The 72,089-nt window shown below is 35.2% G+C and overlaps 4 protein-coding genes across 5 annotated transcripts; 2 read left to right on the top strand and 2 right to left on the bottom strand.

The window, feature by feature from the left end:
- Positions 1 to 13,305: 13,305 nt before the first annotated feature.
- Positions 13,306 to 14,459, top strand: LOC111895706 (thioredoxin M3, chloroplastic). Its single transcript, XM_023891780.3, has 2 exons — positions 13,306 to 13,701; positions 14,026 to 14,459. Exons 1-2 carry the CDS (start codon positions 13,506 to 13,508, stop codon positions 14,349 to 14,351), a joined length of 522 nt encoding a protein of 173 aa, XP_023747548.1. The 5' UTR covers positions 13,306 to 13,505; the 3' UTR covers positions 14,352 to 14,459.
- Positions 14,460 to 24,320: 9,861 nt separating this feature from the next.
- LOC111895703 (uncharacterized) lies at positions 24,321 to 26,898 on the bottom strand. The gene is made up of 11 exons (XM_023891777.1): positions 26,665 to 26,898; positions 26,447 to 26,561; positions 26,083 to 26,176; positions 25,850 to 25,977; positions 25,698 to 25,782; positions 25,476 to 25,611; positions 25,339 to 25,346; positions 24,935 to 25,055; positions 24,670 to 24,852; positions 24,520 to 24,588; positions 24,321 to 24,434 (listed from the first exon to the last, which is right to left on the bottom strand). Exons 1-11 carry the CDS (start codon positions 26,896 to 26,898, stop codon positions 24,321 to 24,323), a joined length of 1,287 nt encoding a protein of 428 aa, XP_023747545.1.
- A 7,969-nt stretch (positions 26,899 to 34,867) lies between these two features.
- Positions 34,868 to 37,469, top strand: LOC111895595 (uncharacterized). The gene is made up of 2 exons (XM_023891677.3): positions 34,868 to 35,023; positions 35,499 to 37,469. The coding sequence occupies exon 2, from the start codon at positions 35,508 to 35,510 to the stop codon at positions 36,888 to 36,890; it is 1,383 nt and encodes a 460-aa protein (XP_023747445.1). The 5' UTR covers positions 34,868 to 35,023; positions 35,499 to 35,507; the 3' UTR covers positions 36,891 to 37,469.
- A 344-nt stretch (positions 37,470 to 37,813) lies between these two features.
- LOC111895593 (probable receptor-like protein kinase At1g49730) lies at positions 37,814 to 41,566 on the bottom strand. 2 transcript variants are annotated; one of them, XM_023891675.2, is made up of 8 exons: positions 41,350 to 41,566; positions 40,008 to 40,556; positions 39,390 to 39,924; positions 39,251 to 39,303; positions 38,923 to 38,990; positions 38,734 to 38,823; positions 38,579 to 38,663; positions 37,814 to 38,453 (listed from the first exon to the last, which is right to left on the bottom strand). In XM_023891675.2, exons 1-8 carry the CDS (start codon positions 41,432 to 41,434, stop codon positions 37,906 to 37,908), a joined length of 2,013 nt encoding a protein of 670 aa, XP_023747443.1. In that variant the 5' UTR covers positions 41,435 to 41,566; the 3' UTR covers positions 37,814 to 37,905. The 2 variants fall into 2 exon arrangements, with proteins under 2 accessions (XP_023747443.1, XP_023747444.1); XM_023891676.3 differs by lacking the exon at positions 41,350 to 41,566 and adding an exon at positions 40,656 to 41,130.
- Positions 41,567 to 72,089: the final 30,523 nt, after the last annotated feature.

Raw genomic sequence — 72,089 nt, 5'->3', positions numbered from 1 at the left:
CAACTCCAAAGAACATCGTAACAAGTTTGACGTTAAAGCTGATGAAGGAATTTCTCTGGGATATTCTCTTACTTCAAAGGCATACCAGGTCTTAAATAAGCATTCTAGGAAGATCGAAGAAACATATTATGTGACTTTCGATGATAACTACGTCAAGAAGCTAAAGGCTACTGAAGAAACAATTGGAGAGATTTTCTCTCAAACAGGTCAGGTCACTGTCACGATCGCTAATTTGTTCGATCAGTTTGTGGACTTATTCGATGAACCTGAGAAAGCTACTCTCCCGGAAGCCAAGGCAACAGACAACAAAATCGACCATCTGAAGCAAATCGTCGAAGATGCAGCCAAACAAATGGGTGAAGGAGAACAAGTTCCAAACAAACCTCCTCAGCAAGGTACTTCAGTCGAGGGGGAGAATCCATTTCCTTCAAATCAACCAAACTCACACTTTCAGGGGGAGAACTCTATTCCTGTAACACCCGAAAGTCCTGTAGCTCCCGAAAGCTTTGCTACACCCGAAAGTCCTGTAGCACCCGAAAGCTCTGCTACACCCGAAAGTCCTGTAGCACCAGAAAGTCCAGCTACACCTGAGAGTTCTGCTGCACCTGAGAGCTCTTCAGTTGAGGGGGAGAATTCTGATATGCTCTACGATGACGATAGTCAATCTGAATTGGAAGAAATGGTCAACGCCGAATTGGATCCATCTTATGATCCAAATTATCCTCCTCTTATTAAATGGACCAGAGATCATCTTGTATCTCAAATAGTGGGTAATGTCTCTGAAAAGGTCCTGACCCGATCCCAACTGAAGGCAAAGCAATCATCTCTATTCTCCAAAGTAGAGTTCTGCATGTATAATTCTTTCGTATCCAAAGTTGAGCCAAAGACAGTTAACACAGCTCTTGATCATTCCGATTGGGTACAAGCCACGCAAGATGAACTCAATGAGTTTGAAAGAAACAAGGTATGGCGCCTTATTCCAACTCCTAAAGATGCCTCAGTCGTTGGTCTCAAATGGGTTTTCAGAAACAAAATGGACAAGGAAGGTAATGTAATTCGAAATAAAGCTCGTCTCGTGGTGAAAGGATACTGCCAGGAAGAAGGGATTGATTACGAAGAAACTTTTGCTCCGGTAGCTAGGCTGGAATCTGTTCGAATATTTCTGGCCTATGCTGCACACAAGAACTTCGAGGTCTACCAAATGGACGTAAAATGCGCCTTTCTGAATGGAGAACTTGAAGAAACGGTTTACGTGGAGCAACCTCCTGGTTTTGTGAATGAAAAGCACCCCAATCACTGTTATATTATGGACAAGGCAGTTTACGGACTGAAACAAGCGCCTAGGGCATGGTATGAAATGCTAACTAAGTTCTTAAAGATGTCAAAATTCAAACAAGGTTCGGTTGACCCAACCTTCTTTCGTAAGAAGGAAGGTAACCACCTTATGATAGTTCAAATCTACGTCGATGATATCATCTTTGGCTCAACGAATCCTAGCTTAACAGCTGAATTCAGAAAGTTGATGGAGACTAAATTTGAAATGAGCTCAATGGGTCCGATTAACTTTTTCCTTGGTTTAAATATTAGACAGGGACCCGAAGGCATCTTTATCACCCAGGAAGCATACACCAAGACTCTTCTTGCTAAATTTGGCATGATGGGAGACTCAAAGGTCAAAGTTCCAATGACGTTCGACACCAAGCTCACACCATCCTTGGAAAAACCGGCAGTCGATATTACGTTATACCGCCAGATGATTGGTTCCTTGATGTACCTCACTGCTAGCAGGCCTGATATAATGTTCTCTGTGTGTTATTGTGCTAGGTTTCAGGCGAATCCTCGTGAACCACATATGCTTGCAGTGAAAAACATACTCCGGTATCTGAAACGAACCACCTCCCTCAGTCTATGGTATCCATCAAACTCAGGTTTCTTCGTTCAAGCCTACTCAGATGCAGACCTTGGAGGATGTGGTTTAGACAGGAAAAGCACCACTGGAGGCTGCCAATTCCTAGATGGGAAGTTGGTTAGCTGGCAATCAAAGAAACAGACATGTGTTTCTCTGTCTACAGCCGAAGCAGAGTACATTGCAGCTGCCTCCTGTACCTCTCAAGTAATTTGGATCCAAAGCCAGCTCCGTGATTATGGACTCAAGATGAAAAAGATCCCACTATATTGCGACTCATAAAGTGCAATTAGGATCTGTCATAACCCAGTGCAACACTCCAAGACCAAGCATATAGCACTGAGGTATCACTTTATAAAGGATCATGTGGAAGATGGAAACGTCGAAATTCACATTGTTCGCACCACTGATCAACTGGCCGATATCTTCACCAAAGCTCTTCCTGAAGCGAGTTTCAATAAAATTTTACAAGGGCTAGGAATGATGGAATCGGAGTTAGTACCAAAAACTACTTCTCAAAATTAAAAGTCGGAAGCGAAATGAACCGAACGTTCGAGTTCGGTTCACATGTGTGCCGAAATGAACCGAACGCTTGGGTTCGGTCCTATTCTCTTATCTTCACTTATCACTCAAAGGTAGTTTCTTTGGTTGTAAACCATTTGTATTCTTTTCTCAAATTCATCTCTTTTATTTTCAAAGTTCTTTTCTTTTTCAATTTTTTTTTTTTTTTTTTTTTTTTTTTTGCAACCGAAATAGACCAAACGCTCGGGTTCGGTTCCAAATTTTTTTTGTGTCTTTTTTATTTTATTTTTAATTTCTCTTTCTTTAAATCAAAAATTCCAAAATCTTTTTCTTATTTTTTTTAACATCAAAAACTCCAAAAACATTTTTTTATTTGTACGATAATTTTTTTTGTTTTGTGTCTCATATTTTTGTGTGGCTATTTGTGGGGAAATTGTCTTATTATTTAAGTGTCCCTAGAAGCATGCTGCTGTATGTGTCCAAAGCCTCACCTGATTCTGAATAATAGCCTTACTGACTTGGTATATACAAACCTTGTCTTCTCTATTAGGCTTTTATATTTATTTTAATCATGAGCTACCTTACTCTCTTCTCACATGAGATAAGAGTTTTCTGCGTGGTCCTTCTTTCGATAGCAGAGGTACTTTGGTTTCTTTACACCATCTCAATTATTTTTCTCCATCGCATTCGCTTCATAAACGTAACCCTTGAGACTCTCAGAAATTACCACTGAGGTTTATGGTTACACAATTTCTGTGTTCATGATCTTAGTTTCGTGCCACTACGTGCTAAGTGAAACCCACAATTTAATACCTACTATGCATTCACGGTGAACAATCAACTTTGTTCTAGCTTTCACTAATGAATTGACGAACTTATCCATGGGGATGTAACATGAAATCTCAAATTTCTTTTTGTGTGATTCCTATGAAATTGTTAAATCCCATAACATTTCTTCCCTTGGAATCCAATTTTATTTTTCTTTGAGATTTCACATAAAATATTTTCACGATGCCACTTAGATTCTTTTCAAACCTACTTGTTCAACAGACTACATTGGTCTCACAAGTACTTCGTTCGATTTCTATCTTATGTCAAGATCAAGAATTCTGAACTGAAGCGAAAGCCACTCAAATTAGCCTGATTAAAAGAAGCCTTTCAACACTTTTCAATAAGTGTCTGATCGTTATTCAACGGGAAACCAAACAAACACTTTAAGGTCTCTCTTGACTTTGAAAGAAGCGATTCGTGCCCGGGATCTATTGTTTCGTGTCTTTATTGACATCACAATTTCCCACGTATGTGTTGCTTTATTTCTTTTTCTTTTACACACTAAGCACGAAAATCTTTTTGATTTTCCATAATTCTGGTTTCATTACTTACAAGGCAATTTTTTTTGAAAGAGGTGTGGCTCACATTATTACACGTGGTCATTTTGCTTTAAGATGGCGTTCCCTCTAAAGGGATAAGATGCTGACTCAGGCGGGAGTCCAATCGATTTGATTTTCAAACGACGCTTGAAGGACAGACGTGCGAAGTGGAACCGTTTCGTTTAAAACGGCGCCTGATGGGAAGGCGTGTGAATCGGGACAGTTTTTTCTCTCTCCTGTGTAATCATCGGGGATACCAACTGTCACGCATCAATCACCTCCGAAAAACCCTTCGTATTTCCCTCGAAGATTTGGGAAAAAAATTTTCTCTCTCCTCTCACCACAGTATAAAAGGTAACTTCAACCATTATTTACCTCTTTACTGCACCCAAAATTCAGAAGCAAGAAAAGCTTAGAGTATTCTCCTGTTCATCATCTCTCCCAACTTCTTCACTTCAAATGGCGGATTCATCTTCAGTTCATGCCACTTCCCACATCCTGCCGATTCGTCCCCAACAGAGTCACATGTTTATGATGCCTTCATGTTCCCGATCATCGAATTCCTCAAATACTCGCCGCTTGCTCCCGCTCTCACCAAAGCTGAAGCTGTTCCAATGGAATGTTTATGCAAAATCTTTGCCACTGCTCATTATGATAAGTCTGTCGATAGAATTTTCTTCGACATTCTTGATCACAAGGCATCAATCTCCAAGCAGTGATTCTGCTCACTTTTAGGGTTTGAACCCGATTCATCTAGGGTTAACCCTGAATCCATTCCAGTGGGTCACTTGTTTTCTATGTTCTATAACATGGGGTACACAGAGGTTTTGACGACGGTCACCAAGTTCAAGAAATCGTGCTTGCCTCCTCAATGGAACGGGTTATTTACTGTGTTATTCAAGGGGCTATCGGAACGCAGTGCCGGTTCAGACGGAGTGAGTCGTCTGTTCATCACGATTCTTTATGGGGTATACAACAGAATCAAACTCGACTATGGGTCAGTGTTATGGCAGCAACTGATCCAGAGCCTTGCATCCACGTCTCGACACTCCGAGATCTCCTACGCTCGATTCTGGACGTTGGTCACAAAATGGGTGATGGACAAGTATCACGTCCCCATTATTGCTGATTCTCCACTCTCCTCGATAGGCACTTTCCATACCACGAAGATAATAGTCTCCGATGCATCAAAATTTCAGTTTATTGGCTCCATCCCTGAGTCGATGTTTGGAGACGTTCCTGCCGACAGCCGTATCATCCGAACCTACAAGGAGTTTCGTCGCTCTAGTCCTAGAGAGCTCACTCCTGAGATGATCAAATCCATCCACGAAGCTGATAAGCCCGCTCCAAGGGGAAAGAAAAATGAAAAGGGCAAAGACAAGCAGGTTGGCAAGGGAGCGAAAGGCCCTTCCCCGAAGAAGCGTAAACCTACCAAAGCGGTTCAATCTCCTCCACTGAAGAAGAGAAAAACCCAACCTAGGCGAAAGCTGATACTTGCTTCCTCCTCAAGCGAATCTGAGGAAGAAAATTCAGACTTCGACGAGTCCCCCCGTGGTAACACTCCTCCACGATCGCCTACGCCAGAAGTACACTTTTCTAGTTCACCTATCTCTTCTCCACCAATCACCATTCCTATTTCCATTCCCCCCATAACCTCCACCACTCAAATACCACCTACCTCTATCCCAGTACCCCCTCCTATTTTCACTGAAGCTGCCACAACAACCGCTGAAGTAAGAACCAACGTATTTGATACGGGGGCTCCTACTAAAGCACCCGAACCCACTCCCACTACCGAACCTACATCAAAACCCGAACCTACTTCCACTACCGAGCCTCCACCCTCACCTCCACCCTCATCTCCTGCTCAGTCCGCTGAGGATGAAGAACCATTTCTTGGTGGGGAGGACATGGCATTTGATTCGGTCTACTACAGTCCGTATCAGGTGCAAAGTGACGATGATGATGATGCTCCCGTCACCAAAAAGCATCACAAGGAGATTCACGAGAAGATTGATTCTCTCATCGATTCCTTTTCTTCTTCATCACAGTCTACCATCTCTGAGGTTGCTATTCAGAGGATAGTTAATGCTTTTACTAAGGCTCACTAAGCCTCCATCAGCTCAGCTACTGCCGCCATTGACGTCTCCACCAAAGCCTGTGCTGCTATGACCGAAAAAGTCGAAAAACTATTTACTGATGCCTCCACTCTTTTGTAGTCTTTACAGGAAACTGCCGAAGCCACCAAAACGAAGCTTGACCCCATTGTCAACAAGATGGCTACCTTAGTTGCCTCAGAACTGACGTCCTTCGCCACTCTTCTTCAAACTCTCACCGACGACAACTCAGCGTTTAAGGCGACCATTGAGGAGCGCCTAACTAAGCTTCATGAAGATCTAGCTGCCAAGAACTCTCTCATGGACGCTCTCGCTAGAAAGACCACTGCTCTTAAGGTCAAGAATCTTCAACTCTCCAATTCTCAAAAGGAGATTGAATCTCTTCGATCTGAACGAGAGATTGTGTCTTCATGTGTTTCGGATGTCCATGCCGCTCTTTCAAACATCCTTGAAGCACACGATCCCATACTGAATTACTCAGTCAAGCGTGATCTCGCCGAAAAGCTTGCTCCTGCTCTTTCTCTCTTGAGCAAAATTGAAGGGCTCCTTGAGTTCGTGTCCATTCCGAAACAAGGGGGAGTATCTCAACCGCCTCCCACTTCTACAGCAACAAAAACAACCGAACCTCCTTCAACAGGTCAAACCTCAGGTTCGGGTGTCAAAGACAAAGGGAAACAAATTGCTGAAGACAGTGACGACGACAAAGAGACGATTGCTGATCTCTTGAAAAAGCAAGGTCGAGACAAGGATGCTGATGTTAGCGCTCGGGTTGCTAGAGAGGCTGAGGAAGCTGAAAGAAAGATGAAAGAGGCTCACGACCTTCTTGAGAGTAGGAAAACCATTTTTCCTCCGTGGACTCTTGAGAAGCTGCTGAAAGAAGCAATTGAAACCCCAAGCATTTTGTGGCTCGAACCGGTGATTTCACTGGATCGCATCAACTCTGTCGACTCCCAGTTCGACATGCCACTGACCCGAAAGGCCTTCATCTTCCATGCCTTTGACAATGTTGCAGATATCCCTCATCCTCATCCTAAGGTTGACAGGGATTTGGTCGAGTTCTATCTGAGGGCTGCCCAACCACAGTATCAAACATGGAGCGCTCAGAAAATAATCAACGTTCGGGTCCTCAAGCCGTATCGGGAAGGGAACTTCACGAACTTTCGGTTCAAGGTGCTGAGAGGTTCTGCCAAGACCGAACATGCCTTATCGCTAGCTGATCTTCCCATCTTGAATCCACACTATTGGATAATTTTGCACAACATCTTTCTCACAAATGAAGCGGAGTATGGTCCGATCATTGACCACTTCAAGAGGATGCTTGTCTGCTACATAATGGAAGTTGCCAAGATGGATCAGGAGATCGCTAGTGTCTTCAAGAAAAAGCCCACTATCTCACCTGTTGGCTCTGCCAGTGATCTAAACATGATGCAGATGGGGAAGATAGACCCGAAGAGGAATTCTGTTATGTTTACCAGAAACGAAGGCCAAAAATGCATGTTCGCTTTGGAAGACAATCATCTCTACACCACTGCATGCCTGGAACATGTTTTGGGTATCATTCATCGTTGCAAGCAAAACTCAGCAGACGACAAGAAGTACTTCGATGATATGATTCAGTGGTACATTCGCTTCAGACAGATAATCCTCGCTCTTATCCCTCGTCTGTTTGATACCACTAAGAAGGTTCCGGCAGCTGGACCCAGCAAGAAGAAGTGATAGTCTCGCTCCAATTGATGCAAATGGGGAGATTGTTAGGTCCAGTCAGTGTTGCGTCTTGGGCTCGTTAGCTAGTCCAGTTTAGTCTCCGGTTTGGGCATGTCCATCCGTGAGTTATTTTATAGGGTTTATTATTTATAGATGATTGCATGCATTCTAGAACGTAAGAATTTTTAGAGATTTTAATAGCGTTCACGTTCTTATCTTTTTGTAACCCTAATATCCTCTACAACGGAAGTTCTTCATCGAGCTCTGCTGAGGATTGAGTTAATTGAATCATTCGACTCATTCAGATCCATTCTTGTGTTTTTATCTTACTGTTTTTACTTTCTTGATTCACCTGTTATAAGATCTAATTGATCAAAGAGTTTTATAAACTCATCACATTCGGATTCTTGGCCTTGTGGGTTTGATTCTTTGCCTTCTGCGCGTTCCAGTCAACATTGTCTGCGGGTGAACTGGAAGGATTTCTTTTGAAGTATCTCCCACTTGGCGCGTTCTGCCGGCCTTGAGCATAGTATGGAACGTATGCGCGATTAGGACAATTTTTGGCAATGTGTCCAGGTGTTCCACAGTGAAAACAAATCTTTTTCTTTACTGTGAAGTTATTTCTTTCTGCCCCTAGTGGCGTTTCCTTGCCTTGTCTCTTGCTTTTCCCACATGCACAGTTGCAACAGGCACTCTGTTTAGCTTGAAATGGTGGCCTGTATTTACCAACGACAGGTTGATTAGAAGCAACAAATTCAAAGTTCAAGGGGTCGTTTGTTTGTTTAGAAGAACTCTCCTTGTTCTCATCCTCTGTTACTTTGCCTGCACAAGGAGTAGCAACATTAGTATCTTCAATATTAATAACTCCTCCTGACACAAATCCAGCTCGTTTTCCATATTGAAGATGTGCCTCCCTGTCAGTTTTGTCTTGTGTCATAGGGATGGATGTGTAGTTATGATTATAAGGAGGAGGAACACTATCATACCCTAGACCCTTGTTTTCATTATCTTTGTTTCAAATAAGGACTCGACTGTCTGACTTGACGCAGTATAATTTTTGAAACTAACATCTGTTTTTTCACACTTGATTTTCAAAGTGTCAAGTTTTTCAGTCACAGCAGCAAGTTCTCTCTTAATATAGTCATAATTTTCACACTTGTTGCTATACTCCTCCTGAAGTTTCCTAAAGTCCTTGGTTTTTGCTTCTAGTTCAGCCTCCAGGATTTATGTCCTTTCCTGAGTTGATATCCTTCATATCTCAGGTCCTCAACTTCTCTTTTTAATAAATCAATTTGTTCCCGAAGAAATTTAATCGTAGTTTCACAAACTGGAGTACATGTAACTTCAGTGACCGGAATGCTTTCAGAACTCATTGTTTCTCTACACTTCAAAGCATCAAGTTCTTGAATTACATCAGCAAGACTAAGATGATTGAGATCTTTTGTCTTCTTGATGATAGCCACGTTCATATCCCATGATTTCGGAAGTGAATTCAGTAGCTTTTTGTTTATCTTGGACTTAGTCAAGAAGATCCCAACTATATTCATCTCAGTAGTGAGTGTGGTAAATCGCTGCAACTGAGTTTCGAGGGTTTCTCCAGGGATATAATCGAAAATGTTGAAATTTTGTCTTAACATATCCTGACGACTCTCTTTCATGTTTTCAACTCCCTCGTAGACCTTAAAATCAATTAAAAGCACAACTAGAAGCTAAATTAAAACTTAAAAGTCAAACCCTTTGTTTATAAACCTCAAAAGTCAACCTTAAAAGTCAAATTTAAAAAGTTAAACTCAAAAGTCAAACTTAAAAGTCAAATTTAAAAAATTAAACTCAAAAGTCAAACCGAAAAACTAAATTTGAAAGTTTAAAAGTTAAACGAAAAAGTCAAAATTTAAAATCAAAGATCAAACTTGGAAGTCAAAGTCAAAATTTTAAATAAAAAGTCAAAAAATAAAATTTATTAATTTTAATTTAATTTATTTTTTTTATTTATTTTGTTATTATTATTATTATAATTATTATTTTATTTTGGATGAAAAAAGAATTTAGAATTAAAAGGAATTGAATTTTGGGCTGAAAGTGTAAAAAATGCGAAACTTGAAGCGAAAAATACGGGTTATGAATTAAATGGGGAAGGAATGTATCAACTTGTGGCCTAGAGGAGTTGGTAAGACGCTGAAGGAATGCAAGCTGGAGGTCGTGGGTTCGATCCCCAGCACCTCCAAAGTCGCGTCCTATTTTGTTAAATGCGAAGCGAAGCTGGTTGCGAGGCCGAGGAGCAATGTGAGGACGAGGCTGCTGAGCGAGGCTACTTCTTGCGATGCCGTAAACTCTGAGGCCGTAAACCGAGGCCGTGAACTCCTCGAACCGCAAACACCGGCCGTAAACTCTGGCCGTGAACTCCGAAACCCTAGCCGCCGGCCGCAAACTCCGACCAAAAACACCGATTTTTCGACTTTGAAGCTCCAAAACTCGATCAAAAACCTTTTTTTATGAAAAATACGAAGAACAAACCCCCCTTATTTTTCAGAGATCTATCCAAAAACGCAATAATATTTCGAAAATAAGATCAAATAATGCTCCAAATTTGACAAAATTGACTGATAAAACTTGGCTCTGATACCAATTGTAAGTCCCTAATTTGCATGCGTATCAATCAGATCCGTTTGATGGTGCGGAATCCTAATCAAACAGATGATGTCAGATCAAATAAAAGAGAAGGAGAAGAAGAATAATATGAATCTCTGTATGAATTGATTAGAATTAAAGTTCCAGATACAAAAGATTCACACACAAAATGCTCTCTAGTTTCTCTCTTCTCTCGGCCGTAAACTCTCTTTTCTCGTTCATCCTTGTGTTTCATCAATCTCTACTCCTCACCCTAACACCTATATTTATACTTGGAGAATATAGGCTTGGTGAACATGGGCCGTAAATGGGTTTACGGCCGTAAACACCAAGTTGTTTACGGTCGAAGACACAAAAATACATTTTTCTAGAAAAGTAAAGTATAAACCATATTTTTGTCCCAACAGATAGATTGATAGACTACTTTTATACTTTGTTTGTTGATTGGAATAGGATTAGTGTAAGTCGTGTCCCTTGGATGTTAAATCCAATTTTGTCTATTCATATGTAATTAATTGTTAGCTATTAGCTATTTTTTCTAATAAAATCATTTATTTGTTAAAAAAATAGTTGTAATCCCCATTGACCAAATATAATTCAGAACCTCGATTATGAAGGGCAGAGCGGAGATGGTGTCGAATGCACAATAGATACAAAAACTCCAAGTTATAGTTTTAAAGGAAAATTATCATACTGATTGAATATAGATTATATTAGAAAGTATATTAAAACATTATGAGAGAACAATACTTGATATCGCTAGGCAATTTATATGATTAAACTTTGTGATGCAAACTAAAAGATACATTTCGGTAAATTTAACACTGATGTATTTCATGCTTTAAAAAGTTACGATTTTTTTCCAAACATTTTTGTTTGGAAAAAATAAAGTCATGCTTTCGCATATATTTCCCTATTTCAAACTATCATTTTGTGATAATATTTACAAATAGGGCTTTGAGAATATTTAGTTGTTAATTTGTTATGTATCTAATATTAGGTATAGAATCATCAAAAACTACATAGTTTTCACAAAATACAATCAAATCTCTTTATCATCTTTCTTGCATACTCTCTTGGAGCTTATGCTAGGCTTTGTATATATATTTTTTATAGAATTTTCTAAATTTAATTTTGCACCTCAAACTGTGTATAATAATATTTTACCAACTATCTGTATGTCTCCATATTTAAATTTAATACATAAAACTATAGTGAAAGATTGAAAGTGTTCATTAAAAAACTCAATAAACCTCTTTCTATAATCTATAAAAAAACCATGTAAGTATACATAAGGTAGGTGGCAAAGAAAGTTATGAAGCCTACTAGAGGTCTAATAAAGAAACACATTTGAAATACATAGATGTTGGGATGAATCACGAAATCAAAAATAATATGATTTCGAAAGCAATAGAAATAAACTAGCAATGAAAGAAAATTATATTTTTTTAATTAAAATGAAGTCAATTTTGATGATTCTATACCTAATATTATATACATGACATTCATATATTCTTTTCCCTTACAAATATAGGTATTTTGCAATCAATATTACATATGTATATTTGGTATTTTTAATGATTATCTCGCAACATTCTAATAATGACTTTTCCGAAATGGTAAGAAAACAAAATAGGATTTTCCAAACATTTTTCTTTTTATTTACTAATTAAATATTCTTTATAGCAAATTAATATATAAATATTAAAAAAAGTCTAGAGTTAGGAATAATAATCTTCGATGTTTTTTTTTCAACTTTGCCCTTATTCTTTAGTCATTTTGATACTTTTGGTCCTTGCAATCAAAATTTTTATATTTTTTAGTAATCTTTTAATATTCAAAGTTTGGCCACAAAACTTTACATAATTGACAACTTTGGTCCATTTTTTAAAAACTTGCTAATTCCAACCCCTTTAATTCTTTAGCCATTTTGACACTTTTGGTCATTGTAGTAAAAAATTTTATATTTTTTCATATATATATATATATATATATATATATATATATATATATATATATATATATATATATATATATATATATATATATATGTTAAAAAAGTCTAGAGTTATGAATAGTAATCTTGTATGTTTTTTTGTCAACTTTGCTCCTTATTCTTTAGCCATTTTGACACTTTTGGTCCTTGCAGTCAAAACTTTTATATTTTTTCATAAAAACACAAAAAACGGTCCGGAACTTTCAGTCATCAGTCATTTTCTTCTTTTGGTATATTTTTTTCTATATTGATCTTCATTTTTAATTTTTTTGTTTTTTCCTGACTTCTATCCATCCGTCTCCATCTATAAAAATTAGGGGTCGAATTATCCAACCTGCATCTTTTAACAAAAACGACACTCAAATTAGAAGCACACGGCTCATGCGGAGCATGGGCAACATATCTAGTTACAAAAAAATGAAAAATATATATTTGGATAAAAGAAATTGAGTAATCTAACGACGTGTATTTGAAGAACATATCTAAAAAAATGTTTTTTGAAAAAACAACAACCAAGACTAAAGTGAAAGATTTTGGATTGAGCAAAAATATTATTATGTCAAAAAAGTAAATTTTGAACTAACATTCCGGATTTCGGATTAAAAATTTGAAGTTTGAAAAAAAAAACCTTAAAATTTTCAAGAACAAATCTGAAATCCGATGAACGGTTCTGAAATTTCGAAATTTTTTTTTTATTAAAATCTATCATAATGTTAAACAAAAATAGTTAATAAAAAATATATATGATAATATAACTTAAAATCAAACAATTGATTGAAATTTCAATCAAGAATATAAAAAATTTTTAAATTGAGATTTCCGATAAAAATAAAGACTTCTTTTGAAAAAGAAATATAGAAAAAAAAACTCCCAAAATTAAGAAACATTTTAGAATAAGATTTGGAATAATACATTCTGTAAGAAAATTATCATTTTTAAAAAACTGACAAAAAAAACTATTTATAATTGTTGGTTTACTTAATTTCCTTTTATATAATTTTCATTTCAAGAAATATTTTAAAAATCACTACTTAAAAACCAACTGAATATTTGTATCCATCACAACTCATTTTCATTCGATACAAAATTGAAAATTCTCCATTTTAACGTGTTCACTTTGTCTTCTCTCTTCTTCATCGGCATCACTCTCCCTGGTTTTCATCTTCTTCATCTTCGACTCTCCACGTCCCCATTTAGATCTGATCCATGATCGCTCCTTCTCAAACGAAGATCTGATCGATTCTTCCATCAATAATCCAATCATGGCAAATGTATCTTCTTCCTCTTCTCTTTACTCCCTTTTACCTCAACCTTCTCCTCCCAATCATCGCCACTTTGCACCACGATCTTCCTCGTTTGCTTCCCCTCATCAAATTAATGGTTTCTCATCTCTCTCGCTTCGCCAATCCAAAAAAAGTTCTCCTCTACGAGTCCTCTCCATGGGACGCCAATCTAAAGGTATTTATTTAATCTCTTTTCGTTAACAGCTAAATCACGAAATAGCTTGTTGATTCCGGCGAAGTTTTTTTATGATCATAGCTTGATTTTTCTTTTTTTGGTGGGATTTATTTTCGATCATAAGATTTTCCGAATATAGTGGTTGGTTAATGGAATTCGTTACTAGATTGAGATTAAATTAGGGGATTTCTTGTTTTAAAGTTACTAGTTCAAATTATCAAACATTATGATCCCTTTTTGAGCGTTCTTCATCTGTTTTGTGCTGATTAAATTTGGGGATTATAGCTCAAATCTGTTAATTTCTTCATAAATTTCCGATTACAGCAACAGTGGTGTCGGGGCAATCATGGAACACATCGGTTCTTGACAGCAAAACTCCGGTGCTGGTCGAGTTCTACGCCAGTTGGTGTGGACCATGTCAGATGGTGCACCGAGTGATTGAAGAAATCGCCGGCGAGTACGCCGGAAAAGTGAAGTGTTTCGTGCTGAACGCCGATCAAGACCCACGAATTGCAGAGGAATATGACATCAAAGCTGTGCCGATTGTGTTGGTGTTCAAGAATGGCGAGAAGTGTGAATCGGTGATTGGGACGATGCCTAAAGAGTTCTATGTTGCTGCCATTGAAAGGACCTTGGCTTCTTCATCTTGAATACTTTTAGAAGGGTTTTTATGTACTTTCACACTTTCTGTTAAATACATTTGCTTTTCTTTTTTTCATTTACAAATTTCAGTATTTTAAAACAAAAGTTTTATTGTCTTTTTTTGGCGTAATCTGTTTGGTTTCAGGATGATATATATTTATAAACAGACCATATATATATATATATATATATATATATATATATATATATATATATATATATATATATATATATATATATATATATATATATATATATATATATATATATGTATAGATGTGTATATGATTTATATCTTACATGTTTTGCATATATAAAAAGATATATTAATTCCATATGTGAATTTTTATAGTTATACAAGAGATATATTGACATATTGATTTCATGTGATTGTGATGACAACCTACTAATGTTTGATACGCATTCTATTTTACATTAAGGTGCTGTTTGTTTTTCGGAAAAAACCTCTTCAGATCTCTTATTGCTGCGCGGTGTAGCACACGCGCAACGCTTTTCATCTCGCAGCTGTTTGTTTTTTAGAAGTCTTCGGAGTCAAAAACCTTTGCGCGTGCTCTGTTTGGCGCAACACTTGTACTACCTCTTCCAACATCTTCTTCTTTTTTTTCCTTACTGAAATTTTGGTTATATATTGTTGAAATTTTATTTCACTTTTTTTTTTGTTTATTTTTGTTGAATTTTTTTTCATTTTGAATAGTGATAATTTTTTGATGAAATATCATTATTTTTTACTAAAATATCTTTATTTTTGTTGAAATATTATTATTTTTTATTGAAATATCACTAATTCTTGCCTAAATGTTATATATTATTAAATTTTCCGTATTAAAAAAACTATTTCAGTTTATAAAATTAGTTTATTTTAATTTTTTAATATCTGCAGCAGCATGCAGATGTTAAAAAAAATAAACACGTTTCTTATTACAGTCTGCAGCCGTTTGGTCCACGTCTTCTACTACAGATGGTTGCAGAGGTGGTCCGCGGACTTCATATTGTCTTGTTTATCTGCTAATTTGGTCAAGTTATTCTATCTTTTTACTTGACTGTATAAGTTTATTTTAAAATATAAGTGTGTGAAATACACCACTAATCCACTTTGTTTTGCAATGTTTAAATAATTAAATCTCAAGTTCACTAAACACTTTAGTGGTTGTTTTCAAACAAGTGTTTATTATTAACAAAAATAACAATTGGGATCTTATACTTGTATATGATTTAATGAACTACACAATAGATAAAAGTTTCACGACCTTAAAATGAGATATAGCATTGAGTCCTCCAAAAACATCATCAACACTTGATAGTTAATACATCTTTCATCTTTTATATCTCTTATATCGGATTGATAAAAATAACCTAAAAAATAGCATAAACACTAAAACATCTTCTACCAATTATATTTTATTTAACAGTAAAAAATTATTCCAAGTATATTTTTTATGTAGCTTTTATTGATAGCTTTGGTTTGTGATTATTCTATCAAATTCATGAAGTTATGATCCGGTAGTACAGTGCTTGGTGGGGTTACATTTCTCTTCTTAATCTTAATGGACCGATTAAATGATTATTATATTTGGAACATTGGCAATTACCTTGTAAATAAGTTTTGTGCTGGTCAGTTTATAAAGCAAATATGTAAATATTTATGCACTTTTAATTTACGTTTATCCCTCACAATTCGAATTGTGTTCATTAATCCTTTTGATTTGTCTTTTGTTTATGTTAGTTCCTTAATTTGTTGATCGGGTGAACAACTTTAGTATTTTCTATTGGAATTTGATTTTTCAATCAATATTTGCTATTGGAATTTGACAATTTATAATAAATTTACAATTCTTATGACGAATGTATTGTTTGATTCTTTTCTTCTTTGTATTTTTTTAGGAGTAAATTACTGATATCGTCCTTGTGGTTTGGTCAAAATTACACATTTGGTCCCTAACATTTTTTTTGCACTCGGATCGTCCCTGTGGTTTGATTTTGTTGCGTTTTTCGTCCCTATGGTTTGATTTTGTTGCATTTTTCGTCCCTTACATACATAAAGTTAGGGACCAAACATGCAATTTTTACCAAATCATAGGGACGAAAAACGCAACAAAATCAAACCACAGGGACGATCCGAGTGCAAAAAAAAGGTTAGGGACCAAACGTGCAATTTTGACCAAACCACAGGGACGATTTCAATAATTTACTCTTTTTTTTGTTAAAATTTAAAAAAAAAAGTCTACCATTATTACAGAATGACTCTTATTCCATATTCTTAGCTTGTTATTCTACACCTTTTTTATTATTTTGATCATTTTGTCCTTTCACAATGAGTTTTATTCATTGGTTTGTTTCATTATAAAGTCATGAAATTTATTTGATTTACTTATTTAAAACCTACAAATATTTTTTTAGAATGGCGAAGACTTTAGAATGAGGAAGAGCAAAATTTTTTAAGAATAAAGAAGGGCAATATTCTTTGGGTTCTCATACAAAATTCTTTGGTTATGACCGTGTGGTATACATTATGTTAGAATCACTAAAGTTTGAAAGGTTATTTTATCGTAGGATTTGATAATGTGTATTTATTTATTTATTTTATGCAAAGATACATTGCATCTATTAGATGATGAAGATAAATGTATTGTCACAAAAGGCTTTTCTTACAAATTGTAATTCTCGTCTTACGTTAGTCTCATAGAATGTCATTCTCATAAGGTTGGTTGGAATCAAGTCGACTCTGGAGTCTGGACCATTGAAGAAAATCAAGTTAAATTGTTCAAGAATTGTATACTTAAGCATGATATGCTTTTTAAGAATTTATTTCATTTTTCTGACATTCTGTAAGATTATTTATGAATCTACATTAAGATGTCCAAGAATATACAAGGATCTTGTTATTTTTCAACTAATGGTTCAAAAATATTGTATTTCGTCAAAAAGTTCATTTAATCAAAATATGTATTCTGTTAGAAATATTTATCCTGACATTCTTATAGCATATCATTATAACAGAATGACATTCTGACAAAATACAATTGAGTATAATTAAAACTATGTTTCAATTAATTAAAAAAAAATCAGAAATTTTAAATCAAGAGAATTAATTATCCTAAAAGATCTGCAATTTTCTTTTTTAAATTTTATCTCAATACACTAAAATAATATTATATGAAATTAGATGGCATTTTTCAATTTTTTTTAATTCAATAATATTTATTAATCACTTTCTTAATTTAATTAAAATGATTGGTCTTCAATCAATCCTACATTCATCCAATATGGTAAACTTTATCCTGCAAGAGATTCGAAATATTTGTATTGCACACTCGCCATCTTTGGTTTACCTTTTGAAAACCAACATCCATTTTGTTCTTTCTCCATCGATCCAAAATGTATTTATCAGGTATCTTGAAAATGTTGTAATCTATTAGAACTCTAAAAGCATGACTACATAGGATTCCAAAAAAATTGGAAATGAAAACATTCACAATCAATTGTTTGCTCATGTGCATCGAAAGATAATAATAATATTTAATTAGACAAATATAATTATAAAACTTAAAATAATTGTAAATAAATATCATCAATAAATAGCTTTTAAATTAACCTTAAATTCTGGTATTTTGTCTGACTTAATTTCTTTGTAAATGATTGTGTATTCTTGAAAGCCATTAACTATGATAGAAGTCTTTTGAAAACACTGATAAGATGCCTTTTTAATTTGTTTCTGCACTTTAATGAATGCTTCTCGTGTGTACACCAATGATGCATGTTTTTCAATCTTCAAAGGATCAAGTGCAAATAAAAGTTGGGGAGAAGTATCTCTTGATGCAATATCCAATCTTTATTGCTCATGACGTTGCTTTGAAAGTGCAGTGTCAAAATTGAACATAAAGTTTACAAGTAAGTTTGTTGGACCGGAGAAAACATTGAAAAATGAATTTGAACTTTCAGACCGATATGTAGTCTTCATAAGACCACACATAGGTATATCTCTAAAATATGAAGGAATCCATTTGTCTCTCATGTGGAACATATCATCTAACCATTTAATTTCCCTCAAATAAACTTCATTCAACATCATATCTCACTTAAACTCAAATTTTGATGGTTCAATATTCATACTCCAAACTAGTTGATTTATGTGTTTCTTGAAATATGAATTTGAAACAACATCAGGTTCAATCTGTCATTTAAAATGTTCAGATATTAGTATTTTTACATAAGATATATAAAATTTAACGAATAAACCAATATATTACCTTTGAAGGAATTTTTGACATTATGTGTCACATACATAATCTGTGAGTACATCCATGAAGCTGGACTATATCTGTCAAAATCATGGTTGGTTTTTTCTTATGTCCTGCCAGAAAATCTTATAATAACCAGGAGTGTGACTCAGTTGTTTCATTTGATATTAGTCCTGCTCCGAAATTGATTGTCTTTTTATGGTTGTTAATAGGAGTGAAAGGAACAAATATCATATTGTACCTGAAATTATTAAAAATTATATAAATTACTGCATACTATATTTTATTATATATAATCATATATGTTTGTTCTATACGTTGCATCCATTGAAATAACATCTGAAAACTTAGAGTAGTTTTCTTTTCCTGTTTCATCAACCCAAAACATATCACTTAGTTCCTCATCATTTAACTTATATTCAAAATGGAAATTTAGATAATTATCTCTACGAATTATCAATTGGTCTACAACACATTGGGCATCATTTAGTCTAACAATATTGGTATAATCTCTCCAAAAATTCTTGAAATCATTCTTTGTTGCTGGCAAATGATCATATCCTCCTTTAAATGATGCTCGTATCTTGTGTGCTTTAGTTGCACCCAATGTTGATAGTTGAAGCTTTAAAAATAAGTTCCTGATCAAAAAAATACTAAGTCGGTGATTAGGAGAACAAATACTTTCTTCATTAAATTCAGTAAGTGGATGGTTGTATGCTTCTTCAAATGCATATACAGTGAAAATATTTTTTCTGTAATCTCTGTCAAAACCAATCATCGTCATACATCATGTAACTTTAGAATATGATTTTCTTTCCTGTTTTTTCAGTCTTTTGGATGTAAGAGTATTAATGGATTTTTTTCCTTCGATGTCCATATCTGTTGCATCTTACATGTTTTTTTTTTCTTAGACTGAAGTCACCATATGTAGTTGTTGATCCTAATCTAATTCTAAAACCAACAACTTTTCCATATTTTCGATACATTTCAATTCCTTCATCTAAAGTTGACACAATTTGTCTTTATTTAGGAATCAAATGTGTTATAACATTTGGAAGATACACATCTTCTTGATCTATGTTTGATATTCCTGTCAAAATTTCAAAAAGCTAAATATTGAAGTTTGTTTATATATATATATATATATATATATATATATATATATATATATATATATATATATATATATATATATATATATATATATATATATATATTAGTTTATAATCCGTGGGAACCAAGGGTGCGAAATTAATTACATTTTCATACTAAAATATCGTAATTATTAATCAAATAATATAATTAAATTATTAATGAATAGTTATTTTATTTAGTTATGTAAAATTAAAATCGTTGATTCAAATAGTATGTGAAATTAATTTTCAATACATATTAATAGTTTTTGTTTGTGAAAAAAAACATTACGATATAATATAATGATATATTAAATTTATTGTAAAAATAAAACAACCCCAATATGTGAAGTAAATTAAAATAGGTAAATAAATAGAGATATTAAGTTGTTAAAATAAACATATATTATAAAAAATAAGAAATTATAAAAGAAAAATTAACAAAGTCTTATTAATAATAAGAAGAAAGCATGTTGGAAGCTTGAACAATGATATTGAAATTTTTTATTAGAGTTGGTGTTTAAATGCTGAGGATGACCGAAGACAATAGCTACATATAATTTGAAAAATGGTTAATAACGAAAAAAAATCATTAATATTAATTAATTATATAGATATGAATTGTTTAAATCATTTAACAAATAACATAGTAATTATAAAAAAAAATTAACATACTAAATAATTACCGTTTTGGGTACTTTTAAAAAGTCGTGATGTAGATGAAGTATGATCGTCTCATATGGTAGACATTTTTTTAGATCTTCTATTATCTAAATATAACTTTCTTAATTTTCGTCGTTCTTTAGCTGAAATGAAATCCATGGTATATTCATCCATCTGTATATTAAAAATAAATATAATTAGTATTTAATATAAAAATGGTACGTTAAATCAAAAGTTGTGTATAATGTTACAATGATAAAAAAATGTTATAAAACAAATATAAAATATGATGAATAGTTTAAAAGTAGTTGAAAAAAAGGTAATGATCCTCTTTTACCCTCATATTTTTGAACGAATGAAAAAATGGATTTGAAAATGCAAGGTCATTGCAATGGCCACCATTAGTTGGTGTCAACAGTGAGATTTAATGAACATCAACCGGGAACCATATATATATATATATATCTTATTTTCAAAGAACAAATAAAGAACTTAACAAATTAATTAGTTTTTAACTAATGAATTAAAAATAATAATGGATTTATTAAAGAATTTAATAAATAAACTAATAATCTTAATATTAATAAAAAAGAAACCAAAAATAAAAGTTTAATAAAACATAATCACGTTTCAATCAAATAAATCTTTTTTGGTTTCATATCTATACATATTAATAATATTAATTTGCATATGACACTTTGTAGTAAATTTTTATGCTTATAGTAAATATTCCGATTCAAATAAGATATAATATACAAATTGGTTTTTTTTATCATGGTAGACTTTCTATATATCATATAAATTAAAAATAGAATTAATATTAATAAGAAAACTAAATAAAATTGAATCGAGTCAAGATTTCTTTAATCCATCAAAAATAAAAGATAAAACAAATACAAAAGAAACAATAAGAATTATATATATCATATACTCCTTATAATATAAAAGTTCATTATTTTTTTTTATCACATAAAAGCTACCAGCACTTCTCTTCAACAACGCAAAATACAGTCAAGTAACAGATGAAAGGATTTCCAAAAGCAAATAAAGACACGGTACCAACGAAGAGTCGTGTAGCAGCGGCGGACGAGATTTCGAGTGTCCTAGAGGTTAGTGGCGCCCCGTATGAGTCTACCGGCGGAGCTTGATCGTAGGCTAATAGACGGAGGCAAAAAGTGTAGGCGATTGTAAGATGTATTTCAGTTTGGTTAGTCAGCGAGAGGCTGATAGCTGAAGAAGAGGGTGAAAACAGACAATCGGGACTGAGAACAGAGAGGGATTAGAGCTTCATCACCGTATTTCAGCAAAAGGTTTGTAGCTTATTTGGATCTAGGGTTTGAACTTTCTGGTAATAGTTTTCGAGTTTTAAAAAATCTCACTACTCACAGGATGGATTTTTTTGAAGGCAAAGGGAAGATGGAAAATTCGGACGTGATTGATTTTAGAGTAAAAAAAAATAAGTAATTGATTTCCTTATATATGGTTTGCTAAATTGAAGCCTGAAAATGAGGATTGATTGAAACAAATTGATTTGAAATGACACTTCAAATAAAATTGGAATATGAAATGTTTTTTTTATTCTGAATTGAAGCTTGAATTCAACACTTAGGTCTGCCACTTGTTTTTTAATAACGACACTTTTCTTAGCTCCAAATCACATATTTATGCAATGTTGGTTAGGTTAAAAAAACCCAAATTAATTATAATAATGAAGAAAGGAAGCAAGTGACATGTACATTTATAATAGCAACTTGCATCTGGACAATTATAACTTTATGTGGAACCATGAGTAAGGACAATTTTGTAGCAGTCACTATTCTTCAACTTTGTGCAGACATATAAAGATGAACGAATTTTGTTTCTTAATGAGAAAACTGATCTTCTTATAACTTTAGTAGGGATGGAACTGATATTTGGTTATGAGTTTTCACTTCCATCTTTGTTCAAATCAAATAATTTGGGAATTTTTCTACATTTCATCATGTAATGTGACTTACAATTTGTTTGACTTTGACACACTAAAGCTAAAACGTACAAAAAAAGGTTGTATTAAGAATTGAATGTGTAAAAAATATACTTGGATAATATGGATATTTGAGTGTGGTTTCTAAGATGAGAATGCCAATTTACATAATTTTACCTTTTTTAAATTTTTTTAAGGCTACATGAATGTTTAAAGGAAGTTTGTGCCATTTTCTTTAAGTTCCTTGGGTTTTATGACTCCATTTCGTATCCTTCACATTCATTTTTCTTTAATTTTCAATATTGAAATTAGTTTTTATTTAGTAGTTCCATATTTATCCTTGAAATTCTTTTTCCTTCAATTAACAATATACAAGTATTTGTTTCCCTTTGACTTAGTATAGAACAAAAGACTTAATTAAGTTTACAGCAAAAAGGTTAAAAAAAAAAAAAAAAAAGTTTAACTCATTATCATAGTTTTGTGTAAAAGGTATTAGCAATTAGAGAGATTAAATTTGTTATTTAGTTGTTGATATTTTTCTGTAAGTTTTGTCTATCTTATAACAGTAGGTTGTTGTGTGTTGGTGTTATATGTTTACATTTCTTATGTATTTGTACTTCTTCAGAACATTACCATGTATTTTTTATCTTGACATATAATTACTCTTTTGTCCCCAGAAAGCTGGAAATCCCAGGGGCAACTGAATTCAGAATCGTTTTAAAGGTGCTTAATTCCTTATACATTATAACATTAATTTTTGTGTTCGGATAAAAGTTTGTAAGATACACTCTAAAAATTGACATTTACGCCCCTGATTTAATGATGTTATAGAAATGTTATCACATGATTAAACTGAGTTTTGAATCTATTACAATCATTAAAAGTCATTGAAAATGGTATTTAAAATGTTGGAATCGAATGATGTAGGGAAAATCTTTAACCGGTGATCAGAAAATAAAAATACATTGTAATAAAAATACAATAGCTGGATTTTTGTGGAAAAAAATCAACTTTCATTAGATAAATATTGGATTTTTGTGAAACAAAATCAGCTTTCAGCTTTCATATTCCAATTCCTGATTTCTAAATCAGGGGCATAATTGTCATTTTTTCGAGTGTATCTTAAAATTTTTTATCCGAACACACAAATTAATGTTATAATGTATAAGGAATACAACATCTTTAAAAGGATTCTGAATTCAAGCTTTGGAAGAGTCATTTATTGTTTAAATAAAAAAAACTATTCTTTTATATTCCAATTGTTTATTTTTAAATCAGGGGCATAATTGTCAATATTTTTAGAGTCATAAGTTAATATTTTTTTACCCGAATACACAAATTAATGTTATACTGTATTAGGATTTTTGACTTTTGTCGATGTTTTTGTTTTATAGGTTTAAATGGGTATGTAGCTAAATGGGACGTGGAATTATGACATGTGTTCTAGAAATAATACCCAAAAATGAAGGTCTAAAAAATGTATATATTTCTTTACTTATGAAATTGCACGCCATTGTTTAGAAATTAAATCAATAACCTTTTATTTTTTTGTTAAAATTGTAGAAAATAACAATATAGCTTATTGAACATGATATAAATATGATTGTACTTTATGAAAATTAGGAAACAAATTATTAAGAAACAAACACATAATACAAAGTCATCTTAAAAACTATTAAGAAACAAATAATTTAAACCAAAAAAACAATCAAATCCATCAAATCTCCAACAAAAAAAAAACGAAAATGTCTTAATACCCTTAGGAAAAAATTTAAAAAAGAAAACAAAAATGTCTTAATACCCTTGGGAAAAAATTTAAAAACTGATTACTGTTCTTAAAAGGTTGGTGACCAATCACTTTTCCAACTTAACCTTGACAAGTTTATATTGTTCCCCTCCTACAACTTTTATGGCCTTTGATGATGACATGTTGTCGTTGACATCCAAAACAAAATCATCCTAAAGAGCTCGCTTCAAATCTTTCGTTGCATCCAAATTCTTATTTGGGCTTGTGGCTGTCGATTTGAAAACATTCATTGGTGTCACATTATCATCAGTATGAGATATGACATCCTAAAATTAACAAAGAAAAATTATTATAGCTTATTAAAGTTAAAGATAATACTAACATTAGATATCGAGATAACTTAGAGTACACCTTTATAAATATGTTATCTTGAGATTCACAATCAGTGGTACCATGTTCAAATGATTGTGAATTACCTCCCTGTTCAAAACATACGTGAAAAACTAATAAGCCGTTTATTAAGTATATTATAGTTTGGAAAAAAAAATCAAATTTAATAACCTCTGCAACGACAAACTTTTTCTCCAACTCCTCAATCAAAGTCTCATCATCACTAATATTGGAAATAGTATATTGATTGCTATTCCTTTGCACATTGTATTTTGAAACAGAAACAATGAAAGCCAATTTCATATCTTTCAATGCTTTAATATCGGATGGGTATACGTTAGTACAAAACCCAAGCTGCAAGTAAAAACATCAATATATGAAATTATATATTAAAACAATATTTTTTAAAAATAATAATAATAACAAAAACATTCACCTTAGCTGTTTTTGCAACTAAATCTTTTGCAGAAATTTTTAGAAACTTATTCGCATCTTGTTCAAACATTGTTAAAGTGATACTTCCGGTATGATCTTGCACTCTTACCGAAATCATGAACCTTTGGAAAAATGTAAAATCCTCAAAATTATTCAACATATCTTGAAAACACTATTATATCAAAATTGAGTTTTCCAAAAAGTATTAACCTTGGAAATGTCGATGTTTCAGTTTTAGTGCACTTTGGATTTCGACATTCATATGTTACATTTTTTAGTGATCCGGTGACATTGGGTTCATCGGAAGGATTGTTTGGAACTGCTTTTGTATTGCAATTTGTACATGTCAAGTAATGTCAAGGTGTGTTTTGAAGAACTCTCTTTATGGTCGCAACAATAACATACTTTTTTATCTGATTAAAAAAGACAATAATATTATAACATGTATTGAATATTAAATAACCTAATGTGTTAACTACATAAACTATATCTAAAAAAACAGAAATTAAAAAGATTGACAGAAATTGCAGAATTTTCTTTACCTCAATGGGTTCAAAAATATCAGAGATTGTTTTCGGCTCATGATTAAGCAAAAATCCATCCTTTTCAGAAATTCGATTAGATTTCATATAAGAGAAAGTACAGGGTGAGTTTTCATGGGGACCATCTTCATTCAAACTGTTAATTAACATAATAGTTAAACCTTTTATAACAGAAATTGCAATTTATTATTACCAAAAACAAATTGAAGAAATATGATATACCTTTTTTTGAAAACTTTTATCTCATCAATGTCACTATTGATGATGAACTTCGATACATCATAGTATGTATTAACATATCGGCGATCTATAAAAAAAATAAAAAAATAAACAAATAATCATTGCAATATAAAACAGAAAAAAAAACAGTATACCTTGCCAGACATTAATCTTTGCAAATTGAAGGATTATTACGATGCGGAGAATGTTTGCATTTTTTTGGATGTAATCCGAGAATTTGTAACAATAATCTCCCCATAGGTTAACATCCAATTGAGAACCACTAACAAAAAAGATGGGAATTAAAAATTAAAAACAATAATTTTTTTTTGATATTGCAATAAAAATAGTTAATACAGTCAATAATTATAGTTTATAGAAAACAAACTTGGCATCTTGGATTTGTAGTCTCATCTTATGCATCTTTCTATCTTCATTTCGAGCATTAATTTCACCAATTGCAACCACCAAACCGATAACATCTATATATAAGCATAAATACCAAAAAAAATCCTGAAATTAGTTACTATTTTAAGGTTAGAAATAAATAAGTTATTTAAAATATATAAAGTGTTATGTAAATAGAAAATACTAATCCAATGAAATATTTTCTGGAACAGTGCCGAAGATAATGGGATGATAGTCAATAAAAGCAAACCCATTAACTGATCCCGAAAACTCGAGACAGAGAGTGATAGTAGTCTCGCGATTAAAGGTGAGTTTTTGCATTTGATCAGTAAGTCGAAATTTACCTTCATCAATCTTTGCTAAATTTGGATTTTTGATGAAAAAAGCTTCCCCTTCTTTTAGAACTTTTCTAAACTTGTAAACATAAGCATTGGGGACATAACCTTGGATCTTGTTACCCTAAATTATGATGTATATTAATATCAACATTCAAGTTTTGTTATTAAAAAGATAAATAAAAATATAAATCTGTAAATAATTTAAAACCATATATGTAGTATACATGTTCTTCCATTAAAATAACTTGAATGGAGAAAATTTCGTCTTTGTTATAGTAACATTCCAGTGTCCATAATCTGATAACACAAAGCTTCATAGTGAAGTTGTCCTTCAAGACATCAAGATCAGTTATGAAAGTTAAATCAGCAGCAGCAGCCGCCATGAAGATGCAGAAATGTGGAAGAGAGTTAGTCTCTGAAAGCTTTATGAATACAACAGTAAAGAAAACAACAACCATCAATTGATATTTGATGGTATTTATAGGTATAAATATAAAGTAATCATCAATTGTTTGCTGATTTTCAGGGATATCAATTATTTATACTCTTTATTCTTTATATATCTCTCTATAAGTATAAACCGAATGTTTTTGAATGCAGGTCAGATTATGGAGTATTAAAACTGATTTGCTAATTTCTTGGAATTGATATGATAATTTCAATGACTTACAGCAAAGAATAAGCGGGAAAATAAGCGAAATCGTATATGTGGTAGTGAATATTGGAATTAAAGAGGTTTCAAAGGGGTAAATTGGAATATCAATAGCTGATTTTTGGGGATATGATATATGTATCTGTATTATCTAAATTTCAATGAATGTAAATTTGTAAAATAAAAAAATATTTACTGAAATTTAGGATCTGATTTTATGGAATGAAATAGCCGATTTTAAGTTTTGAATTTTGAATGAATTTTGGAAGTTTATTAGGGAGACACGGGGCATGTATACAGTTTGACACATGACAGTTTTTCATTCAACCTCTCTCTCTCTCTCTCTCTCTCTCTCTCTCTATATATATATATATATATATATATATATATATATATATAGTATCAAAACTTGCCCTTATCATTTTCATTTGTTGTTGAAGGTGAAGTTCCAATTGAAGAATGATTGAAAGATTCGGTTGCTTCATTGAACAAATCAAAAGAAGATAATGATTTTAAATGATTGCATAATCATTTATTTCAAATGTAAATATATTATTTTAACATCAAAATATATAAAAAATAAGGGTTGAAAACTTGCCTTTATCACCTTCATTTAACATTGATTGTGAAGTTCCAATAGCTAAATATTTGAAGGATTTATTTCCTTCATGATTTAAATAAGAAGAAGACTTTTCAAATTCTTGCATAGATATCTTTCCAAATCGTAATTCAATATTTTTAAAATCAACTCAATGTTTTTAAAATCAACGATTATCTTTTATAATCTAAGAATAAAATTTAGACGAAAAACCGATTCAGTTAATGTCGTGAAGATGAATGTGACGTTCATAAATTGTATGAAGAAGTTATTTGTAATTTAATGAAGTAGTTATTTATACGGTTATTAATTTGATAAACTGATTCAAATCCATTTTCACTAAATCACTTATATAACCTTTTTAAATAATTTAAATAAAGCAAAATTTATAAAACATGATTAGTGATGTGTAATGTTCTTATTGGTTCTCATATTTTTGCATATTTTTTGCATTTTTGCATGAGCTTTCCTCTCTCTCTCTCTCTCTCTCTATATATATATATATATATATATAGGTTAGTGCATATGTGATATGTGGTTGTCATCTATGTAAACATAGGTAAAGAACTTACCGAAACGAAACTACGTAGTTTGAATTAAATATTTGATTTAAATTATTTTACAATTTATCATACAATTCATCAATATATTCATGCACTAATGTGAATGCTTTTTTTTTAAATGTTCAGATATATGATGCATAATATGTAAAACAATGTAAAGGAAAATATAAAAAATTTCAAGATGTACGGTTCTTTAAAATTTCTTCCTCAACTTAAATATTTGGCAGCAAGTAAGAGCTGACATAATCGTTAAATATTAACTTACTAGGTTATAATCCGGAGAAATCGCGGGTAAAAAAAATAATATTTTTATAAATAAAAATAGAAATGAAAAATCAAAGATTTATAAATACCCTTTATCATCATATGTATAGTAGTCAGATTTACAATGTTCTTCCATACAAAACGATAGTCACATATAAACTTACAAAAAGTAGATTACTATTATTTGCATTATATATAAGGCTGACAAATATGTACCACGAAAAATCAACCAACATGTTACCAACCGAACCAAATATGTTGGTAACCAATATTTTTAGTAGTCAACATGTTTGGTTGGTAGTACCATACCATTTGAGGAATTTGAAACTATCAAAATAGGGACAAAAAGGACAAAATATGAAAACATGTAAAAAGGTGTACCAAAAATCCATTAAGTTTACTATTCATAAGGTTGGCCTTCTTTAATATATATATATATATATATATATATATATATATATATATATATATATATATATATATATATATATATAGCAAACCTTGTGGACTAAACATGTAATTTACTCTAAACTAGAAAGGTTACCCCGCTACGAGGGGGTCAGAAGCTTTTAATGTTGTTTCTGAATCGATAAATATGACAGACATAGAAAGTGCAAGGATGAAAAACTCGAACTTTGCCCCGGACCGTTTTTTTCATGTTTTTAGAAAAAAATTTAAAAGTTTTGACTGCAAGGACCAGAAGTGTCAAAATGGCTAAAGAATTAAAGGGGTAGGAATTAGCAACATTTTAGAAAAGGGATCAAAGTTGTAAAACCGTTAAAGTTTTGTGGCGAAACTTTAAATATTAAAAAGTTCCTAAAAAGTGTAAAAATATTGATTGCAATGACCAAAAATATCAAAATGGGTAAAAAATGAGGAGCAAAGTTGCCAAAAAACATCCAAATTTACTATTCCTAATTTTGAAGTCCAACAATAATATAGAGACCAATTCTGCCAAAAAGATAGCAAGTTCACTATTCCTTTTATTGAGAACTTTAATATATATATATATATATATATATATATATATATATATATATATATATATATATATATATATATATATATATATATATATATATATATATACTAGCAGTTGGCCGCGCAAAGCGGCGACAAAAGATTAGTTTGTTCTTAAAAAACATATTACAAAAAAACAATTACCACATTGGTCAATCGAATATGAAAATTTTTGAACTTTCACGTTTTATTGGACATGTGTTCTAAGTCTATTGATTGTCTTTGTTTTTGTTCGGTATGTATTTTCTTACATTGGATTCGTTATACCAAAAACAGATAATATACAACTACATTTTCATCTGGTATGATACCAGGAAAAGTGTCATCGGTTAATAGTTTTTTTTTCGGAGACATTTCACATTTCCAAAAAACATGTGGTGAATATTTTTAATAAAATATGTTGAATATTAATTGGGTAGGTTGGTTTTAACATTCTATTCTATCTCTTTGTTGATTTTGTAGCTTTTGAGTAGATTCTTTCTACAATTGTTCTAACAATAATCTCTTTTGTCTTTCTAGAAAAAACATGTGGCGAACAAAAAAAAAATAGTGGTCACTTTGTTTTTCGATTAATATATTTATCGATTTTGTATTTGTTGTATGTGTGTTTTTATATATTAATCGGTTTTGCATTTGTTGTATGTGTTTGGTTTGCTTTTGGATTGATTTAGAAATTATCAAAGATCACCTATAGTCATTTACCCGCACAAAGCAGCGGTGACAAATAGTTTTCTAGCAATGATTAATTCATTTCGTTGAATAGTTTCATAGCAGCTATAAGATCAAACCATTACGTGTTAACCAAATTACAACATATTGATAATTCTTTAGTTCTTACAAAATCTTCAAACAGTGATAAATCCATTTATATGTTACTTCCTTGCAAGTTTCAATTAATCACTCATAAGACAAACTCCAAATAACTATAACATCTTAAGTTGTTCCGAAACTTTGGCCGGTTTGGTGGGTGGTGCGCTGGTGGTTACCACCGTTGAAGGTGTGCGCTGGTTGTGGTGACCTTCGATGGTGGTGAGAAGTCACCACCATCGATCATGGAGCAAAGAAGAATTGTTAATATTGTACATGGAACAGAGATGATGGTGGGTCAAGGGTTAATTTGAGAATGGTGGCTGAGAGGAAGAGCAGTGGCAGTTTGGCATGGTGGCATTAATGAGTAAAGGGTGCAAGTCGCCTTCATTTTTCTTATAGAGAAAGAAAAATTGTTAGTTCGAGGCTTTTGGTTTCTGAAGGAGTCTCCCACTTCAAATGAACTGGGAATTGCTCACGTTAACTAAAAAAAAGGGATTTGCCAAGATACGTGGAGAATTAATAAGCCATGTCAATAGGATGATAATGTGAGATGAGCTGCGTCAAAGGTGGATAAGATGGTGTTGTTAAACATATCCGATTTTAAAGATAAAAACCACTTTAAAAAGTCAATAACATCTTTACATGGGTTAAATAACCCTAATTGATATGATTTGAGGTAATAATTACATATTAGCATAAATTGTTACATTTTTATTTTTATTTACCGATGGAAACAATATTTTATCAAAATATTAAATAACTTTTACATCTTTACCCCTTTCAATTAAAACATATTTTCAGTTTATATCATTTTCTATTTTGAAAAATTACTTTCAACCCTTATTACTTCACTTTAATATATATATATATATATATATATATATATATATATATATATATATATATATATATATATATATATATATATATATAATACTTCTTTGTTGTGTCGTATTCAAAGGGTTTTGCGAAAAACAATTTACAAGTCGATCACTGTACCAAATAAGAAACTAAATAAAAATAATTATAATTTTTATACAAGTCGGTCAGTGTACCAAATAATAAAAATAATTGTTATTATCACTTATATTATTTTTTGGTTAATATAATTTTTATACAAGACACTTTTAAATAAGAAACTAAATAAAAATAAAGTATAAAACAACCAATATATTCTTGCTTTTAATCTTAAACAATAATAATAATAATAATAATAATAATAATAATAATAATAATAATAATAATAATAATAATAATAATAAATTGTTAAAAGAAAATGAAAAAAAAGAAAGATTAAGTTAGTCTTTTTATCCCAAAGGACCAAAACTGCTATATATATAAACCACAAGGATGCAACCTATTAACTTTTTAACTTAGGGACCAAAACTTTAATCAGACCAAAGCTCAAGGGTCATTTCTATAATTTACTCTAAAATAAACGGAAAAATAGTTTTGAAAAATGTATTTGAATGAGTGGTTTTGACTTTTTATTGGGTGTCTTTAAAATCTCCATGGATAAGATTTCAAAATATAGTTAGTTTAACTTTTAATTATTATTTTAATAAGAGATAATTGTACTTTAAGCTTATATATTTGTACAACTTAAAAATATTATTATTTTGTTAATGGTTACTTGTACTATTAGTTTAATGACTTGAACATCTTAAAAAATATTATTATTATATTGAATCTATTTTTAGAAATAGTAATATTTACTTTATAATGTAGTGTATATATATATATATATATATATATATATATATATATATATATATATATATATATATAGAGAGAGAGAGAGAGAGAGCTAGGTTCAAATATTTTTGACAACTATTGTGTGACTGAATGCACCAATAGGAATTGAGGAAATAATAAATCATTAAATAAATAATTTAAGGGTATTATAGTAATCTATGCATATTTAATTATGGTAATTCTTTAATTTCCTAAACCCTATTCTTCTCCCATCTTTATCTTCAAACGATCGGTTTCAAAAATCTGTACCCTCACCTCAACAGGCAACTTCACTGCCGCTCCTCTGCCAGCCGACCATCACCTTCTTACTCCCTCTCCATCGTCGGCTTCGTATTCCATCACTGAAATAGGTTTATAGCTTCCGTCGTACACCAACATCCTAGTCCTGGTATGTTCTTGAACTCAATTTCTAATTTTTAAACCTAATTTCTTATTTTACAATCAAAATTCTTTTAAGAATGTTGATGTTACCAAGTTTTTTCCTACCAGAATCCACCATTGCAGGCAACAGATTGAAAGAAAAAGAAACATCAAAAGAGATATTACTACAGGTAATCGCCTCCTTTTCAATTTGTATTCTTCAACTTTTATCCCCATAATTTTCGCACATAGTAAGCTTTAAAGACTCTTGATATCTTAAAATGAAACTAAAATTGATCTTGTTGAATCAAGAGTAATCACAATGATTCAATCAATAAGTAAAGGCTCCTTCTTTTCTTTTTGTTCTTGTTTGATTTGGCAGAATTACATAGGTGTTCGTTTGATTAAGAATCTATGGATGTTTGTAGAAATACCTCAAAGAGAATTTGGCAGCTTTGTGGTAGAAATGGCCTGAAAGAAATTTTGATTTCTATGTTGCACGCTAGGTGTTTGTAGAAATGCCTCAAAGAGTATTTCTTTTATTTTCTTCATTAAACCTTTTGATATGTTTTTTTTTGTTGTTTTATTAACTCCTTATTTGTTAATTACCTGAGTAACATCAATCTTTGCTACTGGTATTTGATTTTTTTAATCAATTTAGGGTGAAGATTTGATTAAGGGTTTATAAGAGATTTTCACAAATTTGAGACATTTTAGAAATTGATCTAAACCCACACATATATGTATGTATTTCAATTTCAAGTTTTTCATCCATGTTGTTTCATTTTTTAAATCACAGTTGTATGAGATTCTTTTAATTTATTGGATTGCTGGAAAGAGAAAGGAATAAACAAATGTAGAGATACATTCTGAAAGATACATGGATTCATGTCATTGGTTTACATCAAGGTGAACTTATGATAATTCCACTTATGTTCATGTTGATTATAGGTATCCTATTAAATTACTTCTATTCCTGTTTAGAATATTTAAAACCATTCTGCAAGAATAGTTTATTCTGTAAGAATATTTTTGTTGTATTCTGAAAGAATTTCAATTAATTATTTGTATGTTTAAGGTGCAGTTGCTAGGATGAAGCAGAAATGATGAGGAAACTTATGAAAAAAGATATATGATACATCATTCTCAAAGAATGAAGAAAAACAACAATATTCTTTCAGAATTTCAAGATTCAACATCCAAAAACAGCAATATTCTTTCAGAATTCAAGAATTCAAGAAGAAAACATGGCACACGATACGGAATGTTGTTATTTTTTTTAAGAATGTTATTCATTTTTGTTTATATTTTTTTAGAATTTTTATAACTATATTAAAATGTATAAGACTTTTAGTCTGTAAGAATATGTATGAATTTGTATTTAAGTTCGGATGTATAAGAATATATTAGAATGTTTGTTATTTGAACATCTTATTCATGAATTTTGTTTTTCTTCAGTAATATTCTGTTAGAATAAAATGCTGAAATAGTATTATTCTAACAAAAAAAAATATTCTGATAGAATAAAATCGGTAAAATTTGAAATTGAATTAATTAAAAAATTCAGATTTTTTTAAATTAGGATAATTAATTATCCCTAAAATTCTGAAAATTTCCTTTTATAAATGTAGTTAATTGTTCAAAATACTCTTTTAATAAAAATTGTGTGATTATATGATACATGCTACCCTATTGTAATATCATAGACCCTCAGATCATGATTGTTGATTCTATTCATCCGATGGTCCAGATCTGTGCATTCTGGCACATAATAGTTACTGGAAACAATATAACCTAACCCTATATATATATATATATATATATATATATATATATATATATATATATATATATATATATATATATATATATATATATATATATATATATATATATAAACAAATGCATGTTTGATAAAAGTACCTTTAATTTGAAAGGATTAGCTTTTAATGATATATGAGTGTTCAACAAAAATAATATAAAATTTTCGCAATGTATAAAATTACATAAAATGATATGTTTAAAAAAAAAAATGTATAAATAATACTTTTAAAGGTAATCCTTTAAATTTGTTATAATATGCCGACATATTTTATTAAATGCTATTTGAAGCGACTTTTCAATAAAAAAAAAAATTTGTTTAACATACAACCTAAAAGTTTCTATTAAAAAAAAAAACTCAAAAGTTTTTTTCTTTAAAATTAAAATCTAAAACTTTTCAAAGTCTTTAACAGCTGCAATATAAAAATATTTTAAAAAAAAAAATACTAGCATATAATTTATTTGATTTTTTATTAAGATTTAAGCATAAAGACATAAAGTAAACTTTATCATTTGTAATTGATAGTTATCTACTCATCCGTATATATCCATTTTGATTTTGTTAAGACACAATGGGGCCGTGTAGGCGGTGAGCTCAATTTATTGTCCTGGTCGGTGCACGTTAAGCATTTTCATTTTCCCCTAAAATACCAGATTTTGGTGAAAAAAACAACCCTTCTCGCTATTACGTTTCAGAATCAAAATTTCACTCCCAAGAACACCTTTCTACTTTCGCCAAGGTAAATAAATCTCTCCCTCTACATGGGTTTTTGATTCTTATAAAGATTGTAAATCATTGAATCTTCAATCCGCTATTCAATTCGTTCATTTCCGCAGCTGCAGATCTATTGATTCTGTTAATTGTCTTCCTGGTTTCCTATTTCTTTCAATTATAATCTATTTAGGTCGTGGTTTACCGTTTTAGAATGATTTCCTTGTTTAATTTGATGCTCGAATCTTTATTCCAATTCATCTTGTCAATTCGATTGTCGTAGTGCTCAGGTTAAGATCCTTTAGCTTGGTTGAGTATCGGATTTCACCTGTGTTAATACGATTGATTCTTATTTCATCGACGTACGTTTGTTCCACTTGAATGCCAAACCAATTGTTCAAAAACCTCACTACATATCCATTTTAAATTCGATTCACCTGATTACAATTTACACGAATGTGAACTTCAAAGAAGCTAATAAGTTTCTTTTCTACAATCAACAGGTACTATTAATGGCTAACACAAACACATCAGCATTCATTCTATCATCAGGATCCATGGAACAATCACACTTCTCAATGCAAAACACAAATTTTTCTCCAAATTCAACCAACCAATCAGATGGTCCAATCGCCATACTCTGGGACATGGAAAACTGCCCTGTCCCTAGCGACATCCGCCCTGAAGATGTGGCCGGAAACATCCGCATGGCCTTACGTCTCCACCCTATAATCACCGGAGCTGTGACCATGTTTTCTGCATACGGCGACTTCAACGCCTTTCCTAGAAGACTACGAGAAGGCTGTCAAAGAACAGGTGTGAAGCTGATAGATGTCCCAAATGGAAGAAAAGATGCAGCTGATAAAGCTATTCTTGTAGACATGTTTCTCTTTGCTTTAGACAACCCTCCTCCTTCTTCCATCATGTTAATCTCAGGTGATGTTGACTTTTCTCCTGCTTTACACATTCTTGGTCAACGTGGGTACACTGTGATTCTTGTGATTCCATCTGGTGTTGGTGTTTCATCTGCTTTAAGTAATGCTGGTAGTTTTGTTTGGGATTGGCCTAGTGTAGTTCGTGGAGAAGGTTTTGTCCCCCTCCCCCCTACCTCACGTACCCTACCCCTACCCCCCACCCGTGATGTCTCCACCTTCTTAATGGGATGCCAAATAACTGAAAATTCAGATTTTCAAAATGAAGAAGAGGCGATTGTGTATAGAGGAATCTCACAAACCTATTATAATACAAACATGGTATCTGAATACAACAACACTACAACATCAAGATCTTATAGTCTACCACATGTTGGTTCTTATGAACAGATGTGGGTCCAGCCTGGCGATTTGGTAGGTTTGACCGGTCAACTAATGAAGCTTCTAGAATCTTTCGGTGGGTGTTTGCCTCTCGGGAGGCTTCCAGGTGAATATCAGAAAAGTTTTGGGAGGCCTCTTTATGTTTCTGAGTATGGAACTTTGAAACTTGTGAATCTTTTGAAGAAAATGGGGGATAAGATTTTGGTTGAAGGAAAAGGGCAGAGGAAGTTTGTGTATTTGAGGAAATGTTTACCGAAGAATGATAGGAAAGGGAAGGGTAGGGAAGAGGGTGTGGTGTCTTCTGATGAGTTTTCAGATGAGGAAAGGGTAGTTTTGGAAGAAGAAGATGAGAGTTTGGATAAGTTTAGGTTTGAGTTGCAGGAGATTTTGGTGAGTTATTCGTGTAGGATTTTTTTGGGGTGTTTTGAGGCGATTTATCAACAAAGGTATAAGAGAGAATTGGATTATAGGAGATTTGGAGTTAGTGAACTTGAGGAGTTGTTTGAGAAGTTGGATGATGTTGTTGTGTTGCTTGAGGAACCCGTGAGTAAAAAGAAGTTCTTGGTGGCTGCTGGTTGCTAAGGGTATTTTTGGAAATTTAATGATGGGTGTGGTTGTGGTTTTTACAACTTTTGTGAGAAACCCGTGATTGAGAAAGTGTTTCTTTCAATGGATTTGAACAAGAATTGGCAAGTGAGGTTGATGATTCAAGAACCCTAGTGGATTTTTCTGTGAAGAAAAGATTAAGATGGATCAAAAGAGACATGCCACGTGTTCTTTTAATTCATGTGATTATGGATTACAAGTCAAAGATCAAAATGCGTTCATGGGTTTGATTTGATGTTTCCAAAAGTTTGTTGCTATTTCAGAGAGGTTGATGATTCAAGAACCCTAGGGCCTAAGGACTAGTTTTTGAGAGGGGGTTGTGGGAAAAGAGCTTTGGTTTATGTGAATGTGATTGGTTATGTTCTCTAGAGCAAGGGTTGATTTTGTGAAAGATTTTTTTTGCATGTTTTTTTGTTTCAAGTTATGCTTTGATCATAACATTTTGTATCATTATAGTTGTATTTGTGTATCTTCTTAAACATACTTGTAGTTTCATAATGGTTCTCAACTATACGAACATCTTCAAAGAAGAAAAAGATCTCTAGTTAGTGTTTTTTTTTGGAGTTGTTGATAGTTGCTTGAAAAATACCATTATTCTGTTTTAATCGAGAAAAAAAAAGAATTGTATGTAGAATGTCGAATATAAATCCAGATGTTGTGTATCTCAAAGTTGATCTTAACTTCCATGCAAAACTGTTTACCTTTATGAATTAACATTTTGAAGATAAATCCATTTATATATACAAAACCAAAACTAAAAACAAAATCTAAATGAATGAAAAACAATATGGTTGAAGGATATTTTAATACACAAAACTCAAAACAAAATCTCTCTAAACTACTCCCAAACACCCAACTTCTTCTGTTCTTGTTTTGAATAGCAATAGAAAAGCCAGTAGTAAGTAACAAACGAACAATGATGATGATGATGATGATGATGATGATAGTGTGTATGTACATGTAGAAACTTAAATCGAATGTATATATGAAGTTAAACAGAAGACATATTGGAAGGAGATTGAGGAGGAGATGAATATGATCCGGTAGTCTCAAGCAAAAAACTCCTACTACAATAAGACCTTGAAGTGCTAGAAGAACTGGCCAAACCCCTCCCATCCCAACTAATCCCATTCCCATTTCCATTCCCATCTTTCTCTCTCCTATTCCCTTTCCCTCTCCCTCTCTCATCCTCAACCGCTTCAACAAACCCATTATGCATGGGGTCCGCACACTCGTATAAAAGCCTCAACACTTGCTTAATCGAAGGCCTACCTCTCCCTTCTTTTTGCGTGCACCATTTTATGATTGTTACAATAGTTTGGAGTTGGTCTGTGTCGAAGGAATCGCCGATTCCGGGGTCTACCAGTTCCATGAATCGTGATTCCGATTTCATATGGGGTTGGCATAGTTCGACTAGGTTTCGGTTTTCGTGTATGGCTTGTTTTGAGGTTAGTAATTCCAGAAGCACAACACCGTAGCTGTAGATGTCGCTTTTTTCAGTCAGTTCTTGTGTTATGGCGTATTCCGGGTCCATGTAACCTGAAACGGAATCGGAATCACAAAATGTTATGTGTTTGGAATGGAATCTCGAATTCCAATTCCAATTCGGTTAGAATCATAAAGTATGAGATTTTGATTATTAAGAATATAAATATTTTTCTAACCAGGAGTTCCTCTGATCTCTGTGTTGACTGGTTCAAAACAAATGGATCCATCTTTAGAAGCATATGCAAGCCCAAAATCTGCCACCTGGATCATAAATATCAAAATATGAAACTTTAAATTATTTTTAAAAATTCAATTAAAAAGCATATTTTACCTTTCCTACAAAATTCTCATCAAGTAATATATTGCTAGACTTTATGTCTCTATGGCACAAAGGAGGATCACAGTAGAAATGGAGGTATTCCTGAATACAAAATTATAAATCAGAATACCAAAAAAAAAAAACAAAAAACATTTCCAAATAAATGTTAAACTTCTTTTATGTTATTATTATTATTATTACCAAAGCATTTGCCACATCGATTGCAATTTGAATTCTTGTCTGCCAGCTCAGCGGAGGGACACCTGGAGCTACACACAAGCATAACAAATTCAGAAAAAAAAATTTAAGAAATCTTGACAAATTACATAAAAGAAAAAAAATGGCAGTTTTTGCAATTTAATTTATTTTTTCCAAATCAACCATTTTGACTTGTAATATTAGGTCAAAATTGTTGAATTGTAAAAATGTTTGTAGCTTTTATGGTTTTATTGGAATAAGGAAAATTCAAATGGTTAAATAATGGTATTTCTGTAATTAGCACAAGAAATATATTTAAAGATGTGCATACTATGAAGATGATCCTTTAAGCTCCCATTTGCCATATATTCATACATAAGAAACCTACAAAAACAAGAAAGCAATATTTACAAAACTATTCATTTACAACATCTATAAAACAAACTAGTTTTATTTTACAAACAACTGACCTTTCATGTTTTTCAATGCAAAATCCTTTTAAGGAAACAAGATGTCGATGATGAAGTCTTGCAAGAAGCTCAATTTCTTTACAAAATTCTTCAACAGCTTGTTTTGAAACTTTATCCATACGTTTCACTGCTAATAATAATCCATCATTAAATTGAGCTTTGTATACACTACCAAATCCTCCTTGTCCAATAAGGGTACCGAAATTATTAGTTGCCCTTTTAGTTTCCTTATAGCTAAACTTTTTGAACATGGACGAAGGGCATTCTTGGAACTTTCTCATTGGTTGAGAAAATGTTCTCATTGAAGATTTATCGGATTCAAGTTCTTTAGTTTTCCCACGAATAAGGAAAATCATTAGTACAAGCATCAAAGTGGCAAGTGCTATAACACCAATACCAATACCAGGAACCAGTGAGAGATGATAGGAATGGCGTTTTGGTAAATTCGGTGTGGTCAAAGATAGTTGACTAGGGCTAGCAGCAAATGGGGTTGGAGATGATTCAGGTGGAAATGTAGGGGGAGAGGATTCCAAAACTACAAAAAGATAGGGAAAAAAAAGAATCATATAAATATCCATAATCCACTCACAATGTAGAATTTTATAAATCTTTACTTACATGGAATGTTATTGAGGCCTTGAACTCCAAAAAAGCAACCAGCTATCTCAAAAGCTGACATGTCATCAACTTGGGTAGCAAGAGAGACAAATGTTGCATCTCTACAAGTGCTTAATGTTGTATTGTCTCCTGTTCCCACTAGGTTTCTTATAAACAAGATGCCAGAATTCAAACACTTTTTACAACCATTTTCTCCAAATGGGACTTTGCAATTTAGAGTGACATTTGAGAATTTTGGAGATTCGAGCATCTGGTTAACAGTTGTTCTTCCAAGGCATTCATAATTGACAGGAATTTTGGTTCCAAATCCACAGAAAAGTGTCGCGTTTCTTGTCATCCCGTGTAGTTCTAAAGTTTCAGATATGGTTTGGAGGCAAATTTTGGATAATTCTGGAGTGACTCCTAAATTGTTGGTTGTATTTGCATAATGAACAACAGATACTGCAACAAGGGCATTGATGTAACGACAACAACTTGCTCTAGATTCTGTGTTGGAACAAAGGATGGCAGCTTGAGTAAGATTTGAGCCTGTTATGTCCAAGGGGCAACCTGCGTTAATGGAGGAAAATAGTTATGCTACACAGTTTTAACTTTAAATGCTCATATATGAAAGTCTTTCATAATTCATAGTACTTAAAAGGAATATACTATAATGTAACCCCTAGTTTAGGTACTGATAGGAGTAGAGAGGATCAGAGGACAGCATTGTGATTCAATTACTCCAAACTACTATTCACCAACCACAGATATATTTACATAAATGCAAGGGGAAAAAAGCACCGACAAGTTGAAAAAAATGGATTGATCAAATTAGGAGTCGAATATTTTATCAGGAAATAGCTCTAAGAAGCATATTACAACTTGTTTCCGAAGCTTTTAGTAATTTGTGGAATACAACTGGCTGATTCTTTCCGGTAACTTTTTCCAACACCAAAACCTGGTCCACACATTTCCAGATTCGATCATGGCGGACTTATCTGCGAACTCAAAACCCTAAAGTAATCACTACCTGAGTATAGATCGTTTTTGGTTTTTTCAACCGGTTGGGAATTACTCACTTGCGCATTGATTCCAGATAACAAATCTACACATTTTAACGAATAATCACAAATATTCAACTATTCATAGCTAGAATGTGTTAAAGTGATCAGCAGTTCAGAAAATTGCAGCTCAAATGCTCGGAGGATAAACCGGAACACAAACGTTAATAGTTTCCGAACCGATAAAGAATCAAATCAAAAAACATAGATAAAATCTCAATTTCAAACCAGAAATCCAATAATATTCTCAGAAACAAGAGTGAAACTAGTAAACAAGTGTAGAAGTTCGTGAAAGGGCTCACCTGGAGCTGCCATTGCAGAAGAAAACTGCATTTCTACAAGCAATATGAGAGACAATACGAGTAGCATCCATCTGTATTTCACCATTGTTGTTGAAAATGAGATGCAGGAAGAAGGGAATCGCTGCTGCGTATGTTAGTGAAATCCGCTTACGTGACAGATGCGTGTGTGAGCAGCGAAGGATGCTTTGACTGATTTCGCCCCGACTTTTTATGCTCAAGGAAGACGACAGTGGAATATATTTGTTTACTACACTCTTCGAGAAATTTTTTTTCTGTATTTACTATTTTACCCCGTTTATCTTGATTTTAATTAATTTTTATATGCTTTTTTAGGGCAAACTAGAAAAAGTACACTAATGATATAATATTATAATATGCTTTAATCACATCAACGTAAGTTTGTGATTTTGTACCAAGGTTATGTTATAAATAACAACTAATAATATTATAAATATAATCTTAATATTATACCAATAGGGTAGATATCAAATGGCAAAAATGATATTGAATCTTAGGTGGCCTAAATATGTTATTATATAATTTGTTTAATCAGATACAATGTCCATTATAATGTCCAATATGATTGAATTACATTATTGAAATTCATTTTAATTATGTAATGAGAACAAATAAAAAAAAGTTTAATAGTCTATTTAACAACAATTACAAAAAAAAATTATATAAAACAAACTGAATAATATTGTTTGTCATGCATTAATGCATTAACCATGTAACACAAAAGGCAAGTCTCTTTACACATCATTATCAAAAAAAATCTTTACAAAATTTCCTTATTTAAGCAGAAAATACAAATCTAGCTAATCTATTTAAACTTTGTCTAAAATTTTGGCAAAAATTAAAAATATTCCCCCAAATAACGACTAATATTGCAAGTCCAACCTCTGAAATAGTTGTTGGATATGCGGAATGCATAAAACGTTATCATTTTGACATTAAAATCGTAGGTTTAACCTGTAAAATTATATAGTTTTTTTGTAGGGTTTGGCATGTAAAATTGTAGGTTTTCGCAGGTTGACTTGGGAATTAGTAGTTGACTTACAAAATTTTAGAAAAAAATATAAAAAATCTACATGAGCAGTAATTTCGTAAATTTGACCTCTATGAAATTACTAATTTTGTAGCTTAAACCTACGAAAACAGCTGCAAAAATCATATCCCTTGTCAAGAAGAAAAAACATATTTTTATAGTATGAATCTTCAAAACTATTTTTAAAACAGAAAAGAAAATTATATATTTTAAACGAACTCTTTGATTGTGAGAAATTTTAACAAAAATATGGTGTAAACTTAAAATAAATAAATAAATAAATAAATAAATAAATACATAAAATTATAATGAGGACCACTAATCGTCTATTAAGAAAATTTTGCAGCTCATTAGCTTATTTATCTACATATTTGGTAATTTCATAGATCATTTAATAATTTTGCAGTGTTTAATGCGAAATTTATGATTTTTAGTAGAAAATCATTATTTTTTGTGTAAGTTGTAGAAAAAGCTTTACAGGAATGAAGTAAATTTATCTTTATTTATTTATTTATTTTAATAGATACAAATAATTAATTCAAAACCTCATCCCTATTTTCCACGGCAACTGTCTCTTCTCTTTTTGTTTTTTTATGTAGAATTCATATATTGAATATTATCATAAACTTTGTATTACTAAAATGAGATCTAAAATTTTCAAATAAGATATTAGAAGATCATAAGTATTTAAAAGCACAATATGTAACTTTCGATCTATTATTACATCTATTATTACGTCTTTACAATTCTTTTATTTTATTTACTGGTTTGCTTAAAATTATTATTTTTACTGAACATTCCTCTCCGAATCTCAAAAGAAGATTTTGTTACGTGTTTATGGTGATAAGAACAAATAATATCCCAAATCAAGATGTCGAGAGTCGAGATGCTAGACAATTTATGGTTTATTTCTGTTTCATTTCTATCATTGCAAATAATGAAAAACATTTGCAATAAAAGTTCTACATGTAAATGTTCATGAATGATGTTTTGGTGGGCCTTCGTTTGTTATGCAAATCAGCAAATGTGGGATAAATAAAATTTGGGAATGAAATGAATATATTTGTGATTATTATACCTTGTTTTAGTATATGATATTTAGTCGAATGCAAGATACAATTTTCACATATTATTCATCGAAATAAAATACAATTAGAGATACAATTAGAGGGTGTTTGAGAATATTTTTTAAATGACTTTTGTCTTTTAACTTTTCTAAAAAATTATAAAGATGTTTGGAATGTACAAAAGTTCTTTTCAAAATAATTTTTTGTAAAAAAGAAAAGAGTCGGTTTCAAAATTCAAGAAAATGTGACTTTTTGTAACTTTTGGATTTTTAAAGCTAAATCACATTCAAAATTAAAAAAATACTATCCAAACACTTTTTAAAACCCACTTTTGGATTTTGTTTCCTTAAAATAACTTTAAAAAAAAAAAAACTTTTAGAATTAAAAATAATCTCAGACACCCTTAAATTGATCTTCTTTTACATATATAACTTAGTCTTACATTTTCATAAGTGCAACTTGAATATTAGAGGGATACATCATTATATTCATATCGGTAAAAAACAAAACTATATGTTCAAACGAGTATGGAGATTTCGTTGAAAATAAATATATATAGATTTTATAAATATTAAAAATCCACAAATATAAAGTCTGATCATATAAAAAAATAATATAAATATGAAATAGGTTACTCGTATATAAAAAAAATTAGGGAAGAATCCCCGCTTTGCGGGGATGAAAATGCCGAAGAAATTGACGAAACAGGAAGATTTTATTGAGTTATATTCGAGTGATTAAAAAAGAAACAACATCAAGTATGTTCGATTTTGTTAATAATAAATAAAAGTTGCATAACTATTGAAATTTATGGATTTTAATAAAGAATCGATTGATCTAAACTTAAAATTGAGAATTGAACATTCTTCCAATACCAAATACCAAAAACAAACAACCAGGTTCTAAACAAACAACCCAACTCAGTACAAGCTCAAACAACCTGTTGGCTTTAATGTCCAGTGTAACGCCCGTAAATCCAGGCTAGTCAATTTAGAGATAATAGGGGTCGAAAATGTAACGCCCGTGGATCCGGGCTAGTCAATTTAGAGACAATAAATGTCGAAAATGACTTTTCGGCAAAAGATTATTTATAATAAATAGTCTTAACCAAGTTGTAGAATATGTCTCAAGGTTTCCGTACATATAAAGAACGCCGAAATCAGAGTTATAACGAAGAAGTTATGGCCCGTCGAAGTTTTACGGCAAAACCGGCACGACACCGGGAAGCGTAAATAGTAAATTTATGATGGAGAAACTTTTAGCCTTAGCAATCTAAACGAAATTTGTAGTATATGTTAAACTGAGAACATACAAAAAAAAGAACGCCCAAATCTGACTTCGTATGAGGAAGTTATGAATTTTCTAAGATTTGGCTTATCAGTGCACGGCCCAAAACTCGAATTTTAGTTCGAGCGGTTTTTGGCTTACGCGACCTAAATGAGAGTCGAAGATCTCATTAATAGGAACGCAACGGTAAAAAGATAGACGAAAACGGAGTCCGTATGAAGAAGTTACGAATTATTTGCGGTCATTTAACAGTCTAAACGCCTCCTACTGTTAAATTTGAGATCTGTCGATAATTAGCCGACGAAGTCTAAATGAAAGTTGTAGATCTTGATTTTACCTACGCGTTGAAAAAAAGAACGTCGAAAACGGAGCTCGTATGCGAGAGTTATGATTTTTCTAAGTTTGAAGGCTAATACGCGATAGGGTGTGACGTGGCACCACCAGAAGGCTGCCACATGCCCCAACTCGGCGAGTAGGTCCTCCTGCTCGGCGATTCCATTAGTCAGCATGTCACACCCCAAAACCAAGAACGACGGAAACGTTCTGGGGGCGGAGGACGTCATGTAATTTTTCACAACAATGCAAAGTAGTAAACAAGCAACAACATCATCCATTGCATTAATAGTATAATTTTAATTACATGTGAGTTCTTTCATAGTATAATTCTACAAAATGAATATTCAAAATAAAAGACGAGTCTTGACCGCTCCGTCTTCACAAAACCTGGTGGTCATACATGTCTATTTGTGACTTGGGAATACAAGTTATTTTGAAAGCGAGTATCAACAATAATGCTGGTGAATTCATAAGTATTTATGTGACTTTGATTTGTAAAAATGTAAAGAAAGACCTACAAATGTTTGAAGGAAAGTTTGTACCAATGAACATGTTTGTAAGTAATTGTAAACGTTTGAAAACCCTAGAAAATCTCATATTTTCTACTAGTATAAAAAGTAGCCTTCTACCAGGACCCGACTATTTTGAATGTTTGCTTTTAGAAATCCAATATTTACCCATAAGTGGGTCGTAGTTTAAAAGTCCTAAAAATGAACTACCATGGTGTTTTTCATGCCTAAATTAGTAGATTTGTGTACGTATAAAATCGCTAAGGTATTTGATAACCCCGTAAATCAACGTGTTTTTAATATTCCATGTGAGTTTTATAACCATGCTAATGACCCAGACTGCCTGTAACAATGTTCTTCAGGCGTTGGAATGTTATGACGTCTGTCACCCCAGGCCTGCCGGCCTAGCTGTAGCTAACAGCTTAGGTGTGGGATTGTCAATCCCGTATAGATCTATACACAAGTATTACGCTCCCCCTACAAGGGATTATGGTATATAATACAAGACTTAATAATGCATACTCGAAAGTACGTGAAATGTCTCACAAAACCTAGTATAAAATAGATTTACGTATGAAAATGTCCATTTGTTCTTGTATATGAAAATATCTCTTTGATATGGTACTTGTAGTATGTAAAATTTCATGAATATCTAGTACACAATCTTATGTAATCGTATCTCTTGTAATTGTATGTCTTGAAATTGTATGCCTTGTAATTGTATGTAATTGTATCTCTTCATATAGTATGTAATGTATTTGTATAGACTCATGAATAAACTGACTCTTGTGTGATTCCTTGTTCTTGGAATGGTAAGTAGTATCTCCTAACTATACCTATTATAGTTTCTAGTATTGTACGTGTATAACTGAAATATGCCTTTGCTACTCAAAGGTATTGAACCAACTGATGGAAACTTTTATGTCTTTATATGTACATATGATATATATATATATATATATATATATATATATATATATATATATATAACTAATATTTAGACGACATTCGGACGAACAACCGATGCCCTAAGGCCACATCCCAACGAGGAAAAGGAAATAAAGCGAGCTAGCCGTCCTAAGTCCTTTAAACATTACTTATATAACTATGCATATATAGGCATGCATTTGACAATATAAAAATATAAAAGAAGTTTTGTAAAACCTTTGAAAAGTTTAATAAATAAGAAATAATGACCAGATGTCAGTTTATAAAACGATTTGAAAGCAGTTTGTTTGATAAGAACAGTTTTAAGTATAAGAAGACCTTTGTTTGAAACACGATTCTAACAACGTTTGAAAGGAAGCATAAAGTATGTAAGACAGTTTGCTAAAGAGTTTTTAACATGTAAAAAAATGTTTTTCGTAAACTATACCCATTATAGTTTTTCGAAAAGTTTGTTTCGTTTGTATAGTAAACCTTACTGAAATGCTCACTTGTTATGTAAATTTTAACTTTTGTAGTGACATAAATGAACACATATAGTCAAAGTATAAATAAAGTGTTTGATTTGTATATATATAACAACATATTTAATTTCAAAAGACAAGATGTTTTCGTGATATATTTTGCGTACAAAAGTTTCCATATAGTAGTTACGAATCACATACGATTACTTGATAAAACGAGTATATAGTGAAGCTTTAGGTTACACATGATAATAACCGTGTGTTTACTTGTATCCCCCCCCCCCCTAAAAGTGTATAAAAGCATTGATAACACATTTTAAAGTGTAGTTTATAGGGGTATGAACTCACCGAAGAAAGTGTTTTTCTCGGGCGGTGCTTCGATCGGAAAGTGGCGAGATTCTCGGGAATCTCGGGGCTTCGGACCTTGCGTCGTGTACTAGGGGTGACCGGGACTTTTGGGTGGTTTAGAGGGGCTTTAGAGGGGTTCGAAGGTGAAAGAAATAGGTAAGGAAGCAAATAAATCCAGGCAGCCTCGTATGATATTTATAGGGTGCTGAAAGAGGGATTACGATGGGCGTAATTCCGGAGTACGTTGGGCGTACGCGACGTCAGCGCTTACCGCATCCTCGGGCGGAGCATTGGATGGGACCCAGAGCGACGTGGACGAACCGAGGCCTAGCACCCGAGTACGCTGGGCGTAAATCGTCTTGGTGTGTGTGCCTCGAACTTGTAAAATCCATAACTTTCGCATACGGTCTCCGTTTTTGACGTTCTTTATATCCACGTGAAGGTGAGGAAATACTCTACAACTTTCATTTAGACTTCGTCGGCTAATTTTGACTTTATTTTTATTTTTATTTTATTTAATAGCCGGGACACGATAATTCCGTTAAAAATCCATAACTTCTTTATCCGACGTCCATTTTTGTTTGTCTTTTTACCATTGAACTACTATTGTCGAGACCTTCAACTCTCGTTTAAGTTGTGTCAGCTAAAAATCGCTCGATCTCTATTTCGAGTTTTTAGCTGTCTACCGCTGTAACGAAACTTAGAAAATTTGTAACTTCTTCATACGATGTCCGTTTTGGGCGTTCTTTTTATACATGATCACGGTTTAACGTAATCTACGACTTTCGTTTAGATACCAAAGGCTAAAAATTATTGTATTGAAACTTCGCATTTTACGTCTATCAGCGTTGCCGGTTTTTGCCGCGAATCTTAGATTGGTCATAACTTCTTCGTTATAACTCGAATTTTAGTGTTCTTTATATGTACGAAAACCTTGATACGATTCCTACCACTTTATTTAACCCAAATAAGATTTTAGGAAAGTTAAATTTTGACCTAAATTTGACTGGTGTTACTTTTTATTGTCTCAAAATATCGGGTTTTCACATCATCCCCCTGTTAGAGGGAATTTCGTCCCGAAATTAGAGTTTAAGCAGAATTGATAATCATGCTACGGATAAAATTTTTATTTGCTACTCGTGTTCTTAAGTGAACTCTGGTCCTCGCTTGGCATTCTAGCGAACCTTTCACTATCGGGATACGACTTTGCCTCTTTCGCTTGCCTTCACTGGTGTGATAACTCTTCTTGGTCGAATGTATGTTGAATGTTTTTGTGGAATGTGAAAATAATACACCTTGTACCCTACAAGTAGTGTCTCCAGATCTTCAGAGCAATTACCGCTGCTCTTGACTCAAGATCATGTGTTGTATAGTCAACCTCCTGTGTCTTAACCTGTCATGAGGTATAGGTAGTGACCTTTCCTCTTGCATAAGAACACAACCAAGCCCTTGGCTGGACGCATCCCATTACACCACAAAATCTTCTATCCCCTTTTGGGAGGGATAATTTTGGTGCGGTGCACCAGGCTTACTTTAGCGTTTGGAATGCTCTTTCTTGTTTACAGACAAGTCTGGTGCTCCTTAAGGTGAGAGACTTGGCCTAAAGAATCCTCTTATGAGGAGTTCGTTAAGCTGTCTGGGAAGTTCCAGTATCTTAGTTGGAGCTAGAAGATAAGGTGATTTGGCTACTGGGGTAGCCCTTGTAACTAAGTCGATTCTAAACTCGAATTCACGTTGTGGTGGTAATCTCGGTAGTTCTCCTAGAAAGGTGTCGGGAAAGTCGCGTACATTTGGGATGTTCTGAATGCCCTTCACTTCTCGGCACGTCTCAGCGATGTGTGCAAGGAATGCATGATATTCCTTTCGTAAGCATTTCTGAGCTTGCATACACGAAATGATGAGAGGGTTCATACTTGGTTCGTTGCTGTAAATAACTAGGGCTTCATTGTTTAGGGAGGTTAAGATGAACTGCTTTATCAAAGCACCTGATGTCGGCTCGATGTAGACTTAACCAACTCCTACTGATTATGACGTCAAAACCTTGTGGTTGATTAGATGTCGTGAAGATCTAAAAGAAAGTATGATTACCCATGAATTAAGGAAAAAGGATAGGTATTTCTAAGTTTATTCTCACGGAAGCACGATCACTCGCAGTCTTGAGCTGTCTCCGTCCTGAAGTTCATAGTAGAACTCATACCTGGTTTATCAATCAAAGTCTTGGGTATACGAGTCGTATATAATTAAGATTGAAAAGGTGGGTCTTTGGATTGAACTTGACGTACTGCATGAGTGGTACTTCGGGGAGGTTTGCTGAGTCTTCTTTGGAAAGGATAAGAAACATGAGGTACTCTATGCATGAGTACTTTGATGTTCTGGAATGACGGCTTCGCTAGAAAGACGTTTTCGGAGAAGGAGAAGTACGCACGAAACTGGTATTGCAAGGATCGAATTGAGTCAAGTTGTATGATGATATCGGACTTACTTGGAAATAAAGGTATTAGATTTGATCATAAGGGTGTTACAGACAAAACACAACAGTGCAACTTTTAATAGAGTTACAGTACTTTGGTTTTACTACAAGACTATTGTTGCGAACAAGGTATACTACAAAAGGCAAGTATATGCAGCACGAGGGTCCCCTTTACTGACGAGATCTCTTAAAAGATAAGACTCGAGTTGCACTAGTTTTAAACATGTTTAACAGCATACTTAATGCTGACGATTGGAAGTGAGTCCCTATTATAGTTGGGTCCTTCATTGCCTTTTTCCATTCTGAGGTCAAACTCCTACTGTTCCACTGTCATTCCTCTCTGTTGGGCAGTCCCTCTTGAAGTGTCCCATTAAACCACATAGATGGCATATCCGAAAATTTCGACATTAGTGGTTGAAGCAATGTGTTGGACCCGAGTCCTGCATAAGCGGGTAGTGTGTCCGCTCTTGTTGCAGGTCTTGCAGTGTAATAGACGACAACAACCTAGGTGATGGAAGCTGCACTTATTGCACTTCGGGAGGTTTCCAGCATAATGTCTGGCCGGGTTAGGGATAATTGGGATACTAGCAGTGTTGGTGGTAGGAGTTGCAGATGTCGTCGCTGCAAAGGCTGCCACCGGTGATGGTTTCTTGTTTGTCCCTCGAGGTGATTTGCCTTTAACTCTATCCTAGAATTTTCGTTTATTTCTCTTTGGTTTGAGGTTCGGAGTTTCGTGGTAGTTTGTTACTCGTGGGTATACTTGGTTGTTAGTTGGATTGGAATTATTGAAAACCATCCCGCTAACATTTACGTTGTTAGCGTTAAGGTGAGTTAGAACAGCTGTCACGGCAGCTGAGACTGCAGCTTGAAAGGTAGCTGCATCAATCTGAAGAGTTGGTGTTTGGCTGATTACTTTTCTTCGGCGACATGATTCTGTAACACGAAAGAAAAAGGAGTTCGTGAGATATTATGGTTGAACCTAGATGTATTTCGATCGCCTAAGTAAAGAGTAAGAGTATGTTCTCAAAAGTTTGAACTACATCCCTATGATGCAGTCCTAGTACGGATTGGAAGTATGTTCATGATGGTTTGACCTACATCCCTATGATGCAGTCCTAGTACAGAGTAGAAGTATGTTCATGATGGTTTGACCTACATCCCTATGATGCAGTCCTAGTACAGAGTAGAAGTATGTTTGTAGAATGGTCTTAAGACGTTTGTCGTTCAAGCCGAGGTATCGTTGGTTGGTGAATAACATGATCTGACCACTAAAAGAGACTTGGAAATGTCTCCGGAGTTAAATTACCATAGTCCAATGACTTCACTAAAGCATGTTTCAGATAGAATCCAACGAAGGTATGATGTAACGACCCAATTTTTCACGTCCAAAAATTTCGTTTTTAAAACATTACTTAGAAAACATTAATAATTAAAACATTGTTTAATTTAAACCATTTCACATCGAAAACCAAATTTGAAATCCACAACATTTGAACAACCAAGATATCAGAGTATCAATCCCAGAATAAACTCATAACTGCGGAAACAAGAGTGTGTGTGATAGGCCGCTACCGCGCCGACTCCTTCCCCTTTGAAGCAGAGGTACCTGAAAACCAAAACTGAAAATCGTAAGCACGAAGCTTAGTGAGTTCCCCCACTGTACCACATACCATATGATCACATAACATACATATATTGTCAGGCATATCTGGGTGCCCGACCTACCCCTTCGGTCCTCTCGACCGGATACTGCCTAGCATATCTGGGTGCTGGCCTCCCCTTCGGTCCTCTCGACCGGATACTGGGGAACTATTTCTCCCTCTACTACTACCACATAACATGTATCACAATATCATAATCTATCTATCATGGCTGGATATGACTACCCCTTTGGCCCTACCGACTGAATATCTCGGGGACTATCTCCCCCTACTGTCACTAGCACATAGCATCATATCATACTAGCACATAAACATAACACAGGTAGTAGTAAACCCTAGATGAATATCACAGAGACAATCATCTACATACAACTCCAACTGGTGGGCCGGCATTGTGGCCGTAGACCCACCGCTACTGGAAGGTAACTCACCTCGAAGTAGCTGCTGATCTGATCGGGAACTGACTGTCTACTGCTGCTGCTGCTGCTCCGGAAATCCTCCGACTGTAATTCCCACAACATACTCAATCAACCACTGCTAGCTGCCCTTTGGGTAAAATAACCATTTTACCCCTAATCATGCCCTAAGTCAAAGTCAGAGTCAACTTTCAGTTGACCCGACTCACCGAGTTGGCTTGCCAACTCGCCGAGTCCCTGTCCAATCGACTGACCTGGATCCCGTCTCTACTCGTCGAGTTAGGCGTTGAATCGACGAGTTCTCCTTCCAAACTGATGTTCAAGTCCTTCATCCTACTCGCCGAGTTGTATGAACAACTCGCCGAGTTCATCTTCATCCAAAGAACACTTATGCTGAGACTCGTCGAGTTGTATGAACAACTCGTCGAGTCTGTTCTTGATCTAAGAAGATTGCCTTGAACTCGCCGAGTCAGGGAAATGACTCGCCGAGTTCCTTCATGGGTGAGTCCGGCTTCCAACTCACTGAGTCACACCTCGTAACTCACTAATCTACTCGACACAATGAAAAAGGGACAAACTTGTAGACTCGCTAGCAGACTTGCCGAGTCAGATGAACGACTCGCCGAGTCGTTACCATGCAGTCTCTATATGGTCGATTTTGCTTGACTCTAGCTTATGCTATCCACAGATCTGGGTCCCTAGAGCATGAATAACACGTAAAGTTTCCAACTTTACATGTAGATACTCACTAATGAGGGTTTTAGGGCTCAAAATGCACCAAAAAGGGTAGATCTAGGGTGTACATGCAACATGGGTCCATAAAGGCAGTAGATCCAAGCTCCTGGAGCTCGATCTCACCTAGATCTAGGAGTTACCCAACTTATTGCGAGTCCACAAGCATACATAAGCTTAGAAATGGATCAAAAGCGATTTAATGGAGTTATAAGGAACAATAATCATGAAAACAGAGGGGGAAATCGAGTTTTACCTCAAGGGAAACTCTGAGATTGCTCAAGGATGGCTGACCTCCTCTTCTTCTTCTTGATCCACTCTTCTCCCTTCTCCAAAACTTCAAAACACACTAGGAATGTTTCAAACTCTCAAGGAATAAAGCTTTGAACGAGGGGTAGGGCTTTGAGGGTGAATGGGGCGGAGTTGGGGCGCAAATGGTCGTTTAAATAGGGTGCAAACCCTTGGAAATTAGGGTTTCATCAGACAGCGCGGACTCGCCGAGTCCATAATATGGACTCGCCGAGTCGCCAACTTAACCGCGTCCCAAGTCTCGTCTCTACTCGGCGAGTCGGGCCTCCAACTCGCCGAGTCCAAGGCCAAAATACAAAATACTCAGATATATCTTACATACCAGGAACCAGGTGCTACAAAACTCCCCCACTTATTTTAGACTTCGTCCTCGAAGTCTGCTGCTCGATCCTGAAATAGCTCGGGGTAATGCTCCATCATCTCTTCCACCGGCTCCCAAGTCCACTCCATCCCTTCCGATGTTGCCATTGCACCTTCACGAGTTCCACTCGCTTGTTCCTCAAATCCTTCGACTTCCTGTCAAGGATTGCGACTAGACGCTCAATGTAATTCAGGCTGTCATCAACATGTATATCCTCTAACGGCACTACCGCGGAATCGTCCACTAGGCACTTCCGCAACTGAGAAACATGGAAAGTGCTGTGGATCTGGTTGAGCTCGACTGGCAGATCCAGCCTATACGCCACCTTGCCCACCCGGGCTACAACCCTGAACGGTTCGATAAATCTCGGGCCCAACTTGCCCTGCTTCCTGAATCGAATGACGCCTTTCCAAGGCGACACCTCCAGGAGAACCATATCCCCAACCTGGAAATCCAGGTCGGATCGGCGCTTGTCGGCGTAACTTTTCTGCCGACTCTATGCGGTCTGAAGCCTGCTCCGAACCTGCTGAATCCTCTCGGTAGTCTTGAGCACCACTTCGGTGCTCCCCGTGACCCTCTGACCAACCTCTCCCCAGCATATCAGGGTCCTGCACCTCCATCTGTACAACATCTCGAATGGAGGGCGGTCGATACTCGCGTGGTAGCTGTTGTTGTATGAGAACTCAACCAAGGGAAGATAGGTATCACAGCTACCACCGAAATCTAGCACGCATGCCCGCAACATATCCTCTAAAGTCTGGATGGTCCGCTCGCTCTGACCATCCGTCTGCGGGTGAAAAGCGATGCTAAAATGTAGGCGAGTGCCCAACTCCTCATGAAACCTCTTCCAAAACCTGGAAGTAAAACGCACATCCCTGTCTGAGATAACCGATACTGGCACCCCGTGCCGCGCCACAATCTCCCTAATATAGATGTCGGCCAATTTCTCGGCCGATATACTCTCCTGAATCGGAATAAAATGAGCACTCTTGGTCAATGGATCCACGATGACCCAAATCGAATCTACTCCACGCGCGGTCCTGGGAAGCTTCGTGATAAAATCCATCGTGATATCTTCGCATTTCCATAACGGGATGTCCAACGGTTGCATCTTGCCATGCGGTCTCTGATGTTCGGCCTTGACCTTCCTGCAGGTCAAGCACCGCTCGACGTACCAAGCCACATCCCGCTTCATGCAGGGCCACCAATAATCTAGACGGAGATCCCTATACATCTTCGTCGCCCCTGGATGAATAGAGAATCAGGATTTATGCGCCTCCTCCATGAAGATCTGGCGCGCGCCTCCGTGATATGGAACTCACACCCTACGGTGTAGAGTCAATAGTCCTCGGCTATCATAATCGAAAGAGGTGACTTAACCCACTATTCGCTCACTCTTCCGATGCTCCTCCTTCATAGCCTCCTGTTGAACCTCCCGGATCTGCTCCAACAGGGGAGTCACCACATTCATCCTCATACAAATATCCCTGATCGGCGCTACCTTGCGGCTAAGCGCATCGGCCACCACATTGGCCTTCCCTGGGTGGTAAAGGATCTCACAATCATAATCCTTCACCACGTCCAACCACCGACGCTGCCTCATGTTCAGATTCGGCTGATCCATAAGGTACCTCAAACTCTTATGGTCCGTGTAGATGGTACATCGAACCCCGTAGAGGTAATGCCGCCAAATCTTGAGGGCAAAAACCACCGCCCCAACTCCAAATCATGCGTCAGGTAGTTTGCCTCGTGAGGCTTTAGCTGCCTCGAAGCGTAGGCAATGACATGCCCCCTCTGCATCAGTACCGCGCCCAACCCAGAAACGGACGCGTCACAGTAAACCACAAAATCCTCTACGCCCTCTGGCAGGGCTAAGATTGGCGCCTCGCACAATCTCTGCCTCAGCTTCTCAAACACAGCCTGCTGCTCGGGTCCCCACCAAAAGACCACGGCTTTCTTCGTCAGCCGCGTCAGGGGTACGGCTATCTTGGAGAAATCCTAAATGAATCTCCGATAGTAGCTTGCCAATCCTAGGAAACTACGAATCTCAGATGGAGACTTCGGAACCTCCCACCTCATCACGGCCTCGACCTTGGCCGGATCGACCAGAATCCCATTCTGGTTGACAAGGTGTCCGAGAAATTGCACCTCGCGCAACCAAAACTCACACTTGGAGAACTTGGCATAGAAGCTCTCCCTCCTCAGGGTCTCCAATACCTCTCTTAGATGCTCCTCATGCTCCTCCTGTGTCTTGGAATAAACCAAGATGTCGTCAATGAAAACTATCACAGACCAATCCAGCATCGGTCTGCATATGCGGTTCATGAGGTCCATGAACGCGGCAGGAGCATTGGTGAGCCCAAACGGCATCACCACGAACTCATAATGGCCATAGCGCGTCCGAAATGCGGTCTTCTGCGCATCCTCCTCTCTGACCCTCATCTGATGGTATCCCGAACGTAAATCGATCTTGGAAAACCAAGACGCTCCCTGAAGCTGGTCAAAGAGATCATCAATCCTCGGGAGTGGGTAACGGTTCTTCACCGTTACCTTATTCAGCTCCCGATAGTCTATGCACATCCGGTGCGACCCATCCTTCTTCTTCACAAACAGGATCGGGGCTCCCCAGGGTGAACTGCTCGGACGAATAAATCCCTTGTCTAGCAACTCCTGCAGCTACGTAGACAACTCCTGCATCTCAGGAGGAGCCAACCGATACGGTGCCTTGGCTATCGGAGCCGCACCAGGAACGAGGTCAATCCTAAACTCCACCTGTCGCTCCGGAGGTATCCCAGGAAGCTCCTCTGGGAAGACATCTGTGAAATCTCGCACCACCGGAACCTCGCTCACTGTCGCCTTACCCGCCTCCCGGGTATCCATCACATACGCGACGTATCCTGCGCATCCCTGCTGAAGGTAGCGTCTAGCCCTCGCTGCTGAACATACTGTAGGTCCACACTGCGGCCTCTCGCCATGAATCACTAGCTCTCCCTCACCTGGGGTCCTGACTCGCACTAGCTGCTGTGCGCAATCTATCACTGCCCCATTAGGGCTCAACCAATCCATGCCTATAATCACCTTGTTCCCACGCAACGGAATGGGAACCAAATCCACCAAATAGCGCTCCTCGAATAACCTCAGAACACAATCTATGAACATTGATGACACCCGCACCGATCGATCGTCGGCAATATCCACCTCCAATGGGTAATCCAACATGCCCGAAGACTCAAGAAACTTCTTGCTAAGCGCAAGGGAAACAAATGATCGGGTAGCACCCGAGTCGAACAACACCTGAACTGGGATACCGTTCACATGGAACGATCCTAACACATATATACATACACCGAGCACATATCAATATCATAACATCATATAAATAAATGAGAGGGAAAGAATCATACCCGTCACCACATCGGGTGTTGCGCGTGCCTCCTGGGCGGTCAGCTGAAATGCCCAGCTCCTCACCACTGGAGCCTCTGCCTTGCCCTGCCGGCCATCTGTGATCCGTAGGGTCGCTGGAGCTGGCGCCTTCACCGGTGCTGATGTTGTAAACTGGGGGCAATTGGCCTTCTTGTGGCCCCTCTGGTTGCAGTGGAAACACAACAACTCAGACGTCTGAATAACTGTTGCCGGAGAATTGCAATCCTTGCTATAGTGCCCAGACTTGCCGCACTTATAGCAGCCTGATGATCCCAAACTGCACGCCCCCTCGTGCGACTTGCCGCATTTCCTGTAGCGGCCCGTCCCTGTTGGCCCTTTGGCCCCAAATCTGATCCCTTGGGCTTCTTCCCCGAAGCCCCTCCTGGCTGTCCCTCCTCTGCCTTCCGTTTTCGGATGTGCTCCAAATCTATCTCCCTCTCCCTCACCCTGGCAATCTTAAAGTCCAAGGTGGGGCAAGCTGAAAATCTAACGTGCTCCCGGATATCAGCCCGAAGCATGTCATGATAGCGGGTCCTCCTCATGTCCTCATCGCCCGCATACTGGGGCACCAACAATGCCCTCTCCCGGAACTTGGCGGTGATCTCCGCCATAGTCTCCGTCGTCTGTCTCATGTCCTAAAACTCCCTGGCCAGCTACTGAAGCTCGATAGCCGGCGCAAACTCTGCCCTGAAACTGGTCACAAAGTCCGACCAGGTCATAGCCTCAATAGCTGAGGCTCCCAACGAGTCACCCACTGACTCCCACCAATCTTGAGCTCAGTCTCGTAAACACCCTGCTGCATACCTCACCTTCAACCCCTCGGGGCAGAAGCTAGTCAACCGTGCAGACTCGATGTCCACAATCCATCGCCTGGCAGTAATGGGGTCTTTCACCCCGTGGAAATCCGGCGCACCACTGCCCCTGAAGTCCTTAAAGGACAACGTGCGAGATCCCGACTGGCCAGATGCCATGTCACTCCTGAACGCCCTGAGGCGATCCTCCATCAACTCGATGATCCCTTCCTTGATCGACCCGAAAATAATGGGGGTCGACTCAAGGATACCCCTGGTGATATCTGACGCGATGAACTCACGTAGTCCCTCATCTACCGGCTCGGAACCTGATCCCGAACCTGACCCCTCTCCTGAACCGCCATCTATCGGCCTCGATCGAAGTACCACCATTCTGCAATACATAATAACAATCATTAGTGATACTGATACTTCTTGAGGGATAACAACTACTTACAAGTTCCCTGGTCTTATCTTGGCCTTCCTACGTTCGAGTATGGAACCTCTGCTTTCAGTAGTACGGGTCCATACTACCTTCCACATCTATCCGTACCTTCTTCAAGGACTGCCTCGACTCCACCAGACCCCTTCCACTACGGCTGATCACTGCTATACTCATCCTAGGCTTGCCCTAAGGAAATCTCAGGCTCTACCTTACCAGGTCCTCAGCTGCTGAAGGCCTCTTAGTAGTGCCAATTAACCATTACCTGAATACCATCACATGTGGTGAGGCTCGGATAATCCTTCGAGTAACAGGCTCATCCCTACAACGGTTAGACTCAAACGAGAGCTGCGTAATAGGGCCAAATCCAGCACTCTAAGATTATTCAACCCTGATCACATGTGACGTGACGTATTCACTTAATGGCTAACTACCACCACTCAGAGTCCCACAAAGCACAAAGCAAGCAGCATTCGAACTAAGGGAACAATCTCAAGCAAATCCGCTCTCATAGAGAGAAACTGATCTAGCATACAGAGCTAAACTCATACTATCAGGCATAACCTAACAGGCTATCCTACTGTTGTCTACTCGATTCTAGAATGCAATTTTCATACACTGAAGCACATAAAGCAGGCACATAAGGCATCACTACTAGATCCTTAGTCCTATTCTAGCATGTTGTTCTACTGAAACTGATAAACACAACATAAGCTTGTATGGGTACTTTGGGGAATACTTACTTGAGCCCGGCCGGTTGCGCACATCACACACTTCGTTTCTTCTTAAAATACTTTACTTGACCTTTTAGAAAACGTTTTCTTTTTCAAAATCTTTTGACCCCTCGATTTGTGTTCAGACTCTCCCGAAGGTGCGTCCGAATCCCTCAAACCAGGGCTCTGATACCAACTTGTAACGACCCAATTTTTCACGTCCAAAAATTTCATTTTTAAAACATTACTTAGAAAACATTAATAATTAAAACATTGTTTAATTTAAACCATTTCACATCAAAAACCAAATTTGAAATCCACAACATTCGAACAACCAAGATATCAGAGTATCAATCCCAGAATAAACTCATAACTGCGGAAACAAGAGAGTGTGTGTTAGGCCGTTACCGCACCGGCTCCTTCTCCTTTGAAGCAGAGGTACCTGAAAACCAAAACTGAAAACCGTAAGCATGAAGCTTAGTGAGTTCCCCCACTGTACCACATACCATATGATCACATAACATACATATATTGTCAGGCATATCTGGGTGCCCGACCTACCCCTTCGGTCCTCTCGACCGGATACTGTTGGATTAATGTCTAAGTCCATAACTATAGTTGGTAATACTTGACCCGACCCGACATGGTCTATTTGGGTTGCATGGCATCATGCACTTGGATAGACTATAATGAGAGAAATAAGACACTTATGGTTATTAATATATTATAAGTTCTAGTATATTAATAATAAGAATAATAAGATTATTTAATTAGTATTGATCAAGAATTAATCTAGGATTAATTAAGTGATCAAAATAAGACTAATTAAATATATGGGTTGATTATGTAAATCATCCATACTTGTATAGTGGGCTAATGCTCCATGGATAATCAAGTTGGGCTAAAACCCATAGGATGGTCCATGGATGCTCCATGGTGTATTTGAACCCATGGATCCAAGGAAATGGAAAGTCATGACAATTAGGGTTTACCCTAATTGTAACACTATATAAAGATCTTATTCTTGACAAAATCGGCGACTAGTATCATTCTAGAGAAGGGCTAGCCGATTTCATGAAGTGTAGATTTCTCTCAAATTATTCCAAGTGTATTTGGTGTTGTGTGAACCATTTGAGGTGTCACACTTGGGGCACTTGGCACCAAGCTTCATGAAGACTTTCTACATGAAAGAGGTATGTATTCTATCTTGTTATATTCATTATTTTATATGCTAGATTAGGATAATACCTTGGATGTTCTTATTTGCATGTATAATAGAGAAAACATAGATCCAAGGTATTTAGGGTTGCATGTATACTTAGGAGTGTTAGAATGCTCAAAACCCTACAGTGGTATCAGAGCCTAGGCTTGTTTTCAATTATACTTGTTGCAAATTGTTGAAATATGCTGAAAAACTCGATTTTCTGGCTTTCTGGGCACTGGAATCGCCGAGTCCACTGATGAACTCACCGAGTCCATGAGTAAAATCATCCTACTCGCCGAGTAGGTTCATGCACTCGACGAGTAGGAGCCTCAGACAGCATATATTCGACTTTTATGGCTGGAATTGGACTAGGAACATTACCCTAAGATGTTTTTGAACTTATAAACTTGTTTTTGATGTGGTAATGTTCATGTTAATCCAATTTCAAAGATAATTGTCAATAGATTCATGTTTTGTATTAGTTTAAGGTTTAGACTAATTACATGAAAAGTTTGATTTCAATTATCTTGTTCTTATGAGTTGCTTAGATTAATAGAAAAGTTGAGTGAAATAGTTGTTTTCAATCCAAATTAATCTAAGAGTTGATTCTAAAATGTGTTTTTGTAACTTGTCCTCAAGTTATATGAAAAGTCACATTTAAGTTTCATAAAACTCATAAAAGTTGGCAAAAGTTACAAAATGAAGAGTCTAGTTCTTCTTAAATGGTGTTATGACTCCATAATTTGTCCTCAGGTTATGGAGGACCAAGAGTCTCTTCATTAAATAATAAATTAAAAAAAAAGTGTAACCTTAATTAATTCCATAAGTTATAAAATAAAAAAAAGTTAATTCTTTTATTAGTTTAAAGTCTTCCATAACTTGTCCTCGAGTTATGGAACTTGAAGAGTTTTTGGATTAAAACTACTTTAAACACATAAGTTATGGAATTAATTAGTTTTGAATAGTTTCAAAACTTGCCCTCAAGTTTTGGAATTTGTAAAGTTTTCTCTTATGAATACTTTAATTCCAAGTTAGCCCTTAGAATTTTAAAAGTTAAAATCCAACCCTTATACTTTATAATATTATAAGTTAATAATATATATATATATATATATATATATATATATATATATATATATATATATATATGTATAAGAGTAAAGTCAGTCTTACCGCTAGTACGCCTCATTCACGAAGCCGGTCTATAAGGTGGGTATAAGGTTGTTGCCTATAAAATGGCAACTTAATGGGTGTCCACTTTCACCCACCGCTTGCTTGACTGGTGGAGGGTCGTTAACCGAACGGGTTTGACAGGACTATAATTCTCCCTTCATTAAAAGTATTAATGATAAATACTAAGTAACTAAACCTTTTATTAATACCCAATCTTAGTTACTTAGGAAAATGTGAATAAGGTGCTAATCCATGAAATTACACTTTGCACTTTGTTTAAGTCGGTTAGTGGAGCGTGTGTGGTTAACCGGCACACAAACTCGTATTTAACAAGGTAGGCAAAGGGTAACTTAATGATTATCATAGTATCAATGGAGCGTGTGTGGATAACCGGCACATCGATTGAGGGGTAAACGCTTAAGGGTACCAAGTAATTTGCATGGTTACTTCACACCTTGTTTTGTGATCCTCGACATCCCAGTCACAAAACCTGAAGGGCACACTCGAGATTGAAACATGCCATTGAACAGTTCAATGAATCTCAACAGATCTAGGAGTTTCAAAACCAATTAAAACCTAATAATACATTTCGTTTATCTTGGTGGAAATTGGTGAATCGTCATTCACCTACCTTCAAATATTTTATAGCTTGGATTACGGCGTACCTCTTCTAAGTTATAAAATAGTTTGTTGGGTCCTAGCCTTAATATTTCATATTGGGTGTCATATTAAGGACTTAAGATCAACTATCTTGAAGATCTCCCAAAAGATGTCTGGTTTAGACATTTATGATCTTCCCAAATCTCTTGAAACAAGCTTTCCTAAATGAAGATGATGTCCCATGGAAATCATATTTCTTTCACCTCCTCCAATTATTCTCCTTAACCCACAAGTTCTTGAAAAATTTAAGGTCACTCAAGCCCTATTGGCAAGCAAAGGTCTAGGTGTGATCACATCTTGGAGATGTAGTCACATATTGACAAGCCGGGAGAGTTGGGTGTCAAAGTCTTGAGAAAGTTGGTGGTTCAATCACTTTCTAAGTCACATAGTGAGTTCCTTTGGGATACCTATAAAACAGACTATGACAAGACCCTTAATGATCTGATCTATTTGTTAAGATCAACTTCCTTAAAACTTGATGGACATTGACAATAGTGACACAGGAAATCCAGGAAAGCATTCTCTACCCAATGGAAAGGGATTGGCCATAGTCAACTCGGTTAACCAAATGGTAAAGAGAAAAGCTAAGTCTGTGATAGTCCTGTGTACCATTATCAAAAGGTCCATATGTTAAATTTCCAAAGAAAGGGGCATTAGTTGTGAAGCTGCCAAATTTACCTAAGGATGTTAAAGTCAATAAGTTTGATTCTACTTCAGGTAAAGTCCACTATCTAACTCGGCGAAGTTTCCATTATGAGATTCTTGATACATGATGTGACTGGGTCACATGTTGATGTTTAAGAATCAAAGAAAAAGTGAAGAAACTTAAAGAAAGAATATGCTGAATATGATCGCGTAGATGGATTTCTATCGCATGGTTTGAAGATCGGATTCTGAGCTACTTCTTAGGAGTTATGATATATTGCTTAGGAATTGATAGCAACAAAGTTTTCATGTGCTTTTGCACTGTAAGGATAGTTTTTCCGCAAAGTTTTAAAATAAAAGGAAAATTTTGATTTTACTTATTTTAAAAATATCCTTACAATGGCATTTGTGGAATTTTTTGTTGCTTATAAGATTCCATTAATAGCAAGAGTGGAAATATGAAATTGATTCTTTCATTTGTGGTAATGTCTAAATTTACCAAATAAGGGAAGATTCTCATCACCCAAGTTTCATTTGGACCGGAACTTGGAATCATGCAAGTTGTATAGCATGATGAATGAGAACTTTCAAGTATTGGAAAATTAAGACTAATTACTTGTTCACATGGATGTGTGAGTCAAGTGAAGGACTAAGGGATCGAGTACACATTCTTGTGCAGTGATTAAGTCCACCACAAAAGATTGATAAGACTATTCGTCATAGTTTACTAAAGCTCAGTAAATATGGTTATACTTACAAGCTTAAGTGTAATTCTGAGACATTGGAAAAGGTTCCAATGTAAGGCAGAGCGAATAAGAAGAATCAAATTAGGCAGAAGGATAGATGTTTCTCAAATCTGAAAAGATGGGAGAGTACTTTCGTATCAGTTTTTATGATCATCTTAATGATTTAGAGACCTTATCACAATTCATCCTCTAAGTGCTTTCTTATAGCTAAGAAGAGGAACTATGAATTGGTGAAGTGGCTAAATCAAGAAGATGAGTCATACTTCGTTCCAATACAAGTCTTAGAGTCATACTCTAAGACTGTAATTTGAGTGACATGTCTTAAAGAAGGTTTAAAACACTTGTCAAATGTAAGAGTAAAAGATTTCTACTCTTGTACATTTGAAATTGGTGAGTTGTGATGTTTTGGATAAAACAAAGACCAACTTAGGCCAATTTTGTGAAGTGTTTGTCTTGATTAGAATCCACACTATCTCTTGAATAACTGACAAGAAAGTCGTATATGTCAAGAGGACAGTGGGAGTCTTAAAGGTCTTGAAAGTCTCAAGAACTAATCAAGAATAAAACCTGAAGTTCTTCACTAGCACACGACTTAAGGTTTATAACCTATCGTGTTGACATATTCTGTGCCCATTCCAGTTAAAGTTGGCTTTGCATATGAGTTCTTAGAGTTCTCAATTAGTTGCACAACAACTTGGAAGCAATGGCAGGCCCTTGAGCTGCCAGGTGGCAAGAAGTTAAGATTAAGTTCAATCCATATGAGTTTGGATTTGTCATTATCCCTGTCTTGTGACTATGGTTTTGACAATTCACATGGATAAGAACACATACACCAGTAAATCTAAGTGTCATAAGGTTTCTCTCCGATTCATGAAAATGATGGTGAGGAAACACTTTCACTAAGTAGATTTTAGCTAGATAGCAATTGTGATATTTGCATTCTCAAAGTCGTTAGTGGATCGTGTGTGGTTTACCGGCACACTAACCTGGACTTGTGAGAAGTGGCAAAAAGGTCTAACCATTATGATTACGGCATCCCTCTTCATAATTGTTTAGACACACAAGTGTGCTATCTAAGGGAAGGTGTATGATTTTGATAAAGTTTTATCAAAACAATCTAGTATCAGAAATCTGAACTTTGGTAAGAAAGTCAGCTAATTTCTAAGTACATGTCAAAGCTAGTGGGAGCATAAGTGTCATGTTAATAAACATCATGTTAGTGGGAGCATGATAATTATGATAAGTATTGCAAGTTAGAAATGTTAATTATAGAAAACAAAAGTTTCAATTGGGAAAGAGTTGTTTTGCTATAATTAAGGGAGAGGAAATTATACTTCATCTCAAATCTATAAGCTTAGATCGTGAGGTTTTAATCATTTAGTCAAAGATATATATATGAATTTCATGTTGGAATGGCTCAACATAAGGAAATTCTGTATATGGGTCCATTATTTGCGTTCTAAAATTCTATTATGATTACGACATCCCTTTTCATAATCTGAATTATGAGAACTTGGCAAATTGAAATGGAAATGTTATAGCAAAAGACTGGTTTAGTCTTTATGTGAGACATCATGAATCGATTCCCATATGCTTCGGATATAGGATCGATTACATGTGCTATATTCATCCTTTCTAAAATTTTCCAAATGCCTGGGGCATTAAGAAGGGAAAAGGTTTAGAACTGGATATGACTAAAAGGATTAAACAATTGTCGAGGAAAATCTAAGGTTTACCAAAGATTAGGTGCTCAAGGACAGTTGGAAGTATAGTGATAATTCTGGAAGGACCATATTGACATAGTCTGTAAGGAGGCAACTCTTGTTCAGAAGTGATAGTCAAAATGGAATGTGGAAATGTTTCAAAGTTAGAATTTTCAATCTATTTAAGATTAGGAAACTTAATGCAAGAAGGATGTTTCCAAGGAACTGATCTCCTTTGGAATGCTCTGTAATGTTTGTTGTCAAGTCTTTCTGACTTTGTGCATAATCATTACAAGAGGATCAATGCATATAAGTTTAGAATCTAACATATTTCAGTAAATGGCATGAATTTGGAATTCTTGCATTTGCAGAAAGGATTTGGGAGTGTGAAAAGAGAATCATTGGAGTTATGTTCAATTGATTTATTTCACAAAGTAAAGATTATAGACAAACATAGTATGCATACTTGGTGTGTGGCATGACTAGTGTTTAGAAAACATAGTGTACATGCTTGGAGCATGGGACTACTATTGTTTTAAATTCAATAATAAAGTTGATAGCTGAAACAGTATACAATGAATAATGTGTAATCATATGGTGATAAATAAAAGGTGTTTTATTTATGTTCATAGGTTTTGATACCATATTGGATTCAATTATTATTATGTTTCATTTTGCAAGTTTTGACTTCCAGAATAAACTAGGTTATTCTTCCGGAATGAAATCCACAGTCGGTCATATGTTAGAAGTAGATATGAATTAAGACTGTCATGGGTTAGCTTGTAGAGGTCTAAGGTGTTGGACAAAGGGCTACAACACTCATGAGTGCTCATAAGTTCTGAGTATTGGATTCAACCCGTGCTCATTGGAATCACTTCATGGATTTTATCACGAGTGATCATGAGACGATAATATCTTATATTCTTCAAACCTAGAGATATGAGTTGTTACTATGAGTTGATAGTACATTGATTGCACAAAAACACATTTGGTAACTCGGTGCTATAAAACGTGTCTTTGTGTATGATTCAACAAGTAGTAGAACAAGCCATATGAGTCGAAGTTTATCCATTCCTTTTACCTTCGGGATAAAAGCGATATCTGTGGGCCCCTCGATCATTTGATGATGACAAATGGAAGTGCTCGGCCGGGCCAGGACTGATTTGATTTGTTCAATTAGTCAGTCATCATAAATCGGAAATCGGGAAACAACAAATGGACAGAGAGAATGATTATAATCCATGTCTCAGTCCATATGATATCTAGAATGGAGGAATATATGATCCCTTATCTAATGATCAAGTCACTGAGAAAGGTCAGAGTTCATCTACAAGGTCAGAGTTCGACAGAAGCTTTTGAGAGCTACGATTGCCAGTCGGTTCCTGAAGTCATACGCAATATTAGTTTTAGACTTATCCAAGTGGGAGACTGTTGGATTAATGTCTAAGTCCATAACTATAATTGGTAAGACTCGACCAACCCGGCATGGTCCATTTGGGTTGCATGACATCATGCACTTGGATAGACTATAATGAGAGAAATAAGACACTTATGGTTATTAATATATTATAAGTTCTAGTATATTAATAATAAGAATAATAAGATTATTTAATTAGTATTGATCAAGAATTAATCTAGGATTAATTAAGTGATCAAAAGAAGACTAATTAAATATATGGGTTGATTGTGTAAATCATCCATACTTGTATAGTGGGCTAATGCTCCATGGATAATCAAGTTGGGCTAAAACCCATAGGATGGTCCATGGATGCTCCATGGTGTATTTGAACCCATGGATCCAAGGAAATGGAAAGTCATGACAATTAGGGTTTACCCTAATTGTAACACTATATAAAGATCTTATTCTTGACAAAATCGGCGAGTAGTATCATTCTAGAGAAGGGCTAGCCGATTTCATGAAGTGTAGATTTCTCTCAAGTTATTCCAAGTGTATTTGGTGTTTTGTGAACCATTTGAGGTGTCACACTTGGGGCACTTGGCACTCAAGCTTCATGAAGACTTTCTACATGAAAGAGGTATGTATTCTATCTTGTTATATTCATTATTTTATATGCTAGATTAGGATAATACCTTGGATGTTCTTATTTGCATGTATAATAGAGAAAACATAGATCCAAGGTATTTAGGGTTGCATGTATACTTAGGAGTGTTAGAATGCTCAAAACCCTATAGATACTGCCTATCATATCTGGGTGCTGGCCTCCCCTTCGGTCCTCTCGACCGGATACTGCCTAGCATATCTGGGTGCTGGCCTCCCCTTCGGTCCTCTCGACCGGATACTGGGGAACTATTTTTCCCCTCTACTACTACCACATAACATGTATCACAATATCAAAATCTATCTATCATGGCTGGGTATGACTACCCCTTCGACCCTACCGACCGGATATCTCGGGGACTATCTCCCCCTACTGTCAGTAGCACATAGCATCATATCATACTAGCACATAAACATAACATAGGTAGTAGTAAACCCTAGATGAATATCACAGAGACAATCATCTACATACAACTCCAACTGGTGGGCCGACATTTTGGCCGTAGACCCACCACTACTGGAAGGTAACTCACCTCGAAGTAGCTGCTGATCTGATCGGGAACTGACTGTCTACTGCTGCTGCTGCTGCTTCGGAAATCCTCCGGCTGTAATTCCCACAACATACTCAATCAACCACTGCTAGCTGCCCTTTGGGTAAAATGACCATTTTACCCCTAATCATGCCCTAAGTCAAAGTCAGAGTAAACTTTCAGTTGAACCGACTCGCCGAGTTGGCTTGCCAACTCGCCGAGTCCCTGTCCAATCGACTGACCTGGATCCCGTCTCTACTCGTCGAGTTAGGCGTTGACTCGACGAGTTCTCCTTCCAAACTGATGTTCAAGTCCTTCATCCTACTCGCTGAGTTGTATGAACAACTCGCCGAGTTCATCTTCATCCGAAGAACACTTATGCTGAGACTCGTCGAGTTGTATGAACAACTCGTCGAGTCTGTTCTTGATCTAAGAAGATTTCCTTGAACTCGTCGAGTCAGGGCAATGACTCGCCGAGTTCCTTCATGGGTGAGTCCGGCTTCCAACTCACTGAGTCACACCCCGTGACTCACTACTCTACTCGACACAACGAAAAGGGGACAAACTCGGAGACTCGCGAGAAGACTTGCCGAGTCAGATGAACGACTCGCCGAGTCGTTACCATGCAGTCTCTATATGGTCGATTTTGCTTGAATCCAGCTTATGCTATCCACAGATCTGGGTCCCTAGAGCATGAATAACACGTAAATGTTCCAACTTTACGTGTAGATACTCACTAATGAGGGTTTTAGGACTCAAAATGCACCAAAAAGGGTAGATCTATGGTGTACATGCAAGATGGGTCCATAAAGGCAGTAGATCCAAGCTCCTGGAGCTCGATCTCACCTAGATCTAGGAGTTACCCAGCTTATTACGAGTCCACAAGCATACATAAGCTTAGAAATGGATCAAAAGGGCTTTAATGGAGTTATAAGGAACAATAATCATGAAAACAGAGGGGGAAATCGAGTTTTACCTCAAGGGAAACTCTGAGATTGCTCAAGGATGGCTGACCTCCTCTTCTTCTTCTTGATCCACTCTTCTCCCTTCTCCATAACTTCAAAACACACTAGGAATGCTTCAAACTCTCAAGGAATAAAGCTTTGAACGAGGGGTAGGGCTCTGAGGGTGAATGGGGCGGAGTTGGAGCACAAATGGTCGTTTAAATAGGGTGCAAACCCTTGGAAATTAGGGTTTCATCAGACAGCGCGGACTCGCCGAGTCCATAATATGGACTCGCCGAGTCGCCAACTTAACCGCGTCCCAAGTCTCGTCTCTACTCGGCGAGTCGGGCCTCCAACTCGCCGAGTCCAAGGCCAAAATACAAAATACACAGATATATCTTACATACCAGGAACCAGGTGCTATAGATGATGAGGGTTTTTGAACAAAGAGTGACACGGAAGTTAGCCGACTTTCAATATCGATATTCGTGACGTAATAAGTTTGGGAAAATTGATCTTGAAGAAGGTATTACATCATATCCGGAGTAGAAAGGTTTTGGCTGCATAAAGGCCTAAGTTATAGTACAAGATAGTTACATAGAAAAATGCTACATAGGACATATACAGGAAAACGATTCCTTTAAACAAGGAAGGAAAATAAAGCATTTCTTACTGGCGGCGTTCATCCTTCTGGTGAACTCTTACTTCAGCCAATTGACGTTCCATTATTAAGCAGGTGTCTTTCGTACACTCTCTGGCGTACTCATAGTTCTATGACTTCGGCTCGTGCTTTAGCTAATGCTTGCAGCAGGGTCTCATGGTCTCTCTCAGATCTCTCACGAGTGTTTTCAAGACGATTGGTGTGGATGGTATGCATTCTTGCATTGGCATTTAACCTCTTCAATATAATGGAGAGTCGTCCTGCCCTGAATTTTGTTTCGGGCAACTTTACGGATCAGGATTGATAGAACTCTGTCTGCTGAGCTCCCCTTAAGTTGTAGCAGTTTCAGTCTCCTTTAAACGACATATGTTGATCTTGCTCTTCGCTCCATGTTTCCAGTCATTCTACCCAAGGAGGCGTTGGGCCATGAAGAGCTGGACGAGGGTTAGGGTTTGAATTGGGAGCTACTGGGGGTAGGTTCTCATCCTCGAGTTCGGAGTTATCATCATACGAAAGGTCTTAAGCATGGTGATCATTCAAAAGGGATTGGATGATCATTCTCTGGTTCTTCTCTGAACCATCCAGCATTTCCTTTGTTCGGGAAGTACGGGTCGTTGTGGGGATGGGGTCCAGCTATGTTATCTTTGCGATAATTGCGGTATAAGAATCTAACACATAAGTAGTTTATAGTAATACACAAAATACTACTATGGTATTTTAGGTTTATGTTCTATTGTTCTCATTGTGGTATTGCGGGTATGTTTTTAGACTTGTTGCAACTCACAACCACACTTAGGCACATTCTAGTCAACCCTCAGATATATAGTTGATCAGGCTATATCATCCCGGTTTTGACTATATGTCTCTAAGTCTACTTGTGCTGCCCAACAATCGTAATACTTTTGTTCTATTCTAGTGACACTAATTTTAGTACGAATGCAGGTATGTATACTTAATTAAATATTTTATTATTTAAAAGTATAGACTCTTTATCAAAGTATTTTAATACCTATTGTATTTATAGCTTGTATATCTTTAATGGGTTGATATACTCAATTCATTATAAACAATGCTATGATATCAATCTGTCACACCCAAAAACCAAGAACGGCGGAAACGTTCTGGGGCGGAGGACGTCATGTAATGTATCACAACAATGCAAAGTAGTAAACAAGCAACAACATCATCCATTGCATTAATAGTATAATTTTAATTACATGTGAGTTCTTTCATAGTATAATTCTACAAAATGAATATTCAAAATAAAAGACGAGTCTTGACCGCTCCGTCTTCACAAAACCTGGTGGTCATACCTGTCTATTTGTGACCTGGGAATACAAGTTATTTTGAAAGCGAGTATCAGCAATAATGTTGGTGAATTCATAAGTATTTATGTGACTTTGATTTGTAAAACTGTAAAGAAAGACCTGCAAATGTTTGAAGGAAAGTTTGTACCAATGAACATGTTTGTAAGTAATTGTAAATGTTTGAAAACCCTAGAAAATCCCATATTTTCTACTAGTATAAAAAGTAGCCTTCTACCAGGACCCGACTGTTTTGAATGTTTGCTTTTAGAAATCCAATATTTACCCATAACTGGGTGGTAGATTAAAAGTCCTAAAAATGAACTACCATGGTGTTTTTCATGCCTAAATTCGTAGATTTGTGTACGTATAAAATCGCTAAGGTATTTGATAACCCCGTAAATCAACGTGTTTTTAATACTCCATGTGAGTTTTATAACCATGCTAATGAACCAGACTGCCTGTAACAACGTTCTTCAGGCGTTGGAATGTTATGACGTTTGTCACCCCAGGCCTGCCGGCCTAGCTGTAGCTAACAACTTAGGTGTGGGATTGTCAATCCCGTATAGATCTATACACAAGTATCACGCTCCTCCAACAAGGGATTATGGTATATAATACAAGACTTAATAATGCATACTCGAAAGTACGTGAAATGTCTCACAAAACCTAGTATAAAACAGATTTACGTATGAAAATGTCCATTTGTTCTTGTATATGAAAATATCTCTTTGATATGGTACTTGTAGTATGTAAAATTTCATGAATATCTAGTACACAATCTTATGTAATCGTATCTCTTGTAATTGTATGTCTTGAAATTGTATGCCTTGTAATTGTGTGTAATCATATCTCTTCATATAGTATGTAATGTATTTGTATAGACTCATGAATAAACTAACTCTTGTGTGATTCCTTGTACTTGGAATGGTAAGTAGTATCTCCTAACTATACCTATTATAGTTTCTAGTATTGTACGTGTATAACCGAAATATGTCTTTGCTACTCAAAGGTACTGAACCAACTGATGGAAACTTTTATGTCTATATATGTACATATGATATATATATATATATATATATATATATATATATATATATATATATAACTAATATTTAGATGATATTCGGACGAATAACCGATGCCCTAAGGCCACATCCCAATGAGGAAAAGGAAATAAAGCGAGCTAGCCGTCCTAAGTCCTTTAAACATTACTTATATAACTATACATATATAGGCATGCATTTGACAATATAAAAATATAAAAGAAGTTTTGTAAAACCTTTGAAAAGTTTAATAAATAAGAAATAATGACTTGATGTCAGTTTATAAAACGATTTGAAAGCAGTTTGTTTGATAAGAATAGTTTTAAGTATAAGAAGACCTTTGTTTGAAACACGATTCTAACAGCGTTTGAAAGGAAGCATAAAGTATGTATGACAGTTTGCTAAAGAGTTTTTAACATGTAAAAATGTTTGTCGTAAACTATACCTATTATAGTTTTTCCAAAAGTTTGTTTCGTTTGTATAGTAAACCTTACTGAAATGCTCACTTGTTATGTAAATTTTAACTTTTGTAGTGACATAAATGAACACATATACTCAAAGTATAAATAAAGTGTTTGATTCGTATATATATATATATATATATATATATATATATATATATATATATATATATATATATATATATAACAACATATTTAATTTCAAAAGACAAGATGTTATCGTGATATATTTTGCGTACGAAAGTTTCCATATAGTAGTTATGAATCACATACGATTACTTG

Source organism: Lactuca sativa, chromosome 7 (assembly GCF_002870075.4).
Source record: "Lactuca sativa cultivar Salinas chromosome 7, Lsat_Salinas_v11, whole genome shotgun sequence".
Classification (NCBI taxonomy): domain Eukaryota; kingdom Viridiplantae; phylum Streptophyta; class Magnoliopsida; order Asterales; family Asteraceae; genus Lactuca; species Lactuca sativa.
Note: the sequence above shows the minus strand (reverse complement) of the source record. Positions and strands in the feature narration are given on the sequence as shown.

What these genes read in the sequence shown, in the direction of transcription:
- LOC111895706 (XM_023891780.3), top strand. Translation starts at nt 13,506, where the DNA reads ATGGCAAATGTATCTTCTTCCTCTTCTCTTTACTCCCTTTTACCTCAA. An exon ending in CATGGGACGCCAATCTAAAG is followed by an intron (nt 13,702 to 14,025) that starts GTATTTATTTAA and finishes TTCCGATTACAG; the next exon opens with CAACAGTGGTGTCGGGGCAA.
- LOC111895703 (XM_023891777.1), bottom strand. Translation starts at nt 26,898, where the DNA reads ATGGTTGTTGTTTTCTTTACTGTTGTATTCATAAAGCTTTCAGAGACT. An exon ending in TTTAGCAAAGATTGATGAAG is followed by an intron (nt 26,177 to 26,446) that starts GTAAATTTCGAC and finishes GCTTATATATAG; the next exon opens with ATGTTATCGGTTTGGTGGTT. An exon ending in CTACAAATCCAAGATGCCAA is followed by an intron (nt 25,978 to 26,082) that starts GTTTGTTTTCTA and finishes CTTTTTTGTTAG; the next exon opens with TGGTTCTCAATTGGATGTTA.
- LOC111895593 (XM_023891675.2), bottom strand. Translation starts at nt 41,434, where the DNA reads ATGGTGAAATACAGATGGATGCTACTCGTATTGTCTCTCATATTGCTT. An exon ending in TTCTGCAATGGCAGCTCCAG is followed by an intron (nt 40,557 to 41,349) that starts GTGAGCCCTTTC and finishes CCATTAACGCAG; the next exon opens with GTTGCCCCTTGGACATAACA. An exon ending in AGGCCTCAATAACATTCCAT is followed by an intron (nt 39,925 to 40,007) that starts GTAAGTAAAGAT and finishes ATCTTTTTGTAG; the next exon opens with TTTTGGAATCCTCTCCCCCT.
- LOC111895595 (XM_023891677.3), top strand. Translation starts at nt 35,508, where the DNA reads ATGGCTAACACAAACACATCAGCATTCATTCTATCATCAGGATCCATG.